The sequence below is a fragment of the Myxocyprinus asiaticus genome, chromosome 15, assembly GCF_019703515.2.
Source record: "Myxocyprinus asiaticus isolate MX2 ecotype Aquarium Trade chromosome 15, UBuf_Myxa_2, whole genome shotgun sequence".
NCBI lineage: Eukaryota > Metazoa > Chordata > Actinopteri > Cypriniformes > Catostomidae > Myxocyprinus > Myxocyprinus asiaticus.
The window spans coordinates 12717731-12789819 of record NC_059358.1 but is presented as its reverse complement, the minus strand read 5'-3'; the positions used below and the strand labels follow the sequence as shown (position 1 = coordinate 12789819).

The window sequence follows — 72089 nt, the reverse complement described above, 5'->3', positions numbered from 1 at the left end:
ACCATCTTCATGTGGTATATATCTCCCTCAGTCTCTGCGTAGTGTGAAAGAAAGTGAGAGGGAAAGGACAGCGCTCGCAGCCATGTGAGAGTGAAAAAGGTGCTTTTAATGCAAAAATAACTAACGCGCCTCTTTTAAAAGTATTTGGTAATGAGGGAAGATGCATTAGGGAGTTCTAATTCTGATGGCAGGCTGCAATAATAAGTTCATAACTTTGGGCGTTAGATCAGCAAATACAAGAGAAATGCTTGCACTTTAGAGCCCTGATTGTAAATAATTCACAAAATTTACAGTATTCTAACTGTGTAAATTAAATAGTATTTGTCATTATTATCTTTAATAAAATACAAATATCAAGTCTATTTTTGACTTCCTAATGCCTTATGGGGGGGCCCCCCCCCAATTTGAGCACTGAACAACATTTCATATTTAATTTTCGGACATACTTGCTCATATTCGTGTTTTTCGTCGTAGCGCTGCATGCACACCAAAACACACATAAAATAGAGAAAGATAGACAGGGAGCGAAATAGGAAGTGGGAGAGAAATCCTCCACGCTTAGACATCAGCTTTCCTCCTACCTCGGTGTGTTAGTCTTTGATAAAGACCTGTTACCGGGGCAACACAGACTCAATTCACAGCACTAACCTCTGGTGTGTGTGTGGGGGGGGGCAAAAGAGACAGTTAATTACAGAATGCAAATTATGTTGTCAGAAGAGCCATTCAAAAAGGGTCTGGCACTCTATCCACTCCACGCGCCTCCTTCTACACAACCACCACCAACCCCCCCTTTTACAGCATTTATTATCTTAGTTCATGCTAATTTCAACAAATACTAATACATTTTTTAAATCAAAATTTGTGCTTGTTTCAGATGAACCATTTTTATTGATTCACATATTTGAACATAGAAAAACAAAAAAATGTATATACAGAATCAACATTAAACCCACTATTACCCCTCCCCCTCCCAGTCCCACCCTGGCCCCCATCAACATTCCAATGGTTGTAAATTATATAGACACACACACAAAAATAAATAAATAAAAAAATATAATAATAATAATAATAATAACACATCCATAAATGACATATATCCGCCCCATTTCTCCACAAACAAGTTAAACTTCCCCATTCTTCTAAACGACCCTTCTTCAAAGGCTGCCACCCTTCCCATCTCCGAGCACCACTCCAGAAATGAGGGCACTCCAGCCAACCTCCAACCCCTTAAAATTATCTGTTTGGCAATCATGACACTGGTTAATACCCAACTCTTTATGTGTCTATTTTCAATATCGATGACCACCCCATCGCCCCACATCCAGGCAGTCAGCAGCAATTCCTCCGTCCCCCGCCGGATGGCTGCGGCTGCTGTAAATACCTAAAAACTAAGATCTGGGGATCCCACAATGTTGAACCAAATTTTCATAGGATCTCAACACACTACTCTCATATAGGTCACCAACTGTAGTAACCCCCCTCACAATCCACTCTGACCAGCAGAAAGGGGACTTATTAATACATAATTTGGGGTTCAGGCATAAGCTCATGGGAACATTTAAATAAATATCCGAATTAAACACTCTGGACACTTTTGTCCATACCGAGTGCAAATGCGAGATAACGGGGTGTAATTTAACTTCTCCGGTTAGTTTGATAGCAAGAACTTCCTGTTCAATACAAAACCAGGGAGGGGCTCTTTCAGGTGGAAGCAACCAATGAGCCAAATGTCTGAGACCGAATGCATAATAATAAAACAAAATCTTGGGTAGGCCTAGCCCACATTTGTCAGTCGGCCTGTGCAGCTTACTGAAATGTAATCTGGGACGCTTACCAATCCAAATGAAAGACTTCGCTATGCTATCAAATTGCTTGAAGTAAGAGAGGGGGACTTCTACAAGGAGAGACTGTAGCAGGTAGTTGAATTATGGAATACAATTAATTTTAATAACATTTACCTTCCCAATCATCAATAAATGTAATGATGCCCACATGCCCACATCGCTCAAAAACCTTTTTTATTAAGGGGTCAAAATTAACTCTAACTAAGGGGCTGTTTACATGAAAACATTTTCAACTAAAAATGGAAAACTTTTTATGCGTTTTGGCTGTTCGTTTACACGACAACGGCATTTTGGGGCCTGAAAATGCAAACTTTTGAAACGGGTTTCAAAGTGCAAGTTTTTGAAAACAATGCCATTATCATCTCCATGTAAACATACAAAAACGCGAATTTGTGAAAAAGATGACATCATGCGCACGATTATTACATGTTCAGTCTATAGGCATGCGTGCGAGTACTTCAAAACAATGTGTGAGACATTCAAAACTACAGGACTGTGTTTGTGCTGCTCAAAATTTTTAGTTTATTGACGCTTCGCCAGCAAAGTGTAGATTTACTGCATCACTACTACGATCAGCGATCGCCATCTTCATTGTCTGTATTCACCGCTCTGTGGAAGAATGCTTATGTGCGCAGGCGCGTAGTGTTTCTTTACAAAGTGAATCGTCAACTACTGGCCTGGCATGCATAATACAGCATTTTTAGTCGTTTTCGCAGATCCATGTGAACAGGGATCGTTTTGACAACATTGTGGTCTGTACGCAAAACTTTTCAAAAAGGCAAAGGAAAAACGTTTCAGTTTTTAGTACATCATTGTCGTGTAAACGTACCCTAAATCAGACAAATTTGCTGGGAATAAAATACCCAAATATTTAATGCCCTGTTTGGGCCACTGGAAGGCACCTGGCTGGAAAGCCATTACTGGGCAGTACGCTGTCAGAGCCAAAAGCTTCAGATTTAGACCAATTGACTCTGTAACCTGAGAACTTAGAAAAAGAATTAATGATTCTGTGGAGGCAAGGCATAGATTTAGTAGGGTCGGAGACTAATAATAATTAATCCATCCAATAAACATACTCCCAAACCCATACATTTCCAAAATCTTAAAAAAATAATCCCATTCTACCATATCAAATGCATTTTCGGCGTCAAGTGACATGGCAGCGACCGGAGTCTGAACATTCGCCACTGACCACATGATATTGATGAAACGCCTAATGTTATCAGAAGAGCTGCGGCCCCGAATAAACCCCACCTGATCTATATGTATAAGAGATGTCATAACTTTACTTAATCGATTAGCCAAAATTTGTGACAATATTTTAACATCTAGCTGGATCAGGGAAATTGGACGGTAACTCTTACACTGGCTTGGAACTTTGTCCTTTTCAGAATCAGACTGATCCGGGCCTGTGTCATGGTTGGCGGAAGCTTTCCATTCTTTAATGATTCCGTATAAACTTCTAACAAAAGTGGAGCCAGTTCTGTATCATAAGATCTAAAAAATTCAGTGGCAAAGCCATCTGGCTCCGGAGACTTGCCTGTAGGCAGGACCTTAATTACCTCGCCAAGCTCCTCCAAGTTTATCTCAGAATCAAGATAATTTTTTTTCCTCAGTCGTCAATTTAGGGAGTTCTAAAGGTTCCACAAAGTTTCTAATATCTTCATCAGTAGACGAAGACGTGGAACTATAGAGATCAAGATAGAATTCTTTAAAAGCATTATTGATAGTATTATATCTGTATTTCAATCGGGTCAATTCTCTGAGACCATCAGGTGACATTCGGCACCCATTCAGCTCCGCCTTGGCACTTTTAATATTCCCTTCCAACTACACAAGTTCTCGTACTTTGGATTTTTTGATGAATGAGGCATACTGTATGATCCGATCCCTAAGAACTGCCTTAAGTGCCTCCCAAGCCATGCCCACAGGGATACTGAGGACCAGTTGGTCTCCATATAACATTGATTTCAGCCTTTAACATTTGTTGGAAATCAGAATTTTGCAAAAGGGCTACATTAAAGCGCCAACTATATGATTTATATGGCAACACCTCTAAACTCACCAGCGTGTGATCTGAGACTAATATGTTTCCAACCGAGCAATCATCAACAGATGAAATGAGGGACTTAGATATATTAAAAAAAATCTATTCTAGAATAAATCTTATGGACTGATGAAGAAATGTTATAGTCCCTACCAGATGGGTTCAAAAGTCTCCAAATATCTGCAAGACCAAGATTTTTACACATCCTGAGAAGCGTCAGTGTTGCTCTAGGGAACTTACACACATTTGCTTCTCTATGATCAAGGACTGAATCCATCAATAGATTAAAGTCTCCTCCCAATATTGTATCATGAGGGGTGCCAGCGGTTTGCAACATCCCTTCAAGATCTATAAAATAGCCCTGATCATCAGCGTTAGGTGTGTAAATATTAGCCAAAATCAACCTTTGCCCCTGAATTTCTGTTAAAACAATAATTACTCTTCCTAATTTATCTTTAATCTGTTTGAGACATTTGAATTGTAGATGTTTACTTATCAAATGTAATGACTCCCCTGCTCTTACTTGAGCCAGCACTAAAGAAAACATGCCTACCCCATATCTTCCCAAATTTTTCAGCTTCCTGCGGGGTAAGATGCATTTCTTGAAGAAACACTATATCATATTTCTTACGTTTAAGAAAATAAATAACCTTACTTCTTTTTATGGGGTGCCCCAACCCATTCACATTCCACATGGAGAGAGGCAATCCACTCATATTAACATATGATATTTTGACATATTAGAAAATATAGATTTTGTGTCAAAAATACAATTATAAAGACCACATTCCAACATTAGTGCAACAGTCAAACCCTGAACTTCCCCCCGAACCAAACAAACAGAAAAAAGAAAAACATGCGCATTAACCCCATGCATGACAGTGCCAACCGGTGTCCATCCCTCTAAACTCAAACAGTCCATATATGCCTACGAGAGTCCCCGCGACAACTTTGCCGTTGGATTGCTCGAGTCTGGTGTTTCTGTACAAATTTTATGAGAGAATTACATAACAGAAAATAATCTATAAAACAAACTCCAGCCAATAGGCAGAATAAACAAAAAAAAATAAAATAAATAAAATTCCGTTCAGTTCCCTTGTACAGTCAAACGAATGCTCAGTGAGCTGGCTGTTCACGAGTGCAGCAGATGACCTAATCCTTCCAATGTCCTGCAAAAAAATTCCACAAAATAAACTCCAGCCAATAGGTGACATAAGCACAAGGAACATGCAGATTCATCCACAACTGTCCCAAAGGAGTGTTATTCTACAAAACAAACTCCAGCCGCTAGGCGGGACCAGCACAAAAAGAAATAAAAAAGGCGCCTAGCTTCCTCAGATGGTCAAGTGAATGTTCAGTGCGTCAAGCTCACTTGGGAGAAACGTGAGAAACACACCATGATTTCCTCAGTCCATTGATTTATGAAAGACATCGCTTGATGTGGGCATGTAAATATTTTGCGGCCATCCTTAGTATCTATTCTCAATTTGGCCAGGAACATCAGTGCAAAAGCGATCTTCCATTGATGTAAGAGTTTCTTGCATTCCTTGAATCGGTCATGTTTCTCCTTTGTCGAATTCTCAAAGTCTGGGAACAAGAAAATGTTGTGGTTCTTCCAAGAAAGCCTTCCTTTACTTCTCGCCTCATGTAACACAAGATCTTTATCGGATGATCTCAGAAATTTGGCCAGAATTGATCGGGGCCTGTCTCCCTCAGCCGATCTCCGAGCCGGGTGAGCTCGCTTGATTTCCAGCTTATGGCCTGTTATGTCGAGCAGACTCGGGAAGAGCTCGTCTAGGAATTTTACCATATCTAGGCCTTCCTCGTGCTCAGGAATTCCAACAATTCGGACGTTGTTTCACCGATTACGATTCTCAAAGTCTTCCAGTTTTTCCCAAATGCGTTCCAAATCTACTTTGGTCGCTAGCAGATTAACAGCTAATTCCCTCTCCGATGACTCCAGATAATCGATCCGTTTCTCGACATCCCCAATTCTTGTAACCAACTCAGAGAATTTCATCTCCATCGCAGTGATCAATCGACGTATTACAGCAAGATCCTCCAAGTCCGCCATGACCTTCGTCAGCATTACAGACATGCTGGACAGTTGCACTGTCCAAATTGAGTCCCTGGGGTCCCATCTGGGGTATCAGCTTGAGCACATAAGTGTCTTTTAATATCTCAAGAGCGTGAGGATTTTGAATTCTTTGACATGTTGACTTCATAGAACAGTTATGTAGCAGGGTGTATCGAATCTCACCGGTTTAAGACACAAAATAATTAAATACTAGCAAAGTGCGCAGAGCTTGCCATTCACACGTCCGACCCCCACATGGCACCACGCGACTCTCCCAAAATTTGTGTTTACAAAAACATTTGTTAATGCATTATGAAATAACATGATCTGTTCATTCATTGCTCATGATACCTAATGCAATAACTAATGTTAACGAATAGAACCTTATTGTACATTTAAAATCAAATTCACACAAAACAATCACTAGAATACACCTCTTTTACAAGAGGTTTAAAGTCAATTTAATATTTTTTTCTGGGGCCTAAAGTATAAAATGGCATGTGGTAGTCTATAACCATTCGGAGACAAAAAAAAGGAACGCTAAAATTATTTTAAAAAAAGAAATGTTGCAATGAGTAGTGCAGAATAATCTTTCATTATTATAAAAAAAAAAAAAAAACAGTGAAACAGTTTTGTTTTAAGATATGATTAATATTTGAAAACATTTTGTCAACCAAATCAAAGTCATGTGGTGTAACCAACATGCAGATAGACATTTTGTTTTCATGCATCAAAAAAGAAACCTAAAACAGAGAGGAACTTTAGACTCTCAAGACAGTGTGTTAAGTTTTACACTGTTAAACCCAGTGTATTTAATTATTAATATTTTGAAACTGTTTTATGAAAAATCACATTTTGTTCAGGTCATATGGAATAACCCTGAGAAAATGTCTTGACTCAAAAACAAAAACAAAACAATGTCTCTTGTCTCAAAATGTCATGATATTTGCAAAAAAATAAAAAATAAATAAATACCTATGTTGATATTTATTGAAAACATTGAATGATTATGTTGTAAACACTCACATGTATTCAAGGTGCAAGAAAAGTTACTAAAATTATTTACAAAATTTTTGCTAGTTGAGCACTACAAAAAAAAAAAAAAAAAAGGGATTCATTGTTGAGGTGGAACGGTTGTTCCCATTACCGTTGTGCTTTTTTATTTCCTTTTTGTTCACAAACCTGGAAAAAATACATAAAGTGATTTTTCCTGACAAAGCACTCTACATCATTGGCTTGGCAGCTACATTCTGAGTGCATTCATGTCAAGTGCCGTCCTGACACATTTAAATTCACTGTGATTTCTGTCAGAGGCGACGGCTGTTTCAGAGCAATGCTAAACTGTATATTTACGTCTCTCTCTTATTCAGAACAAAGCGTTATTCATCAGCTAAGTGGATATGGATCCCTGTGTTTCACACAAATTTCTTCTGAAGTGAAATCAATGGAACTACATGAGCACTGAGCTCCAAACCCCATTCATTCTGGATCATGATGATAGCCACACAGACTTCAATATGCAGAATGAGTGAGTTGCCGCTAGAGTCCTCAGAAAAGCTCAGAAGACTTAAAAACAAAAAGAGATAACAGCTAAAGAGGGAGGGAATTCCAATTACCCCCTGCTGCTGATGCCCATCACAAACCCCTGTTATCTTAATTGTACAAGACAAGTGGCTCTGAACTCAAAGCAAACCAAAGAGATCAAAACATTTATTTTAAATCAGAAACCCATGCAGGCACACAGGAGTTTGTAATTACTTATGCTAATACTCTGGTGATATACTGTAGGGAGGAAAGTGAGAGAAAGACAGCCTGACAGAGGAGATGATGGATGGATGGATGGATGGATGGACAGATAGACGGCTGGGTGGGTGGGTTGGTGGATCATTCGAAAATCCTACACATTTTATGTACTGATTTTTGCATACTGTGTAGTATGGAAGTACACATATTCGGATGCAGAGAGTGTGCAGCCTAATTAAATTAATGAATCCCACTTATATAGATGCCTGACTACAACCAGAACCTTTCACTGCATGGCCCACTAGAGCAGTGTTTCCCAACATTTTTTCTGCCACGGCACACTTTTTACGACTAAAAAACTCTATGGCACACCACTATCCCACATAGGCTAACCATCGTCAGTATTTTTTCCTTTTCAAGAACTTGTCCATGTTTTCTGTCTGTCTTAGTAGCATATTTACTTGTAATGTTTGAAATTCGGCTATGCAAAAAAAAAAAAAAAAAAAAAAACATAGGTAGGCTATGCTGTGTGAAGTCCCAGGTGGCAAGAGCACTAAATGGGTAATGAAAAAACAACAAATTTGCTTCTTTTCTAATTTGTATATGTGTTTTTGCAATGCCACAACAAATTACAGGGATGCAAACTCATGAGGCTATTTTAGTGATTCAAGTTTATTCAAGTTTACAACTGTGCAGAATTATCTGCAAAATAAAGAGTATTTTGGTGAGGCTTGCTTCTGTTTCACAAATTTGTTCAATTTTATTAACTGATTAGTTCAGTGACCCCTTCTGGAAATGTCACTAGGTGGCGACAAATGAGCATCTTATGTGCTCTGAGTGAGTCAGTGAATCATTTTGAGTCGTTCATGACCGAAATCTACCAAGAGACTTAGTGTTTAAGCATTAAAAGAACAAAGCAGATCTATAGTCTTCCTTCACTCTGAGCATTATTTTTCATCCAAAAAGACAACAATAATAGTCTAATAATAGTGATGTTCAATAACGTCCTTACCTTCTCCTTTATTCAAACTTGCATGGCTACAAATCTACTGACTTCAGTATAAGAATTATAAACACAAAGCAGATCTACGGTATCATTTTCCTACAGTAGCCTATTTAAACTGCTGAGCATGGCTTTTATCAGAAAAGACCACAATAATAGACAAATAATAATACTTTTGAGTTTCAATAATGTTCTTTCGTCATTGTAAAGCACATTTGAGTTGAGTTGAGGCGTCAACGCTCCGTTCAACGCCAGCGTCAAGCGGCGCATTGCCCTCCACATGACAAGAGTTGCAGAAAGCGTCACGGGGTGATTTTACAAGTTTGCCATGTAAAAAAGCAGGAGGTGTAAACACTGAAAACATGTATTTGGAAGAGAGAAGCTTGCAGTTGCTTTGATAGCAGAAAGTAATAAAAGGACACGTTTATGTTTAGGTCTAAGCGTTTCCTTGGTGAATTTAAATTAGTTCAATAACTGGGGTCTCTGATATTCGTAAACGATAAGGAAATATTTAATTAAAAAAATTATGAGACATTCAATGTCTTTTCACAAATTTGGACAGTTTTTAAATATTTAGTTGCTTTGTACTCTTAAAGACATTATTGGTGAAGCAAAAACGTGTGTGAAAAATACTTTGGTGTAAAGTGGCGTCACTTCATAGACTTCAATGTATTCTGCAGCGCTGATGCAAGTCATGTGAAAGACCCTTAACGCGTATAAATATCACTTACTTTTGCACATTAATCATTGCTCTTCACAATCACAGAAGTTACCGATTATGGTTTCAAAACGGTGAATTTCTCCGAAAGGTGAGGAGTTTATTATTAAAGGTGAGAAATTATTGCCATGTCACAGCAACGCCTCAGAATGCTCCATGCCATGTCACAGCAACGCCTCAGCCTGCTCCATGCCATGTCACAGCAACGCCTCAGCCTGCTCCATGCCATGTCACAGCCACGCCTGAGCCTGCTCCATGCCATGTCACAGCAATGCTTCAGCCTGCTCCATGCCATGTCACAGCAATGCTTCAACCTGCTCCATGCCATGTCACAGCAATGCCTCAGCCTGCTCCATGCCATGTCACAGCAACACCTCAGCCTGCTCCATGCCACGTCACAGCCACGCCTGAGTCTGTTCCATGCCATGTCATAGCCACATCTGAGCTATTGGACCTGGAGATGGTTCCTGCCCTGGTACCCACCCTATGGATGTTTCCTCGGGGGGGGGGGCTTCCGACCCTCCGAGTTTGCCTGGACCCTCCGGGCCCTGGACTCCGCCTTGGTTCTCCGGGCCCTCGGCTTCACCGGGGTCCCTTGTCCCTCCAGCTCCGCCTTGGTCAGTCAGTCACCTGGCTCTGCCTGAGCTCTCCAATCCCACAGGTATGCTTCATCAATCCGATCCTGCGGCTCTACCGGGGACCTCCTTCCCTACGGCTCCACCTTGGTCCTCAGTCCCACCGGCTCCGCCTCTGTCCTCCAATCCCCCAGTTCCACCTCGGTCCTCCGAGCCTTGGGCGCTACCTTGGTTCCCTGAACCTCTGGCTCCACCATGGTCCTTCGAGTCATCGGCTACTCTCCGGGCACCAAGTTCCATGGTGTCACCCTTCAAGTCTCTCACGGCTCCACCAACCATGGCTCTGCCCCTCAAGTCTCTCAAGGCTCCACCCCTCGAGCCTCTCATGGCTACATCTTCCACAGATGTTGCCCTGATCCCGTGCTCCACGCCTTGTCTTGCCAAGCCACGCTTCAAGGGGGGGGATATGTCATGTATATTATGTTGGTTCATGTTTTTCATGTCTTTTATTTTGAAATTTCTAGTTCCTGTTTCATGTCATGTGGTTCCCTTGTCATGTGATTTCATGTTTCCCTCCATGTTCATGTGTCTTATTTTCATTGGTTGATTGTCTTGTTATCTTGTTTAGAGTTCTTTGTGTTTATTGGTTATCTTTGTCATGTGTTCTCCCATGTCATGTATTTAACCCTCATGTTTTCCATGGTCCATTTTCAGGTATTGTGTGAATGTAACCTTGTTAGATTGTTCATGTCATGTCAAGTCAAGTTTATGTCAAGTTTATGTCAAGTCAAGCTACAGTCAAGTTCATGTTTTGTATTTTGTTCACGTTTGTAGTTAGGGTTTTTGGATTTCACATTTGCAATAAATTTGCACTTGGGTTCTTTACTTCATCATCATCGTCTTTGTCATTGCCAGTGCCAGCAACATTACAAGTGGTGAATGAGTTCCACCTGTGGTCCACACCTGTCTCGTGTTCCAGTGAGGAGTGATGGGAGTATTTAAGGAGAGGCACATTGCAATTGGGAGAGAGACGCACAAAGCCGAGTGTGTGTGTGTGTATGTCAGCAGGCTGAAAAGCAATGCTGTTGTGTATGTGTGTTTAGTTACTGTGCTGAAATGCATGTGTTTATTATGTGTTTATTTATTGGGCTGAAAAGCAGACCATGTTTGTAATGCTGAAAAGTATGATTAAAAGTGACTTGCGTTGAACTGTTCACCCGGCTCCCGCTTCCTCCTTCCCAGCCTAGCAAAAAAGTCAGAGTTTTGTCACATTGGTGACGAAACCCGGAATTTGGAGGAAGACAACACTGTCGTGGAGTCCTCGCTGCTGGCTGAAGATCGCAACACCGAGGAGATATTCGATCTGGTGGTACTGGAGCAGTTCGTCAGCAGGCTACTGTAAGGAATGGCTGAGTGGGTCCAGGGCCATCGCCTGGCATCACTGACGGAGGCAGTCCAGCTGGCTGAGGACCATTTGGCGGCATATTCGGGGGCCGTCTCTCTCTCTCTCTTCTTTCTCCTCTCTCTTTTCTCTCTCCTCCCTCTCCTTCTCCTTCCCCTCATCGTGTTCCTATTCACAGAAAGGTGGAATTATGACCCCAAAAGCCATCTTGCAGCGTGTCAGTCAAAACGGCAACTCCTCCTCTCTAGAAATGGGGGGGGGGGGGGGGCAAGTCACAGGTCGGATGGAAACCCAGCCTGATTCGGACGATGGGGGTATGTGGCAATGGGGGCGTGGCAGAGTGAGACCAGGGGAGATGTGTGGTGAATGAGTTCCACCTGTGCTCCACACCTCTCTCGTGTTCAAGTGAGGAGTGATGGGATTATTTAAGGAGCGGAGACAGCGGCAGACAGGGAGAGAGACGCACAAAGCCATGTGTGTGTGTGTGTGTGTGTGTGTGTGTGTAATGCTGTTGTGTATGTGTGTTTACTTATTGTGCTGAAAAGCATGTGTTTATTTATTGGGCTGAAAAGCTGACCATGTTTGTAACACTGAAAAGTCTGATTAAAAGTGACTTACATTGGATTGTTCACCCGGATCCCACTTCCTCCTTCCCAATCGAGCAAGAAAGTCAGAGATTTGTCACAGATGGCTTTACATAGAAACACCCATGCAGACCTTCACAATGGGCAAGGCAGTTTGGCTAATGGAAGGACAGAAACTATTAAACAGCAAGATACGATGGAGAAGATTGTGGGGAAGGGAAAAAGGGAGACAGAGGGAGAGAGAAAGGACACTGGGGAGAAGTTTTAGGAGCAGACAGAAAGACAGAAATAAAGTGAAGTGGAAAATGGGAACTGGAGTTTAAAAAATGATCTACAATATGGGGAGGAGCAGAGAGAGCACATAAAGAGGCCATAATGGGTCTTGTCTGCGCCAACAGCTAGTAATTACATGCCAATCATCCACCCCGAGGATAGCATGTGAATTAACTAAGCAGAGAAATTGTGGGGAAAATTCAAATAAAAAATAAGAAATCCACAGCTTTACCTGTGAAATACACAGTGAATATGTGTTAAATAGTTGTGTGTGTGTAGGTATGTGTGTCCAGGTGATAAAAGAGCCAATGTAAGTAGCATTAACTGAGAAAGATGGCCATCTCAGTTACCTGTTGCAGGCAAACAGTAAAGTATCTATTTGACAGCTGCAGGGAGCATTTTTCACACCGAAAAGCATTATTAACCACCTAATTGGCCGATAATTAAACCATTGTTTTTTTTTGTTTTTTTTTTTGGCACTTTCGGTGAGTGGTAATACTGACCCAGTTTAATGATTAATGGTTCCATAATTTACAATCTACAAGTCTAATTATTTCCTTTCCACCTTCATTATTGCTGCCATGTTAATAGCATGCTTCTCTTCTGAGGGTGTTACCTCTTGGAATAAGTTGGTCTAAACTCATTTGGCATCCAGAACGGCAACTTTCGGTCTATGCAAACACTTTCTGCATGCCCTTGACAAAGGCAACTTTACTTTACTTTACTTTTCCCCAGATATCTCTATGAGTATGACCCAATGCCTGCAGACAACTTTAAAGGCCCCATAAAATCACTTGAGGAGCACAGTTTTTGTTCCTGTTTTGACCTATTGAAAGGCCACGTACACACTGCAGCTAAATTTGGTTGTCAGTTCACCTTTTCGTGCTTAATCCTGTTCTGCAAACACACAGTTCAATAAAATACAGAAGTGACAACTGCATTCTACAGCCAAATTAACTCCCAAAAAATTCAGGTAGTGACAACCGCATTTTCATAAATTCCACGCAGTGTGTACGGAACTGAACAACAAGTTCAGAATGATGTGATTAATGGGGCGGATGTGTCCGACTTCTCTTGGTGTAAATTACACAAACAGTGGTATGTATTTTCATTCATATATCCCAGTCTCTCTCTACTGTAGTTTCTCTCATCAGCCCAGCGGCCTCTGTGTAACCTGTACATTACAGTCCGGAAAGAGCATGCGCTGTTTAACAACAGCTTAGCCGTGTCAAAGAAAACACAACAATTTTGTCGATGGCAGCTAACTAAACATTGTCGGATGATAATACATCTCTGGTGGACAATTTCTTTGCTCAAAAACAGTGAACACAAATTGGGTTAAGCTGGTGGTATTCATGTTTCTTGTTCAAAGGCTTGAGGTGCTGCAGCATTGCTATGGTTATCACTTGTCAATCATCACAATTGCAGGAGTCAGTCCTGTATTCCGTACAAACATACACAGAATGAAAATTTAGGGGATTCACTCCCGCATTTAAATGCGGTTGTCACACCTGAAACTTTTTAGTGTGTATGTGGCCAGAATGTTGGGGCGGGACATATTGAAGAGCTTTTTCCTTTTTTTAATAGCCAATTGCCTTTAGTTTACACTACAACCATGAACATTTTATATTAAAATGTTTTGCTACTTGCTATTGGTAGTCAAAAGTAGATGGTATTAGGGGAGGGATATTCTCATTCTAAAGAGCCTATGATTGGACAAAATGAGTGAGTGCAGTATGAGTCATCAATATTTTTGGTCCATCTTCCCAAAGGAGTAAAACTGTTCATGGATTTTGCTAACGTTTAGGACTGCACTAGCATATAGATGACCTTAAAGCAAACAGACATGGATTAAAAGCTCAAACTCCACACATTAGTCTATGTTGTCAGGTATAAATGTATAGGATAAGATAGGGCTGGGAAAAATAATCGATTCTTCAGCCAAACAATTTTAAAATCGTCTCCCTGATGAAAAATTGATTTTTTTATTTGTATTTGTGCAGAGTTCCACATTAACAGGTTTTCTCACTGAGAAGTTTTGTCTCTTTAATTCTTTATGTTTAGTCCTTTAAAATGCACCGCTGCTACAGCCATCAAGCACCATTTGTTCACTGTCGGACGTCAAAATCCTCTGCTGTGCTCAATGTTCCTGTTATGCATAATCGAAAAATTGATTTGAGAGGTTTTGTGGAGAGTATTTGTCAGAAGTTATACCACAGATTCTGTCTGACACTGCTTTAATAAATAGTTTAGCTGTAAAAAGGCTTATCAAACTGTTGGATGCAGTAAACTACATTTCGAACCCCCGCAATATTTATAATCTAACAGCCAGGGTATTCATGCACCGTGGCGGGTAATTGTGCACATTTACCCGCCACTGTCGACAAGATATGCCACTAGACACAAAGATGCGTGCTTGAGGAAACACGGCTGATTATATTTTGAAGAACAGACGAAAGCCATCCCGGCGATATGCGTGTCTGGTTTGCTTTTTTTATTCAGAAGTTCATTTGCGCCTTGGCACCAATGCGTGCAGCTCAGTCATGTCTCGTGGAACACGCACGAATGGGGAGTTCTCACTTTTTTCCTCCGTCAGTCATCTGGGAGCATTTCGTAAGAATAGTGTTGTCTATGACAGTGAGGCCCCCCAACACTACACATTTTGGATATTTCCCTTATCAAACACACCTGATTCAACTCATCATCTTTTTAGTGGAGACTCCAAGACCTGAATTGGTTGTGTCAGAAAAGGAGATATACAAAATGTGCAGTGTTGGGGGGCCTCCAGGAACAGGGTTGGAAACCACTGGTCTATGAGAACGCCTCTCAGACTCTCTCAGGATGCATATGCAAATAACATGTAACACCACTGGGACTACAGGTGAATTGTCATGTGTGTCATAATTCAGTACAGCCCGAGGAATGGTTCTTGAACTAGTTTACTATTTAGCCTCCATTTGTATGTTGCAAAATTATCATTATGATAATAGTAATAGCCTATGGTAATATATGTTATATTTTATATTCTAAAATAACAAAATTAGTTTGATAAGTTAAAATGATATATTGTATAGGCTATATTTTCTTTTTCTTTTTTTGAATACAAATGGACATAATAGATGTTGGGCTTCATGTATTCAGATAGAAGACAAGGCAGGCCTAACACAGTCGTAAAACCTAACTCAGGCCCACATACCAAGTCATAAATCTTACTGATAAAAACCGCGCCAAAATCAAACAAAAGGGAGTCCAAAACAGACTACAAATCCCATGCAGCCTTGCTCACTAAAGGATCGAACTCTCAACTCCTATTGGATGAGGCACATGACAGAACGCCCCTCAACCATGACGTCATCAGGAGTAGATATACCTCTGCTCTCAGGTGTAGCCTTGTGGCACAGGGAAGTAACGTCCGACTTGAAACTGTGGCCATACAATCTCCATCTCGCTGGACGAGTTGAGATTACTCTGTGTTCCACCGAACACTCTAACGGATCCAAAGGAGACCGCCAAGCAATCCGCATCTTCATCCGTTTGCCTGTAGAAGTGAAGAGATAAAAGATTTATCTTCTATCTTCAATCAAGTCGACGTCGCTGATTTCACCGCCAGCCCGCCGAGAATCGGCAGCCATACCACCCAGTGACAGAGCGAGGAAACGGCCTCCCGTCATCACCCGAGCCTCGAGGAACCGAGTCGGAGTTAAAGGACGGATGAACACACATTCTACGTCCTCATTCGATTCAAGTAAGAGGTTTACATCTGGGCAGAGATAGAATATTATAGTGTGTTATTCTTCTGTATCAAGGTTATTGCTTGTACAGTTTACGGACCACCGAGTCCGCTCATTGCGGCTAATACTCAAGGTATTAATTATCACGAATGAGATTTGCTGTGTCGTAGTCCAACCACATTGGACTGTTGTGGTTGGACTACAACACAGCAAATCTCATTCGACATCGCGGGTGAGACCAGCACACTGAGTTTATCCATTAAAGAATCAAAGACCACGGGACAGTCTACGAGCCGTCCACCGCGTCTCTGAGTGATAAACTAACAGCTGCTTTCTCTCCCATGATCACGAAATCGGCTTTGGGGCCGTCACTTTATTCTCTCTCTCTCTCTCTCTCTCTCTCTCTCTGTACTAACCACATGCGCGCGCGACCCCTCACAAACATTCTCGCACACATTTTTGGCTAGTAGATAGCTTCGTGATAAAGTTCAGCTTTGTCCCTAAGCTATCGTACAAGCGGATACACGCAGTAAACTGGTAGACGCCATTGACTGGTTTCTCTCCGCCCACATTCGCGGCCATATTCTCTGGCCGGAAGTCTCGCGTGACATACTCTCCACGAGAGTCACGTCCGCCATTTTGTGCGCATCCCTCCTTACACACACACACACACACACTCATGTGTTATAGGATTATTCTGATTTCCATATCTAATCATATCACTGTTTAGTTTGTAGTTGTAAGTCAGAAGTTTATTGACTGCATTGTATTAATTATTAATTGATATTACTGCATAAATAAACTTTGTTATATTTCAAAGAGAAGTGTTTTGGTTTGTTATGCATACACCTGTGTCACATGCTGACGGGATGTCAGTGCTCGGATTCAAACCTTCATTCATTGTTTTTTTTTTCCGAAAATCGATATTCGGATGTCGATTATCCTAAGAAAACAATCCAATATTGAGACTGTTATACTATCTGGTTATTAGTCCCTGATTCCAGGGTGGTGCCCCAGCAATATTAATCCTTATTAATATTCTATTGATTTTTGATAATTGATAATTATCTTTGATGATTGTTGAATTTGAATGATCAATAAGCTAGTGTTAATTTTAATGAATGTTTCATCGATGTTAATGATTAGTGATTATTTTTGATAATTGTTGATTTAAAGGATTAAAAAAGCTAACATTGATTCTCATCAATGTTCTATTGATTTTAATAATTAATAATTATCTTTGATAATTATTGATTATTGCTAATAACCAAACCCGCTCCTAAATGTAGTGCGCTACATTTACTGGAGCCCCATATGAGGTTTTAATGAGTTAGATTCATTTAATTAATATAAATATTAATTAATAACTAAAGAAATAATTATCAATTATTTCTGATAGTAACACTGATCTAAACAACCATTAAAGCCCTACATAGAGCCTTATAAATGGGTTCCTTACAGATGCACTGACTGGTCGATTGGTAGTTTTAAATTGGTAGTTTTGCACATCCTTACCTTTTACCTGCAAATTATATATTAGAGAGTAAAAACAATTGTAATTTCAGACACAACTGTTCTTCAATAGATATTTATTTCTGAGAAAAATGACTTAATTTTTAATAAAAAGGTTTTTTTTTATATCAAAACATCAAAATGCAATACTTACAGAATCGCAATACTGAATCGGCTAGGAAATATCATTGTAATATCGAATTGGGAGGTCTGTGGCAATTCCTGGCACTAATACTGGATAAGATAATGTGGACGATGGTGGGCATTCCTCTGCATTTAAACTTGCTCACACATTACAAGTCTCTCAAACACTCTGGTTTCCTGAAAGTGTGAACTGAAATGAAGGTGACTAGGTAAAGATAGAAAAATGTCTGGTGTCAGTAGCTAACATATGACCTCTAGCATATGTTGATGGGAGTCAAACAGCAAAACTTAGTCTATGTGAGTAAGGAAAAGTCTTCACATGAAAAACAAATATCCAGATTCTTTCAAATAAAAATCCTGCCACCTTTAATAGTAAAAGTAGATTTTTTGGAGGTATTAACTGTTCTGTCATTCTGCTAATCCTGTATGAGTCTCTGTCGGTCCCCCTAGCAACAGCTTGACAGAGAAATTAGATGCTACTGCACTGAATAACTGCTGGATGTGTATTAAAGCTTTTAAAATCAACACTGACAGTTTAGTCTGAGTGTTTCATATGTCACCACTCCAAGAGACTATGCAAATAATGAATTTTGTAGATTTATGACTTTTTACTATTAGGTATTATGATACGTTTACTATGAAACTGTTCTGATTGCTGTTATGAAGTTGCGTTTACAAGGCAGTAAGCAGACAAGCAGCAGTCTTACTCAATTTTGACATTTATTTGAAATGGCACCTCTTTAAATTTAGTGTCTAATCATAGCATAGCCAAGTGCAATGCAAATGAAAATTGTAATGAAATATAGCACTTACCTTTAATTCCTCTGTACTTACATCATACAAATATTGACATATTTGCAAATCTGTAACAGAAGAATATCTAAAATTACTAAATCTAAAAGGACAAATCCAACATTTTTTTCTAAAAGTGTATGTATGACAAATCTGTTCCTATAGAGATAAAGTACTCTTATATCCAGCCACTCTAAATAACCACTTTATTTTTTATTTTAAAGGAGTCCTGACATATTCTCTTTTTTATATTTTTATTATCTTTCCTGAGGTCCAATTATAATGTCAGAATGTCAGTACAGTTTTTTTTTTTTTTTTTTGTTGTTGTTGTTGTTGTTTTTTGTTTTTTTTGCACCAAAACAGTCATAATTTAATAATATATGATAATTTCCACCCTGTCTCTGGCCCTCTGTCTGAAACATACGGTTTTAAGCTACCTGGCCCTTTAAGACCTCAGTGTAAACGCCCACTTTTCTGATTGGCTAACTACGTGCAGCCCCTCAAATACAGCTATATTTGAAACTCGGAGCCTTGAAAATGCCAGTAAGTACTGTTCAATCACTCATTAAGAAGTGGAAAATTCGGGATCTCTTAATACCAAGCCAAGGTCAGGTAGACCAAGAAAGATTTCAGCCACAACTGCCAGAAGAATTGTTCGGGATACAAAGAAAAACCCACAAGTAACCTCAGGAGAAATACAGGCTGCTCTGGAAAAAGACGGTGTGGTTGTTTCAAGGAGCACAATATGACGATACTTGAACAAAAATGAGCTGCATGGTCGAGATGCCAGAAAGAAGCCTTTACTGCGCCAATGCCACAAAAAAGCCCGGTTACAATATGCTCGACAACACCTTGACATGCCTCACAGCTTCTGGCACACTGTAATTTGGAGTGACGAGACCAAAATAGAGCTTATGGTCCTATGTTTGGAGAGGGGTCAACAAGGCCTATAGTGAAAAGAATACCATCCCCACTGTGAAGCATAGTGGTGGCTCACTGATGTTTTGGGGTGTGTGAGCTCTAAAGGCATGGGGAATCTTGTGAAAATTGATGGCAAGATGAATGCAGCATGTTATCAGAAAATACTGGCAGACAATTTGCATTCTTCTGCACGAAAGCTGCGCATGGGATGCTCTTGGACTTTCCAGCATGACAATGACCCTAAGCACAAGGCCAAGTTGACCCTCCAGTGGTTACAGCAGAAAAAGTTGAAGGTTCTGGAGTGGCCATCACAGTCTCCTGACCTTAATATCATCAAGCCGCTCTAGGGAGATCTCAAACGTGCGGTTCATGCAAGACGACCAAAGACTTTGTATGACCTGGAGGCATTTTGCCTAGACGAATGGGTGGCTATACCACCTTCAAGAATTTGGGGCCTCATAGACAACTATTACAAAAGACTGCACGTTGTCATTGATGCTAAAGGGGGCAATACACAGTATTAAGAACTAAGGGAATGCAGACTTTTGAACAGGGGTCATTTCATTTTTTTCTTTGTTGCCATGTTTTGTTTTATGATTGTGCCATTCTGTTATAACCTACAGTTGAATATGAATCCCATAAGAAATAAAAGAAATGTGTTTTGCCTGCTCACTCATGTTTTCTTTAAAAATGGTACATATATTACCAATTCTCCAAGGGTATGCAAACTTTTGAGCACAACTGTAAAACAATCATAAACAACCACAGACACACGTGCAACATGGCCGCATGTCTCTCTTTCTCTCTCTTGAACTGGTGCCTCCGGCTCCCTTTTTATCTCACTCTCCCACTGATCAGCTGATTCAGTGCCGGCCATGCATCATCATGGCCTGGCCACGTCGTCCTCCTCATCACAAATATATTTCAGGGTTAACACATAATGTACAGCCAAAACATTTCATCTGAATGTATCAAAATGTTCACTCAAGCACAGCAACTATCAAACAGTCATGACATTTGAAACATTTGTGAATGAAACTGTTTACTCACAGGTCTGGTAGTGTTTAACTGCCTCATCTTTCAATAACAGTTCCTTTGCAAAGCTTGAATCATATTGTGACTTGTTCACAAGCAATCCACACTAATATGAGCCCAAAACGCATACAATCCATGCTGAAATGTTCTGAATACACAAAGTAATACAATCCACTGTGATGTTGTGTGCTTTAACAGGCCAAAGCAGAGATGCTGGTCTTCACAGGAGCAACATCTCACATCTTCTGTGTTTGTTTACACACAGAACGTCATGTGTTTCTCCCAGTTTGTGGCAGCAGGAGAATTAGACACGTTTTTAAAAGTTGCGCTTGTACCGCTCTTAAAACGTGCCACACATAGACGGAAACGCATCAAAACAATCAAAGACGTCCATCTAGTGCATGCTTACAAAAGACCAACATTAAATATAGCACAGATGGGTGCAAAAACGGTCCAGGGTGCCTTCAAAACAGCAAGAAACAACGCAGCTGAATGAAATAGAATGGAGGTCTCCTTTTTAGTTATAACTTGACATCACGTCATTTAAAAGAGGCATGAGATGCATGATAAATGTCAAAGCCATTCATCTAGTGTAGATAAAACTTTTAAATCCAGATAGGCACTTGAAGGTGTCCTGTGTAAGTTCCCTTTGCTGTAAATGAATCTCCCATGACCGGCCCTCTCTCCTCTTCACTTGTGACTGATTGTGATCACCAGTGGGCGGGGCCAAGGGTGAAATGACGAAAAATAGGCGTTGATGTATTGCTGAAGAGGCAGTCATATGCAGATGTAATTGGTCCTTGTGATGTCACAAGTTCCACAAATTCCAAACGGCTAATTTCTAGAGCCTGGTTTAAATAAATGCTATTTTTCTATTAAGGAGGAAGTTTTCAGTTATGAAACATACATTATGCTTTTTATAGTACAATGACCTTTTATATGTCAAAAGATCAAGGACAATTTGATTCCTCATGTCATGACCCCTTTAATAGGAACATTTTATGAGCCTGTGCCTCAAATATAAACAAATGTTTCTGCGAAGTGTCAGGAATTATTATTATTTTTTATAGATATATATTCATGCACTCAGGACCCGGACAATCACAAAGACCATTCTAATGACTTGTCTCTCTAGCTCATACCAAGTTTGCTTCACTCGTCATAGAAAATCTAGGGATATTGTTGACAAGACACTTGTCATAGTATGGTTCACAAAGTTGAGGTTTAAATACTCCAGTGATGACTAATTATGTTGCCAAATAAAATTAAAGGAACCTTTAGTATCCTCAGAACAGGACAGAGTTTGGTAGAATAGATGCTTGGGGGCTATTTAACATTTAGGACTATCAAATTTCTGCACAGATTATTGTATCCTGCTAGCCAAAGATCAAAAGGGATGTGACGTCAAAGGCACAGTGTGGACGATTTTCAGGACATGACATTGTGTGGAATTCAACACATCGGGTCTGAATTTGGGTGGGGAAAAAAAAGTTGGAATGGATTCGCCGATTTCCTGTGTGATCATATGGTTTTACCTGCTGATATTTCAGTCAGTAACCAAGTAAAGTGTACTTTAGCGGTATCTCCTAAAATTAGAGCTCTGAATTGTTACTTTAATTACGTGAATCCTATTCTGGGCTGTGCTGTAAGAAATAGCATTGTTTCTTTTTTCTGTATTCTTTTAATTTTTTTGGCCTCTGAACAGATAGGCTGATACGTCACAGAATGTTCTGTCATTGGTCTATACAGAGAGAATGGCAGCAATGCAATTTAACATTCAATCCAGTCATGTGCTGCAGGCACATCAACCTCGGCTCTGTTAATTTACCACTGGGGATGCGAGTTGAACAGGGAACTAATTTACATTGTGAACAAACACACCTCTGGCCTCTGTAACTGCATCCAACAGACTGAAGATGATTCCTGTCAACACTAGCTGTTCACACTTTGTAATAGAGGCATCAACAATTTTAAGCAATTAATTTGAGAAAAGAAAGCAAGCTCCAATTTTAATCGGAGTACACTGAATGAGTTTACAACAGCTCAGGCTCTTTCAGACACCATCAATATTTGTACTTCATTCGTTTAAATTTATACCAGCAACAAATCCAGCTTTGCCTAATATAAACTCAGCAAAAAAAGAAACGTCCCTTTTTCAGGACACTGTAATTTAAAGATAATTTTGTAAAAATCCAAATAACTTTACAGATCTTTATTATAAAGGTTTAAACAATGTTTTCCATGTTTGTTCAATGAACCATAAACAGTTAATGAACATGCACCTGTGGAATGGTCGTTAAGACACTAACAGCTTACAGATGGTAGGCAATTAAGGTTACAGTTATAAAAACTTAGGACACTAAAGAGACCTTTCTACTGACTCTGAAAAACACCAAAAGAAAGATGTCCAGGGTCCCTGCTCATATGCGTGAACGTGCCTTAGGCATGCTGCATGGAGGCATGAGGACAGCAGATGTGGCCAGGGCAATAAATTGAGATGTCTGTACCATGAGACGCCTAAGACAGTGCTACAGGGAGACAGGAAGGACAGCTGATCATCCTCGCAGTGGCAGACCACGTATAACAACACCTGCGCAGGATCGGTACATCCGAATATCACACCTGCGGGACAGGTACAGGATGGCAACAACACATTATCATCGAAGGAATGAGCGTTACACCGAGGCCTGTACTCTGGAGCGGGATCGATTTGGAGGTGGAGGGTCCGTCATGGTCTGGGGTGGTGTGTCACAGCATCATCGGACTGAGCTTGTTGTCATTGCAGGCAATCTCAATGCTGTGCGTTACAGGGAAGACATCCTCCTCCCTCATGTGGTACCCTTCCTGCAGGCTCATCCTGACCATCCACCAGCCATACTGCTCATTCTGTGCGTGATTTCCTGCAAGACAGTAATGTCAGTGTTCTGCCCCCCCCCCCCCCCCCCCCAACTATTCGATTTCTGTTAGTCACATGTCTGTGAAACTTGTTCAGTTTATGTCTTAGTAGTTTAATCTTTTTATGTTCATACAAATATTTACACGTTATGTTTGCTGAAAATAAAAGCATTGAAAGTAAGGACATTTCTTTTTTTGCTGAGTTTATATGGCTGCTAATGTTTTCCATGGACTTTTTTTATTTATTATTATTTTATGTTAAAATATCTGTATAAGTGAATTCAAGAGTATAGCTATTTTAGGTCATGAACTGGTCACTGTTTCTTTTAAGTGTTTAAAAATGCTGTTTAAAATAGTAAGTATGCCACACTGAATGACATGCAAAATTCCCAAAAGTATTTAATGTAAATTACCCATAAACACTGAAAGATCACAAAATGTTGTGCAATAGAAATATGCCTTTTTTTTTTCTTTTCGCAATATCTCTAGTTTAATTCACAAGCAAAGCTCAGCTACTCTTTCTATGTTAAATGCTTTTAATGTGCAAACACTGCACAAACTGAGTTTCTTTCTTTTTTTGTTGGCAAGCACTGTTATGAACATAGTGTTCAAGAGAGACATAGGGACCTGAAAGGTCCTTCTTCAGGAAGCAAAAACACTTAATTAACTTGTATTTGCATGACTAACTTCTTTCATGTGCTGTCTGATTTTCACATGCCCAACAGACAGTGGGCAGTTTGTTCCTCACAATTATTCCCACAATTCCCACAAGTGCCTGAGACATCAGTGGGGGACTCTTCTTACGAAATGGCCTTTAAAATCAACATGATTACTTAAAAATAAACTTATTACAAAATCTCCTATTATGCATTTTTATAATATCACTTTAACACATTTCTAAATCAATGTAAAGACTAATGATGTAGAGTAAAAGTAATGCATTGTATTTCTTTCGCTCTACATTTGTTCATATATGTTCTTTTTATTGATAATTATATAATGCTGTGCCTATAATTTCCTGTGTTGTTATTAACTGCAATTTTCCTCTTTGACACGTTGTGCTATGATTATCTAGATTAATTATATTCTGTGCCATTTCTTACATTTGGCCCATACTAGAAAAGAATGCTATAAACTTGACTTGATTTGTATTTATATTGAAATAAAAGTTACATATATGCATTCATGCACAGACGCTTCTATCCAAAGTGACTTACAGTACAATCAAGATATAATTGTTTTCAGTATATGTCCTCTAGGAATCAAACCCACAATCTTGGTGTTTCTATCACCATGATCTACCAGTTGAGCTTCAGGAAATCCTTTAACACAAGTTTTCCATTTATACAAGTCTCCTGTGACTAGCTGGGTATCCATCCAAATATTTTCATGCAAATTTTGGAATATCGCTAAAAACTTGCAGCATGGAAATACTAAGACATGAAAAAAATTTTTGGCCAAAATGCGCATTTAAAAAACAAAACAAAACATAAATGCTCACTTGAGGTGGATCCATTTTTTATTCGATAAGAAAACCTAAGCATAAACAACAATGGAAACACATTTACAGAATAAATTCCTTGATGTGCGATTTCAAAAAGTCACATGACATTGTCCCGACAATACTTTACTCATAACTGGGCTAACCAGTGGACCAATATCATCACTTAGCATCTCAAATGTTGCTCATTATGAAATATCAGAGCCAAAGCCTGTCATCATAAAGATTGGCTACAATACCAGAACTGCCTCACACACTTTCGTTCCCAGTTATAAGGCATCCACTGCCTATCACGAGCAAACACGAGGTTCGTGAGAGTGTTTTGTTCTGCTTGCTCTAAACTGCAAGTAATTTATTACATTGAACGCAAGAGCCAAAGTGGCTTCCCCAGTGGCTACAACTTCCATTTTGTGCCAATTTCCCCGGAAGAGACGATTTCATTCTCTTGAACACATGGGATGGAAACACTGCTTTATTCACAAATTGTTTTTGCGATATTCCGATTTGACTGCTCACACATTGAACATGAGCTAAATGAAAGTTCCGCAACTAGTTAGTTCCTGCACACTGAACTTGTGGAGCACTTGCCTTTAGTAAACACACCCACCTTTGGGAGAGACCAATCAACTGCCACAGCTATGGGTGGAGTAATTGGGTGAGGCATTTTTTTTCTGCCATCAGAATCCCCACCCCCAACCCCCCTACATTCTGTTCATTTGTGAAATGAGCAAGGGTCTTATCTCTTAGAAACACACCACTGAGCCAGAGGAGACACAAGCAGAGAGAGGATAGAAGAAGGGAGGGAGAGACAGAAAGGGAGGGGTGAGGGCATAGAGCAAGGGAATGTAGTTGCCCACGTAGGCTGCACACTAATTGACTATGTTTGGTATGCCACGGGCCACATGTTTATTTCGAACAGCGGGCAGCACTAATCCAGAAGAGCATGAGCTCCAAACTACAGACAACTCCCTGGACATGCCACAACATTCAAGTGAGGTCACAAGACACCATTTTTCGCCCATGCACTGTTTTTGTGATCATTTTCTTCTGCAAGGTTGTAAAGGCTGGAACTAATATTAGAGGACTTTCTTTTGTGCTTTTAGACTGAAATACATTAAATGGCAGAAAAGACTGAGAGGAAGCGAGATAGAAGTGGGAATGCAATAAGACTTCTGTGTGAAAGAGAAAATGGAGTGAACTGTAAGGGTCTCTGAGTGGGACATGGTTTTTATTACCACAAATCTTTTCCGCTTCAACCGCAGCTGTCCACTGATGTCTGTCTACAATGTCTGGACTGAGAAAATTGCTTCCTTTTTCATGACAAACTTGATTGCTTTTTGATAAAGGGCTATCAGAGGTGTGTTGCTACAGAAACAAAAATACTTTTAAGCCAAACCTGAGCTGAGGTTTGGGCCATAAAATTTAAACATTGCGTTACAAAAATCATACTGTATATACAATAATGCAAACTGTATATACAGTGCAGTGTTACACAGTCAGACATTATCTGTAGCCTAAGTATAGAAAGTGACTTAGGGTGCTTTCACACTTCGTTCGATTGCTTGGACCAAACCAGAGTTCGTTTCCTCCCCCCTCCCCCTGCCCCCTCTGGTCTCTGTTCACATCATATTTTTTGGGTCCGAACCGTGGTCCGATTATGTCTTCAATGTGAGTACAAGCGGCAGTGGTTTACCACTGTATCTAGGTAACAACTCGAGAAGACGTCACTGTGTTAAGTGAAGTATTAATGTTTGTCTCTTTGGATTTACCACGAAAACTTGCCATGCACAAAACAACACTTGTGTTTGTCTCCCACAGATGCATTGAATGTGCCATGATGTGATGAATATTAGTTTTTGTCTGCCGCAAGCCTGCGGATGTGTTGCAAAAGATGTGAAGAATGTGAGCTGCTCTCTGAAGGTGGTGTATTTGGACACAAGCAGGTAGGAGAAATAAATTATACCATAATAATTGCGATTGGGAGCCTACAAAGACTGGTACGATTGTATTCATTTCAGCAGCAAACTGTACTGGAGTTCACATGAACCATACCCCAGACCACCTTTTCAAACGGACCCGGGTGTGGTTCGCGGGTGTGCGCCCAAGTTCAGAAAACAGCACATTATCCAAACGAACTGAACTTTGACATCATTCGAACCTGGGTGCGCACCAAAAGTGCTAGTGTGAAAGCACCATTAGAGAATTTACAACCGTCACCATCATCACCATCTTTCAGGTTTTATCCATCATTATGAAAGCCAAGACATCAAAGTTTATGATATTTAGCTTCACAGACATCTCTTACCCACTCAAGGAAACATGTCAACAAGCATGCAGTCTTTTATCGAGGCAAGACTGAAAAATTTATTTTAAAACGAAATATCTGCAATGTTTATAAAGCCAAGCTGTTATCTGGAGGACATACAGTTTATTAGAATCAGGAATATCGAACATGTTGAAGTCATGTCGCAAGTATTTCTGCCAACAAAATGTTATATGAGAGCCAAGGTCTATTAGTTGCAAACAATGAATCCTTTTATAGTTATTTAATTTGAGGTTTGCAGATAGCAATTACCTTAATCTGGTGTGCAGGTATTCTTGATGCAGGTGTTAACGGCTTAGCCAACAAACGTCAGAGCTCTCCTGCTTCTGTGTGGGAGTGATAAAGATATACTAGTATCATCATTATGCGTTAGCGAGGCATCAGGGTAGAACGCCCACGTTAGTTTGGAAGTGAATATGGAGACAGAAAACTCATCCACAGATGGCCCATGCAATGAGAGTGTACCATAATCAGCATACCAGCACCGCTCCAGCTCCATTTCTAGACAATCAAATCTGAAGAGAAACTTTTCAAGGGGTCTTTTACAGAAGCTCATCCTTGATTTAATATGCAGTCAGGTCAAGTGTTGTAAAGCCATCTAAAACACTTCAAGCAGCTGAATGTACTGGATAAGTGGTTTAAAAAAAAAAAGCCTTTAATGCTATAAATGTAAGTAATTTTATTGTCACATGTACTTCTCAAGGTTTATTGAAAGGTTTAGGTTTATGTCCTTAATTCATTCAGTTTTGGCAATAATATTTAAAAAATGAAGTTGGTTTTGAAGCCTTTAAATGGACAAATGAAGCAAGTGAATAGAGACAACCTCACATTCATAGTTAGGACTGTCACATACTCTGGGCATCATGAATTACTTTTTGCTTACTTTATAAAGTAAGTCATATTGCTAAACCAAAGTTCTTTAAAAGGATAGTTCACCCAAAAATGAAAATTCTCTCATCATTTACTCACCCTCATGCCATCCCAACTTGTTTCTTATGCAGAACACAAATTATTTTTTTAGGAGAATATCTTCGCTCTGTAGGTCCATACAATGCAAGTGAATGGTGGACAGAACTTTGAAGCTCCAAAAAGCATATAAAGGCAGCATAAAAGTAATCCATAAGACTCCAGTGGTTAAATCCATATCTTCAGAAGCTATATTATAGGTGTGAGTGAGAAACAGATCAATATTTAAGTCTTTTTTTTACTATAAATCTCCACCTTTGACCAGCCCTGACAAGTAGGTGGCAGTATGCATGAAGAATGCCAAAAAACAAAAGAAGAATGTGGATGTTAAAGTGGATATATATAGTAAAAAATAGAGACTTAAATATGGATCTGTTTCTCACCCACACCTATGATATCGCTTTTGAAGACATGGATTTAACCAGTGGAGTCGTATGGATTACTTTTGTGCTGCCTTTATGTGCTTTTTGGAGCTTCTGAGTTTTGATCACAATTCACTTGTATTGTATGGACCTACAGAGCTGAGATATTCTTCAAAAAAATATTTGTCTACGTTCTGCAGATGAAAGAAAGTCATACACATCTGGGATGGCATAAGGGTGTGTAAATGATGAGGGAATTTTCATTTTGAGGTGAACTATTGATTTAAAGGTAGTCGTTTTGGACTAACACCGGAGTAGGTTTGATAGACTTGGGAATCGAATATGTCCCAGTAAATAAGGAAAAACAACGTAGGATGCATTGGTTTATTAAACATCCTAACACAGGATTGAGGTTAACCTGCATTGAGCCTGGAACATTTCCTTTAATGGGATTAAAAGCAATTGCACATTTGAAATTTGAAAAAGTCTTGGAATTGTATGTGTATCAATGATGTTTTGTTTTTTAAACCTTTTTTCCCTAAACATTTAAAAAAATAAATAAATAAATAAATAAAAAATCTTATTTCTGGAAGTCTGGTCTAGACAGTTTTCCACTCATACTTGTATCCTTCGGTACAATATCCTTTAAAAGGCTTGATCCTTGATGTTGCTAGGTGTTATATTTGTTTTCTCAGTTATTTCTTTGCCTTGGGTACATATGATATTAGTAACACTTTCCACTGAAATTCCTCCAAGGTTATTTTTCTCAGTTAACTACATTTTATGGAGTTTTGTGTTCCTTGCCACAGGACGCAGGACAAATTACGCACTGGTTTAATGAACATATGAAGATATGCTGCCATCTGGTGGTAAAATGTAGAATGACAGTTTACTATAATAGCGTGGGTCAATTATAATTTAACTTTACGAATTAATTTCAGCATTTTTACACACAAACATACAGTACAAACCTACAGCTACAAGTAATGAAACTGCACAAGGACAGTTACTCTCATCAATAATTCCACCGGCCAAGAATGCATAACTATAGTGCACTTGGATTGTACAATATGAATTTATATTGGATGTGTTCTGGCTCTCTCTCCATTTGAAAAAAGTATTCTGATAATTCAGACTTGTATTATTATTATAACTAAGGATTGCACAACGCATGAGTTTGCAATCATTTTAACCAATGCAACAAACTTCAGTCTTGTCAAGATGATTTTTAAAAAATGGGGTTTTCAAAGGCCCGTGCTGATATTTACAAAGCTGATGCCGGTGTTCTGTCGAAGTCTGTTCCCCCTATGTTTCCCCTTAAGTTAGTGTTCCCCGTAGCACCGTTAAATATTAAACATAGGGGGAACAGACTTGGACACTAACTTAAGGGGAAACATAGGGGGGACAGACTTCGACAAAGGGGAAAAATAGGGGGAACAGTCTTTGACAGCGCCAGTAAACATTAAACATAGGGCGAACAGACTTCGACACTAACCTAAGGGGAAACATGGGGGGACAGACTTCGGCAAAGGAGAAACATAGGGGGAACAGACATCGACAAAGGGGAAACATGGGGGAACAGACTTCTACAGTGCCGTTAAGCATAGGGGGAACAGACTTTGACACTAACCTAAGGGGAAACATAGGGGGACCAGACTTCGACATTAACCTAAGGGGAAACATGGGGAGACAGGATTCGGCAAAGGGGAAACAAAGGGGGAACAGATTTTGACAAAGGGGAAACATAGGGGGAACAGACTTCAACAGTGCCGTTAAACATTAAACAAACGGGGAACAGACTTTGACAATAACCTAAGGCAAAACATAGGGGGAATCGAATTTGACAAAGGGGAAACATAGGGGGAACAGATTTCAACAGTGCCAATAAACATAGAGGGTACAGACTTTGACAATAACCTAAGGGGAAATATAGGGGGAACAGACTTCGACAAAGGGGAAACATAGGGGGAACAGACTTCAACAGTTTCGTTAAACATTAAACATAGGGGGAACAGACTTCGACACTAAACTAAGGGGAAACATAGGGGGAACAGACTTCAACACTAACCTAAGGGGAAACATAGGGGTGACAGGCTTCAACAAAGGGGAAACATAGGGGGAACAGACTTCGACAAAGGGGAAACATAGGGGGAACGGACTTCGACAGCACCGATAAATATTAAACATAGGGGGAACAAACTTCGACACTAACCTAAGGCGAAACATAGGGGGAAAAGACTTCAACAAAGGGGAAACATAGGGGGAACAGACTTCAAAAGCGCCGTTAAACATTAAACATAGGGGGAACAGACTTCAACACTAACCTAAGGGGAAACATAGGGGAGACAGACTTTGGCAAAGGGGAAACATAGGGGGAACAGACTTAGACAAAGGGGAAACATAGGGGGAACAGACTTCTACAGCACCATTAAACAGTAAAGAGGGGGAACAGACTTTGACACTAACCTAAGGCGAAACACAGGGGGAACAAAATTCAACAAAGGGGAAACATAGGGGAACAGACTTCGACAGTGCCATTAAACATAGAGGGTACAGACTTCGACAAAGGGGAAACATAGGGGGAACAGACTTCGACAGCGCCGTTAAACATTAAACAAAGGGGGGACAGACTTCGACACTAACCTAAGGCGAAACATAGTGGGAACAGAATTTGACAGCGCCGTTAAACATTAAACATAGGGGGAACAAACTTCGACACTAACCTAAGGGGAAACATAGGGGGAACAGACTTCGACAAAGGGGAAACATAGGAGGAACAGACTTTGACAGCGCCGTTAAACATTAAACATAGGGGGAACAGACTTCAACACTAACCTAAGGGGAAACATAGTGGGGACAGACTTCAACAAAGGGGAAACATAGGGGGAACAGACTTCAACAAAGGGGAAACATGGGGGAACGGATTCAACAGCGCCGTTAAACATTAAACATAGGGGGAACAGACTTCAACACTAACCTAAGGCGAAACATAGGGGGAACAGATTCGGCAAGGGGGAAACATAGGGGGAACAGACTTCGACAGCGCCATTAAACATTAAACATAGGGGGAACCCCCTTCGACACTAACCTAAGGGGAAACAAAGGGGGGACAGTCTTCAACAAAGGGGAAACAAAGGGGGAACAGACTTCGACAAGAAGGAAACATAAGGGGAACGGACTTCGACAGCACTGTTAAACATTAAACATAGGAGGAACAAACTTCAACACTAACCTAAGGCAAAACATGGGGGAACAGACTTTGACAAAGGGGAAACATAGGGGGAACGGACTTCGACAGCACCATTAAACATTAAACATAGGGGGAACAGACTTCAACACTAACCTAAGGCGAAACATGGGGGAGCAGATTCGGCAAGGGGGAAACATAGGGGGAACAGACTTCGACAGCGCCATTAAACATTAAACATAGGGGGAACAGTCTTCGACACTAACCTAAGTAGAAACAAAGGGGGGACAGACTTCAACAAAGGGGAAACATAGGGGGAACAGACTTCGACAAAGGGGAAACATAGGGGGAATGGACTTCGACAGCACTGTTAAACATTAAACATAGGGGGAACAAACTTCAACACTAACCTAAGGCAAAAGATGGGGGAACAGACTTCGACAATGGGGAAACATAGGGGAAATGGACTTCGACAGCACCGTTAACATTAAACATAGGGGGAACAGACTTCGACACTAACCTAAGGCAAAACATAGGGGGAACAGACTTCGACACTAACCTAAGGCGAAACATAGGGGGAACAGACTTCGACAGAACACCGGTGTTCTGACAATCAGTGCTACCTGCTCAGGATGTGGTACCAGCAGTAACAATAGTGATTTGTAAAGTTAAAACATGGGGGGAGGCATGGGAGAACAACAACAGCATGAAATGTGTTAAAAACCTAGGTATCACATCTTGTCAGATAATACCTATCAGGATGTGCTACCAGCATAACTATCAGATAGTGTGATATGGCGTGAGGCTGTACTAAGCCCTAACCTTAAGAGTATGGAAAAATAGCGTTGCTAGCACCACATCCTGATAGGTAGCATAATAGTAATAAATAGGTGCATGCAGTTGCTAAAATGTAAAGAATGTAATGTAAAGTGATGAGAGAATTAGGCACGGATATCAATGAAAATGATTGCCGATTGGCAAATATCCGAAAGTGGTCGATACATTGGTCTATACTAAATTTCCTGTTGATAAACAAACAACTATAAAAACAGCTAAATACAGCTGGTTGACTGGTCTTAGCTGATTTAAGGGATATTCCTGGTTCAATACAAGTTAAGCTCAATCAACAGCATTTGTGGCATAATGTTGATTACAAAAAAAAAAAAAAAAAATGGATCGTCCCTCCTTTTCTTTAATAAAAAGCAAAAATCTGTGTTACAGTGAGACACTTAAATGGAATTAAATGGGGCCAATTTTTGGAGGGTTTAAAGACAGAAATGTTAAGCTTATAATTTTATAAAAGCACTTACATTCATTCTTCGGATATCTGAAAACATGTCATCTGAGCAGATAATTGCCATATCTTATGCTGTTGTTTTGACTTATTGGAAACATTGATGTTTTGAAATAAATGACATTACAAAAGTTAGGCAATGTTTGTTAACATTAGACACAATGATTGCTAGTCTGATAAGGTCAAACGTTCTAAAGTTTTTATAACTGCAGGATATTCTGGCCAAATAGACCACGATAGTAACTAATTTATAGATTGTCATTGTTACCAACCAGTGGTCAACATCATTTCAAGACTCACATGTGCTTGGCAAGCCTAGGACTAAAGGATTTATTTATATAAATTATTGCTGTTATAAAGAAAATACACAAGTGTGCTAGCAAGTGAAAGGTTCTGCACAGATTACAGTATAATTATTGTATTTCACTACACACACCCAGACATGTGTGTGTAATTACACTATACTATACATAAACCATATCAACAAAATATCTTACCTGTTGAGTAAGAAAAAAGCCATCTCTGGGTCGCTTTTAAATCTTTTTCAGATCTTGGAGTTGTCGCCACCTCTGAAAAGCCAAGCCAATGTTGATTCTGGTTTTATTACGGACTCTGTTACTTTCACTTTTTGCTTGTAGACTCTGCTCTGTTTGGAGTTTCTTTGTTTTTACAACCAGTGATTCTCTGGAGGTTTGCCGTTTTGAATGATCCATGGTCAATTTTTCTCATTCATTGTAACAACAAACTTTCAGCTTCAGCTACTCCCACACCATACATGCGCTACAGTAGCCGGAGCTTATTTTTTTCTGTATATGGATATGACATCAACACGCATGGGCGAATGACGTTTGTAAGCAATTTCCCGTGAAATCTGTCCTGACAGCTCTAAAATATTTATAATATAATATCATTATTATAGGTTTATCAAAGTGTATTTGGGTATTTGGAAGTTGGATTTTGTTGCACTCTCTCATTTAATACAAGTTGAGTACAATAAAAGCTAAAGAAAAGCAGTTATTATTATTATTTAATTGCAATAGACAGTGCCATTGTTTGTTTATGGATAAGCTTCTCGTGGAAGAGGTCTTCACCCATTTATTTGAAGTTGTGATGGTCTCGGCAGATGCAGAGGTTGGGTGCAGTTCTGTGATGGTGACTTGTCCTCTTACAGCAACGAGTCATTCTGCAGTCCCAGACCAATGCTCCCATGACTTCCACAGGACACTTTGCACAGAGTAAGTGCTAAGTCCTGTCTTAGCCCCATATACTTATGGCACTTTTCCACTGCACGTTACTGTTCGACTCGACTCGACTCTGCTCACTTTACTTTTCTGAGCTTGCTTTTCCACTGCAGTTTAGTGCAGCCTCAACGTGGGTGGGAATATAGGCTGATCGTCAGAGTTGCGCTGCCTCTACTGCCATGACATCATCTTAAACATGACACAAACACACAACAAAGGAGAAATGGAGGATATTGAAGGAATGGTGTTCTTGATTCTCGGCATGTGACAAACTTTGTTTCAAAAGAGGCTGATGGCAGCAAGACAGCAAAAAAAAAAAAAAAAAAAAAAAAAGGATAGTTTGGGAAATCATACACCAAAGCGCAGACGAGGACATCACTGTGTTAGCTCAAAGACGACGCATGAGTGTAAGCTAACCTGCCATCTAGCTTATAGCAATGACGCAAATAGTGACGATTTTCACTGACCAGTCAGTGATCTGCAGGGTTTTGACGTCACATTTACTTTTGACAACCCAGCTTTTTGCGGTATAGTCACAGTCCATACCGCAATTTAAAGTTTTTTCTAACTTCTAATCAAAACAAGAGGTTTTGACATTTCTATTTCCTCCTATGGCCTACTCATGTTAAATTAAAAAAGTTTGTGATAGTTGAGAAAAATGAGTGCCCATTATGCAATTGGTCTAAATACGAAAAAAAGGTCGAGAATTATCGACAATTGTTATATCAATACATTTTTGTAATATGAATTACAATGCAAGTTTGAAAACAATAAGTAGCCTAACTGTAATAATAAATGTTATACCATGAAAAAGTTAAATTATAATAACGAGCATTTTGGCGCCCTCTATTGGCATGTATATCTAATTTCAATAGGGTATAACTGCATGACAAGTTCAATAATCATAGCACTTATAGGCGTAGCTAGACCCTTTTTTTATTGCCGCCCTGTTTTTCATCTTAGCAACCCTAAAATCTGCGATGGACTCTTCAGTAAGCTCCCTTAAAAATCTGTGATTATGTGATCTCTCTCTTCATGTTTGCTGAAAACAGAGACTAGAGTAAATTAGGCCCTGTATTAGATATTATATATATATATATATATATATATATATATATATATATATATATATATATATATATATAAAGCGTTCTGTTGCTTCATTTCTTTATCACTCATTCTAACACTCTACATTATAGTAAAATCACAAAATAAAATGCCACCAAATACGGAATGCTTACCGATATACATCAACTGACAAACACTGTAATTTATTAATAATAAAAAATAAATAAAAAGTAAAGCAAGATTCAAACCTGCATTCTCTCATAGTCTCACACTGAAGGTATAGGATTAAACCTCTGAGCCACAATCATTCTATTTTTAAACAGCATGTCTTTAAAGTCTTATCCCATCTAAGATTAAATCATAAAATCGCCTCTGCTCACAAGTGATTACCCATCTATGCATTTAAGTGGAATACTGCAATGGATATTAAATATTTTCATCATATACCCTCATTGGGGGCTGAACTTCCTAAGACTGAAATCCTAGAATCGTCCCTGACAAAGAGGTGCAAGCATTTCATTTGGAAAGCAGACTAACAATATTTTTCATGTTAGTAGAAGTGAATAGGCTATATCAAAGTTACTTCACACAGGCACATTTGTTTGGCAGCAATGAACTTGTCTGGTCTGACTCAGTTCATTGTTGATTGGGTGAGAACAGTTCAAACTTACTGGCTGTGGAAATCAGCGGGCGAGACTCATTATACTACGAAGAAAACGCTGCATATAACGCGCATATTTGCGCAACCAAAACGGTGTTTTAAACGGCGTTCTGTTGCAATTTTTAAAATATAAACTTTTATATTTTAAATAAATTTAATCTTTTAAAATTAATAAGCCAGTGTTCTTGTTGTGGGCCTAGATTAATTCACTTACGCACTGATATGCCAGCTGTTTTAATTATTACCTTTTTTTTTTTTATCACATTAAGAATTTGTTTGCAGCAGTCCTCTTGAGCTCTCTTAGCAGCCGCTGTTTCTTCTTGTGTAAATGTCTTTAATTGCTTCATAATTTTACAGTTATCCCATGTACTGTGCAAATCATGTGTTTTAAATCTTCATGATTTCATGCTCTTGAGCAGTGTAAATGCATTTTATTTCTTTTATATTTTCTATATTAAAAAAAAAAAAAAAAAAAAAAAAAACAATGTTTTTTTGTACAGTTTAAATGAATTTAAATTCATGATCATCAGCTTTCAGCAGAGAGGTCAATCCCGCTGAGTCTCTCACGAGAAGTGAATCACGTTCTCTCACATGTTTGTTTGTGTGCTGCAAACGTCACTCATTCATAATCTAATCTTAAAGTCAGAATCGAAGCCTGAGTTGACAGAGAAAGTTGGTGAGCTGCATCATGGTACCAATTAAACCTGATTGGATTGGTTTGAATTTGTCAACCTGAAACCAATCCTGAAACCTTTCGTTCCGAAAGTTCATTCAGCAATGTTCATGGTACAGGCCTCTGGTCTCAACCAAACTTAGACTATTTTAAATGCGCTTGTGAACCAATGAGATGTGCAGGGGGAATCGCGAAACCCGTTTGAATGCTGTACAGAATTGTCTGTTGCAGAACTCTTATGTCTCTGTGATGAAACTAGTTTAAAACAAATATCCCCTACATTCTAAACAGCACTGACAAAGAAAACAGGAGAAAAAATAAATTAGAATGCTTTTCAATTCACAGATCACAACGCTTACAAAATTTTACCATGGATTTAATGTAGTAACACTAACTGTACTGTATTACTGTAACAGCTCACAAACAGAAGGGAAGGAGAACACAGGGAAGCAGGTTTTTCCAGGCTCAGGCAGGACTTTTAATCAGCCACTTCAATGCTTTACAACTTCACAAACTCGTCAGCTTCACAGGCACGTAGACTTAAACTCACTAGCTTCACAGGCAATAGTAACTTAAACACATCAGCTTCACAAACATAACAGATTAAATGTAGCAGCTTCAGGAGGCCTTCCTTCTGCCAGACTCTCTCTCTCTCTCCCTGCTGGTGGCATGGCTGCTTATATGCCGCTCTCTGCATGCTCACTGGAATTAGAGACAGGTGTTACACATAATCTAGCTCAGGTGCAAGCGCCCCTACCGCTTTCTCTCTCTCCGGACGGATGCTTGACCATGCCCCCGCTGCCACATATACCAACCGCCCGACTCAGGCCAGGGAGACATCCAGCCTGTCTCCAGATACCAACAGGTGATCCGCTTTTTGGTATCCTTCATGCGGTGGAGCCATTGCAGTGGGGCATGATCCAAGCAGAGGGCGAAGGCCCGCCCCAACAGGTAGTACCGGAGAGTGAGGACCACCCACTTGATGGCGAGACACTCCTTCTCTGCGGTGCTGTACTTAGTCTCCCTCAGCGAGAGCTTGCGGCTGATGTACAGTACCGGGCGCTCCTCCCCCTCCACCACCTGCGAGAGTACGGCTCCCAGCCCTTTGTCTGAAGCATCCGTCTGCAAGACAAAAGGGAGAGAGAAATCGGGTGAATGTAAAAGCGGCCCCCCGCAAAGTGTGGCTTTAACCTGCATGAATGCCTGTTAACACTGCTCCATCCACTGGACCGGGTCTGGAGCTCCCTTTTTAGTGAGATCAATCAGCGGGCTGGTGACATCTGAATAATTAGGCACGAATCTCCTATAATAGCCAGCTAGCCCCAGGAACTGTCTCACCCCCTTTTTGGTCTTAGGCCTCGGGCAGGTCGCAATCACTGCAGTCTTGTCAATTTGGGGACACACCTGCCCGTGGCCAAAGTGGAACCCCAAATACCGTACCTCCACCCGCCATATCGCACACTTCTTGGGGTTTGCTGTAAGTCCCGCTCGTCTCAGTGATGTCAGAACCACCCTCAGATGCTGCATGTGCCGCTGCCAATCATTGCTGTAAATGACGATGTCATCTAAGTAGGCAGCAGCGTAAACCGAATGCAGCCTGAGGATTCGGTCCATGAAACGCTGAAATGTAGCCGGGCCTCCAAACAAACCGAACGGAAGCGTCACAAATTGGTGTAATCCAAACAGCGTAGAGAAGGCTGTTTATTCATGGGAAATTGGTGTCAAGGGGATCTGCCAATAACCCTTTGTCAAATCCAGTGTCAAATAAAATCGAGCAGTGCCCAACCGTTCAAGCAACTCATCAACGCGAGGCATTGGGTATGTGTCAAATTTAGACACCGCATTGACTTTTCTATAATCCAAACAGAACCGTACAGACTCATCGCTCTTAGGAACTAGAACAACCGGGCTGGACCAATCACTGTGGGATTCCTCTATTACCCCCATATCGAGCATTGCATCCAATTCTTCTCTGACAATTTTCTTTTTGTGCTCGGGCAATCGGTAGGGACGTCTACGTACCACCAACCCCGGCTCGGTCTCGATGTGGTGCTGTATGTGGTTCGTATGACCCGGTAGAGGGGAAAACACATCTGCAAACTCCTTTTGCAACTTGGCAACCTCTGCGAGTTGATACGGTGAGAGGTGGTCTCCGCAAGTGACCGGGGTGAAATGATTGTGTTTTGTATTCACCTCTGGCCCGAGCTCCGCCCTCTCTGGGACTATCGTAGCCAACATCACAGGGACCGCCTCCCTCCACAATTTCAGGAGGTTGAGGTGATATATTTGACGTGCACCCCCTCTATCGGTTCACTTTACCTCAAAATTGAGATCCCCTACTCGTCGTGTGACCTCAAAGGGTCCTTGCCACTTGGCGAGTAATTTGGAGCTCGATGTGGGAAATAATACGAGTACCTTATCTCCCAGTGCAAATTCCCGCAGCCGAGTTCCCCTGTCATACAGTCGGTTCTGTCATTCTTGAGCTTGGAGCAAATTCTCCTGTGTTAGTTGCCCCAAAGTGTTTTGCTCTAAGATCAAGAACGTATTGAATTTCATTCTTACTGTTTGAAGGTCCCTCCTCCCAAGCTTCGCGTATAACATCAAGCACGCCGCACGGGCGCCGACCATACAGCAGCTCGAATGGGGAAAACCCAGTGGAGGCTTGCGGGACCTCTCGTACTGCGAATAACAGGGGATCGAGCCATTTGTCCCAGTTTCTAGCATCCTCGTGCACGAACTTACGTATCATGTTTTTAAGGGTTTTATTAAATCGCTCCACCAGGCCATCTGTTTGTGGATGGTAAACGCTGGTGCAGATTGATTTAATGCCCAATAATTCGTAAAGCTCACGTAGTGTCCGTGACATAAAAGTTGTGCCCTGATCAGTGAGGATTTCTTTCAGAATCCCCACCCGGGAGATTATTTTGAAGAGTGCCTCCGCAACACTGCGTGCTGAGATGTTGCGCAGAGGCACTGCTTCTGGATATCACGTTGCATAGTCCACTAGGACCACAAAGCGATGTCCGCGTGCTGACCGCTCTACTTGCCCGACGAGGTCCATTCCAATTCTCTCGAAGGGGACCTCGATCAGTGGAAGAGGGCGCAATGGGGTTTTGGGGTGGCCGGTGGATTCACCAGCTGGCATTCGCGGCATGCCGCACACCACCTGCGGACATCGCCGCCAATGCCCGGACAATAAAAACGGGCTATTAGGCGATTCAGTGTTTTTCTTTCCCCTAGATGACCCGCCATGGGATTATAATGAGCCGCCTGGAACGCCATTTCTTGACGGCTCTGTGGTATTAAGAGCTGGGTTGTATCTTCCTTTGTTTGAGTGTCCTGCGTCACTCTATACAACCACTCGTTTATAATTGCGAAATAAGGATATGAAAGGGCGACATTCGGCTGGAGTTGTTGACCATTGATCACTCTCACTTGGTCAAAGGCGTGCTTGAGGGTTTCGTCTCGTGACTGCTCCAAAGGGAAATCCCCTTCGGGAAATCCCCTGAGGACGGGAGGGGCTGCAGCCTCTCCCTCCCTCACGTCATCCTGACATGGTACAGACGAAGACGGCCCTGGCTCCTTCTCCCCTGCCAGAGCATCGCACATTTCACATCTCATTGCTTTAGTGCAGGACCCATCCGCAAATATTCCCTTTAATACATTTCTAAATTCAGGCCAATTACTCCCCAAGATCAGCGGATGGGTGGGGCGGGAACTAACCGCGGCCTCCACTCTATGTTTTGTTCCCCGAAATTTAATCACAAGGGTCACCAGAGGGTAGTTGTGAATATCCTCATGCACACACTTCACCCTCACCGTTTTAGCTGTGCCCAAAGACTCGCGCTGAACCAAGCATTGGTGGATAGTGGTGTGATTACAACCCGTGTCCACCAATGCTTGGTGAGTACCCCCCCCCCCCCCCCGACACTTACCGGTATACGGTACGCTCCTAACCGATCGGGGGCAGCCTGCGGAGTGACAGGGATCCGGACCATCGTTCCCAGCTCTATCACAGGGCATTGATCCCGGAAGTGTCCTGGATCCCTGCAACTCCAGCATTTATTTATTTTATTTTATTTTTTTGAGTGGGCCCTGTTTGAGGAACAGAGTAGGCCAGAGTCTCACCTGGAGGTCTTTGCTGAGATGAGGGACTACTGGAGGCGCCGGCATTCCTACAGAGCAAAGAATGTTCACATAACCAAGAAGTCTTACACAGAGGTCTGTGCTTTATCTTTTTCTTTGTTCGTGCTCTTGTCCCCAAAACCCTGTGTCTTTATCACAGGTAACATGTCTGATTTCAGTGAACACCTCTTTCTTCCCTGACAAAAGCACACAGATTGAATGTTATTGATTTTATGTTTGATTTTGATTACAGAAGGGCATCTGAGAAATACCATTCTGCATCTGTTGAGTCACGTAAATCTCGTATCAGCTCCAGAGATGAGCATGGGTGCAAACGGCACCGCAAACGCAGTCGAGAGCACAGCCGAGAGGGAGAACAAGAGGTAGGGCCATGACACTCATTTATTTATCACTCACTAATCTTCTTGCTTAACTGATGTCTACTGACTTTGGTAAACAGTTAGTTTGACAGCTTATCGACCAAACCTTTGAGTGGAATCGCAGCATGATTTATCAGACTTAATATAGATGAAATTGCTCTGACGTCACACCGCAGGCAACCACACTTCCAGGTTCTTTCAAGCAGCAGATTTCAATGGTGGAGATGGGCAGCACTGTAGTTTTAATAATCTTTTAAACATTTTATAATATAATGATGTCTGTAAATGTTAATACAAGTTGCAATAAATGGATGTTTATGGCTTACAGTCAAGAAATTGTGGGTTCTTTTTGAACTATTAACATAAGTTTAAACTTTGCTCAATGTGTCTGTATGATTATGTACTGGTTGAGAAATACACATCCTCACACGCTTAACAAACTTCTAAAGCATGAGAAATGGGGTATTTATAAATGAAAACTACCATCACACATGCAATATTAAATTATTAACCCACATACAGTAAATAATATTTGGCTTCAATATCGGCATATATTGAATAATATAGATTTGAAAAAAACCGTTTTCGATTGAACAATTGTTACTTACTGCAATCAAAATTTAATGCAAAGACATCATTTAGCAGTATAATTTTTATTCACATACAGTATCCTTCCACAAACAGAAGCCATTGCACTGCAGTGGTGGAGACGGGGTTCAGTTCTTCCTGTTAGATCGTCCGTAGTGGTCTTGTTTATTTAAAATCTTCATTAGATCATATTTGACCTCATAACTGTCACATTGGTTATTAAAAACAGCCGTTTGTGATCGGAATTTGCAGGATTTCTTCGTGAAAAGTTAAAATCCACCAACAGCTGCGTGTCATTTGGGTTTAACAGAGCGGACACTACAACATATCATGAGCTTCAAATCCTGAGTTTTTCCTTATCCAACGATCCTGCTGTAAATTTAAAGAAACCCAAATCTCCAATAATCTGCAGGAAATGGGGTGTTTCAACTCCACAAACAGCACTTTTGGGGCATTTTCAGCTAATTTTGAGCAAAGCGCCCATTGACACCAGTTCTTTTGTGAGCTACTAAAGGTACTACTGTTGTTATTTCGCCGATCTCCACGTGACTGGGAAGCGTGGATTAGCCGGTATGTCTCCCCACTGCCATTCTAATAATAATTAATAATAATTTTAATAATTTTCTTCATTTATCACACATTATACATTTGCACATATACAGTGAAATTCTTCTTTTTCACATATCCCAGCTAGGCTGGGGTCAGAGTGCAGGGTCAGCCATGATACGGCACCCCTGAAGCAGATAGGGTCAAGGGCCTTGCTCAAGGGCCCAACAGTGGCATCTTGGCGGTGCTGGGGCTTGAACCCCTGACCTTCTGATCAGTAACCCAGAGCCTTAACCGCTGAGCTACCACTGCCCGGTTCGGTTCGGTTCTGAACTGGTGCGTATGTGTGACGGAGCTCCGGCTGAAGAGAGCGAGACCTCAAGCACAACATTCGGTAGGTGTGTGACACCCATCAGCCAAAATCAAGTTGTTGTGAACCGGCTATTATGTTTGCTATAATATAAGCTACTGTAATAAGAATAAATTTTTCAGGTGTGAGCTTAATTTACATAATCAGTAGGTGAGATACGAAGTGCGCAATGGGAAGCCTTCTGCTTGTTTTTAATTGACAACTTATTTGCAGATCCTCAAAAATGTCAATAAGAACATGAAAGAACAGATGAGTATATCTATTTCATAATGTGAACGTTACCGTGCATACATACAAATTATAAAATAGATATTCATTATATTTGAACTGTACTGTTACTGTATACATATGTTTGAAATACTTTCAATTGTTCAACAACTTTTTGTTAACCTTCAAGAAGACCCTATGTTCAAAAGATGTGGTTGTTGCTGTCAGCTGTCTGCATACAGAGAATATGCGTTAAATGAGTTAAAAATTAAATGAATGCTTGTGAGGCAGGTGAACAAATCAGATCTAATTCCACAGGGGTAATCTGTGGATTGACAGAGTACCGTCGCTCCCTATGCACTCGCAGTCTGCAAAGGGCACCACAAACTCCACCAGGTGCCCTTACTCGCAAGTTATAAGTTATTCAAGGACCCACAAGCAGTCGCAAAACAGACGATCGCATAACGCTCGTACTTTCACACCATGCCTCGCGCACATATTTATATTCATTTGAACTACTGGCCCAGACGTGTGACCTTTCAAGACACGATGATAACGTCTTTTGTTTATTTTGTTTAATGCTGCTCATTGTTACCTTGTTTCTGTTGTCTTTGCCATGATCAAGGAATGCCTAGTATTGCACATCCCTCCTTTGCTTTCTGCCAACCGCCATTATGTACCAATGTACCCCGAAACTCAGTTTGCACATTTTGCAGACTCAGTTTACATTCTGACCTTTCGAAACCACAGATGAGTTCTTTTTGCCCCTTGATATTCACATAATTATGGACGAAAAAATGAAACGAAAACGAAAAATATGAAAACTAAATATAGTTATTGTGTTTTTTATTTTATTTCAGTTAGTTTTCAAGGAAAGATTTTTAGTTTTAGTTTAGTTTAAAAAAATGTTGTTTTTTTTAATCTAATATTCATATCTTATTTATTTTAGTTAACAAAAATGTTTTTTTATTAGTTTTAGTTTTCGTTAACTATAATAAAACTGTTTTGTCCTCAGGGATTCACACTATCCGGATGCGGAGAGACGTCATAAGAAAGAAAAAAAAAATGTATTTAAACAGATCAGGAATGTTTTGATTTTTAGAAATGCTGAGGATGATTTTTATTTAAGGTTTAATTTTAATATGGCCCATTACTTTAGTTTTTGTCCTCCTGGCCAATTGTCAGATTGTTTTGTTTTGTATGGTATGCTAATATGATGTGATTAAAAACATTCAAAATGTTTTAGCATTTTGTTTCCTGATTTTTGCTCAGCCACTGCCTGTCCAGTGCTGTGATTGGATAATATCAGTCCTACTCTCTGTTGCTAAGTGATGACAGACAAGAACCGCCCATCATAGATTTTGAGAAATCTGTTACTGAAGTGCCATCCCTGACACATTTCTCCAAGTAGGTGAAAGGGTTACTAGAGATCATTAAGACACTGCTCAAAATCTTGTACTGGTTTTTCTTTTTCATCCCTGGGTCAAGGAAATGGCTGCATTATTCACTAGTATACTAAAGCAAAAAATAAATAAATAAATAAAAATAAAAAAATAAAATACATACAAGGTTCCCACATTCATGGAAATCTTGAAATATCAGGGAATTTATGATTTCCAGGCCTGGAAAAGTCACAAAAATTAATAAGATCTTAAAAAGTCAAGGAAATTTCTAAAGTGAAATTATTATTATTATTTCTTTCTAGTTGCTCAGCTTTGTAATATACCATCAGCTAGAAATGTGTGCTTTATGGGTGTATCTCTATAAATTAATTAATAAAAATCCATATTCAGTAGTCAAGAACAACTAGAAAAATCATTGAGATGGGAACCTTGTACTCATAATAAATATAGTAGTACAGTGACGCTTGATATTCTATCTATAAGAAAATTACTCTCCCTTTTCCTCTGTAGCGGAGTGTGTTTATTTGTGAAAGGCTCAGGTATTTCACACCCAGTTGCTAAAAGGTAGGAGCCTGGGAGATTCTGGCGAGGGACCGAGAGGACTGTCGTCCGTCTCGGCACAGGGAGGAACCAGCATTGCTTTCAGGGAGAGAGAATGTTTTGAGGAGCACCGCAGCCCCTTGGTGAGCCAGTGCTGTCTGCATTCTCGTTACCCGAGCTTTGTGTCAGTGGATTGTACTGACTGGACGCAAACCTGAGCAGGAGGCTGCTGGCAATGGGAGCCTCCAGGGTGAAGGTAAGATGCAGGATGTGTGGGCACACATGGGCGACTGGAATATAGGGGGAATCCAAGTCCTGTTCAGAAATGTAAATAGGAATTAAATTTGTAATTCATTCACAAATCATTTGCTATGCTAATGTATAGTGTAGTTTCAGTTTCATATTGGTTTCAAATCTTGTGACAAAAGGCAAAGCGTTCAATTATAGCTCTGAAGGGAGTTTATTGCAGTGATCATATCTATTATTGGAATGTTTGTTCAATTTAAACAATGTTTATTGTCGTATAAAAATAAACTGTACCAAGTGCATAGTAAAGATACCAACTGCCACTGAAATAGCCCAATATCTTCTCATGGGCCTTTAAAAATCATAGTGGTTTATATCCTATTAGGTCGATATAAACCATGTTTATAGAGCATACACTTGATAAACTCAACATTCTTTCTTTTTCACTTTGCAGCCTACAATTTACTATGCACCTTTATGGCTTTTGTTGTATAAAATCTCACAAGCACTCCAACCAAATTTAGTGAAGGGCCTCTAAATATGAAGTTTCAGATAGTAAGCTGGCAGAGAGCTGGAAGAGTGTGAGTATATGTCATACAGCACCTTACTGTCCCAGAGGGCCGGTGGGTTGGTGTGAAACTCAAAGGCTTGTCCTATGTGCCACAAGCTCCACCCTTTATTCTATTTTATATCTTGTATTTGTTGAATATTCTGGGAGAGATTTGGAGATCTGATATGCATAAGATAAAAGATATGGCTTGTCTCTTAATGTTTTATGGTTTTCCATATTACTGTTCCAAGTTCTATATGTAAAAAAAAAAAAAAAAAAAAAAACAATCTTGGTTCTTGGTAATGCTGCTACGCGTGTAAATTGATCATTGACAAATGACATGGACAAGATTTTTTTTCTTTCAACATAAACGTGTTCGCAATGTATGTGTGTGTGTCACCATTTCTTCAACCTCAAACCTTTTGTATATATATATATATATATATATATATATATATATATATATAAAACACACACACTACCATTCAAAAGTTTAGGGTCACTTACTCATTCTTTATATATATATATATATTAATTTTTTCACATTTTAGAATAATAGTAAAGTCATCACAACTATGGAATAATAGAAATGGAAATATGGGAATTATGTTGTGACTAAAAAAATCCAAAATAAATCAAAACTGTGTTATATTTTAGCATCTTCACTTTGCCTAGATTTTGCAGAAATGTACTCTTGGCATTTTCTCAACCAACTTCTTGAGGTTTCACTCTGGGATGCTTTTTAAATGTACTGAAGGAGTTTACATCTATGTTGGGCACTTAGTGGCTGCTTTTCTTAATTATTCAGTCCAAGTCATCCATTTCAAAAACTTTTTTTTTTTTTTAAATAAAATTTTTGTTTTGTAATTAAATAAATTAATATGTTGGCACAATTTTATTTTTGTCTACAAAACTAATTTCAAACATTTAAGCATACACCTTCAGATCAAAAGGTTTTTAAGATCATGAGAAAAATTTCAGGCAAGTGACCCCAAACTTTTGAACGGAATATATATACAGTTGAAGTCAGAAGTTTACATACACTTAGGTTGAAGTCATTAAAACACATTTTTTAACCACTCCACAGATTTCATATTAGCAAACTATAGTTCTGGCAAGTCATTTAGGACATCTACTTTGTGCATGAAATGAGTAATTGTTCCAACAATTGTTTACAGACAGATTGTTTCACTTTTAATTGGCTATGTCACAATTCCAGTGGGTCAGAAGTTTACATACACTTAAGTTAATTGTGCCTTTAAGCAGCTTGGATAATTCCATAAAATGATGTCAAGCTTTTAGAAAATTAGCCAGTTAGTTCTGAAAGGGGTACTGAATTGGAGGTGTACCTGTGGATGTATTTTAAGGCCTACCTTCAAACATCATGGGAAAATCAAAAGAAATCAGCCAAGACCTCAGAAAAAAATTGTGAACCTCCACAAGTCTGGTTCATCCTTGGGAGCAATTTCCAAATGTCTGAAGGTACCATGTTCATCTGTACAAACAATAGCATGCACGTATAAACACCATGGGACCACGCAGCCATCATGCCGCTCAGGAAGGAGACGTCTCCTAGAGATGAACGTAGTTTGGTGTGAAAAGTGCAAATCAATCCCAGAACAACAGCAAAGGACCTTGTGAAGATGCTGGAGGAAACAGGTAGACAAGTATCTATATCCACAGTAAAACGAGTCCTATATCGACATAATCTGAAAGGCTGCTCAGCAAGGAAGAAGCCACTGCTCAAAAACCGCCATAAAAAAGCCAGACTACAGTTTGCAAGTGCATATGGGGACAAAGATCTTTCTTTTCGGAGAAATGTCCTCTGGTCTAATAAAACAAAAATTGAACTGCTTGGCCATAATGACCATTGTTATGTTTGGAGGAAAAAGGGTTGCAAGCCGAAGAACACCATCCCAACCGTGAAGCATGGGGGTGGCAGCATCATGTTATGGGGGTGATTTGCTGCAGGAGGGACTGGTGCACTTCACAAAATAGATGTGAATATATTGAAGCAACATCTCAAGACATCAGCCAGGAAGTTAAAGCTTGGTCATAAATGGGTCTTCCAAATGGACAATGACCCCAAGCATACCTCCAAAGTTGTGGCAAAATGGCTTAATGACAACAAAGTCAAGGTACTGGAGTGGCCTACACAAAGCCCTGACCTTAATCCAATAGAAAATTTGTGGGCAGAACTGAAAAAGCATGTGCGAGCAAGGAGACCTTCAAACCTAACTCAGTTACACCAGTTCTGTCTGGAGGAATGGGCCAAAATTCCAGCAACTTATTGTGAGAAGCTTTTGGAAGGCTACTCAAAATGTTTGACCCAAGGTAAACAATTTAAAGGCAATGCTACTAAATACGAACAAAATGTATGTAAACTTCTGACTCACTGGTAATGTGATGAAAGAAATAAAAGCTGAAATAAATCATTTTCTCTACTATTATTCTGACATTTCACATTCTTAAAATAAAGTAGTGATCCTAACTGACCTAAGACAGGGAATGTTTTCTATGATTAAATGTCAGGAATTGTGAAAAACTGAGTTTAAATGTATTTGGCTAAGGTGTATGTAAACTTCTGACTTCAACTGTATATACACACTGGTGGCCAAAAATGTGGAATAATGTACAGATTTTGCTCTTATGGAAAGAAATTGGTACTTTTATTCACCAAATTGTCATTCAACTGATCACAATGTATAGTCAGGTAATTAATAATGTGAAAAGTTACTATTACAATTTGAAAAAAAAAAATCAGAACTTCTTAAACTACTTCAAAGAGTTCTCATCAAAAAATCCTCTACATGCAGCAATGACAGCTCTGTAGATCCTTGGCATTCTAGCCATCAGTTTGTCCAGATACTCAGGTGACATTTCACCCCACGCTTCCTGTAGCACTTGCCATAGATTTTCTTGTCGGGCACTTCTCACACACCTTTCAGTCTAGCTGATCCCACAAAAGCTCAATGGGGTTAAGATCCATAACACTCTTTTCCAATTATCTGTTGTCCAGTGTCTGTGTTTCTTTGCCCACTCTAACCTTTTCTTTTTGTTTTTCTGTTTCAAAAGTGGCTTTTTCTTTGCAATTTGTCCCATAAGGCCAGTCTTCTCTTTACTCTCGTACAAATTCAATGAAGCTGTCAGCTGAGGACATGTGAGGTGTCTATTTCTCAAACTAGAGAGTCTGATGTACTTATCCTCTTGTTTAGTTGTACATCTGGCCTTCCATGTCTCTTTCTGTCCTTGTTAGAGCCAGTTGTCCTTTGTCTTTGAAGACTGTAGTGTACACCTTTGTATGAAATCTTCAGTTTTTTGCCAATTTCAAGCATTGTACAGTCTTCATTCCTCAAAACAATGATTGACTGATGAGTTTCTAGAGAAAGCTGTTTCTTTTTTGCCATTTTTGACCTAATATTGACCTTAAGACATGCCAGTCTATTGCATACTGTGGCAACTCAAAAACAAACACAAAGACAATGTTAAACTTCATTTAATGAAACAAATAGCTTTCAACTGTGTTTGATATAATGGCAAGTGATTTTCTAGTACCAAATTAGCAATTTAGCATGATTACTCAATGATAAGGTGTTGGAGTGATGTCTGCTGGAAATGGGGCCTGTCTAGATTTGATCAAAAATGACTTTTTTCAAAAAGTGATGGTGCTGTTTTTTACATCAGTAATGTCCTGAGTATACTCTGTGATCGGTTGAATGCCACTTTGGTGAAATAAAGTACCAATTTCCTTCTGAAACAGAAAAATCTGTACATTATTCCAAACTTTGGCCAAAATATAATATATATAATGATTTATTATTCCATAGAATTCCATAGAATTATTTCATATAGTCTCTCAATTAATAAAAACAACATGAATTAGAAAAATGCTATTTAAAACAGATTTATAAGGTTACATGCTGTGTACAGTATGCCCGCTGTACAGCAGTGACTCATTCCTGAGATGAGCATGCAGTACTGCTTTCTCACATAGAGAAGGACTGCAACAGTCTGGTCTGGAATGAGAGAGCAGGCTGAGAACTGCTAAGTTTCATTGAGAAAAAAAAGTATTTAGCACTCTGACAATTACCTAATTGAAATCACCCTGCCCTACTGCTGGCCAAGTGTCCTGCTGATTTTTCACTCCCTAGTATCCTTATGTTTAAGGCTAGGTGTAGGAGTGGCCTTTAGACATAGGGACCAATGACTCCCTACTATGGTTAGGGGTGGGCTTTAGGGATAAGGACCATTCAGATAGTGGGGAGTAATAATCTGGCAGGGAGTGAACTCCAGCTGTGTAAAAGGCAATGAACCAAAAGTGCAAGCAATTCTATAGTCTTCCAGTGTGTCATAACAAAACCACTTACTCAGACAGATAGCAAAAGTGCAGATATACGTCTATCGAATTCTTGATATAATTTGAAGAGTGTATTTCCCGGGTGTTTTCCTGAGGTGATTTTCCAGACATTTGACTTTCTGTTGATGTGCTGCCATTAAAATTACCACTAGAGGGAGATATTTATGCATAACATCATCTACCCATATTTGCAAGCCCTCACACCCACCCTCAATATGAGTAGAGATGGTTAAAATAATAATACAACTTTCTGAAAAGTTTGTTTGGAGTGAACAGCTGTGAGCAGTTCTAAAAATGTTGCTCCTACTAATTTTGGGCCCATAGTTTATTGAATATATTTTTGGTTTTCTTGGCCCAGTCAAGTTATCTTTCAAAATTGTGTTTGTAAATAATAAATTGAATGTGTTTGTTATTATTATAATTTAGAATAATTACAAGAAATGGAATACAGTATAATGATTTCAATTCTAGGAGGGAAACCGATAGATTGCTGTTTCATATAAGCCATCAGATAACTGCTTTTGAAACTGTAGACCAAGTTTATTAGTTTGATTTATTTACAGTCATTTAAGGTTGTTATTTTCTTCTTCCTCTTCTTTTATATCAGCCAGAACAAGTTCCATGACCTCATTTGTGACATTTGATGTAATCACATGAGGAAGTACGAAACAGGAACTAGATTAATTTATGCAAAGAACAGAGGTGTTTTTTTACAGATGAGTTTACAGTTACTACAGTTTATCTCTGTATATTTTCTGAACAGCTATTAAGTATTTAAACATGCAAAGACTAATAAACAACTGTACACCCTGATCTTGAAAATAGAGTTGTTATAGGCTACTAAAATTCATCTGCAAAACTTTGTCAGCATAAAGGAGTTTTAATTAACAATGTAGGTAGCTTTAGGAATCAGAGGATTGTCTGGGTTACAAAGAAGCAACAGTTATTTATTATAAAGTAATGCATTATTTTTAAATTCCAACTTAGAAAGCACTTTAAACAATGTGGCAGGTCTAAACCCTCTAGTAAACAAGCACAATGTGATAGTAGCAAGGATAAACCCCAGTTGAATGAAGAAACATTCTGAGAAATGCATCTTAAAGGGGAGACCCCTTTACACTGGACCAATCTGGGGAAATAACTACTCAAAAGATAGTCAATCACCATTGTTTCCTTGAATAGATAATCTTTTAATGTTAATAAGTACAGTAAGTGAATCTATTCAAATGATGGAGTTACTGTGATGAAGTGTTTACACATTTCTGTGTAGATGTTTGATGGCTTTGTGTTTTGTGCTGATGTCAGGTATGGGCTCTGTCTCTCAGCTCTGTGTTCCTGCTGTGTGCACTTCAGTCTCAGGCCCAAGATTATTCTGGTTTACATTCAGGTGAGACAAAGCCAGATCACAAACATGCATGAGTTTGTAGGATATATAACAAATAAATAGTTAAAAAAGCAAATTTGACATGTTTTTCAAAGTCGTTTAGTTTAAAAATATGTTAAATTGGATTTCAGTTTGAATGTATTCATTTAGCATTTTACTCAAAGAATTGAACAATGAGGAAAAGATATACAAGTAATTCATTCTAACCCTAAACATTAGAAAAGGCGCAATACCGCTCAGAAAAGTGCAGGCCATGACAGACATGAATGTGAGACACAATGAAACGATATAGAAAGAATAAAACAGAAATTATATGCTGTTTAATGATCAGGGATGAGAATTTGCTGAGTTTGATTTCTATTTAAATGCTGTTTTTCTCTCTTTTTCAATCATAGGTGAAGAGCACATGTATGAAGGCTCCTTAGTTGATCGATACAATGAACGTTCTCAATCACACAGTGGTAACAGAGCAGTTACTTTTCGTAATACAGAAATTAAATGTTATTTTTCACAATTATATTACATTGGTGAATCTCACAAAAATAAAAATGTTTTGCAAAATTTTGGTATTGTATGGTCGTAATGTTGTGATAATGTCATGCAATAAAAAAAAAATTCTTAAATTGTTGGTAAGTACTGTATACTGTACATCAGTATACTAAATAGTATTTGTTAAATGAATATATATATATATATATATATATATATATATATATATATATATAGATGGGATATTCTTTTTACTGTATCAATTTGTTTTGTTTTTTTTTTTTTTTTTTTTTGGGCATGACTCTAATCAGTATTTGGGGGTAAAAGTGCTTAAATGTCATGAAAATTATCATTTCACAATACAAAAAAATCTTAATGGTCCCAAAGATTGGCCTAATTTTCTTTACGCAAAATTGGATTTATAATTTATTTATTTATTTTGGGGTGAAATATGGGATTCACCCACACATGTGCATCTCTGTAATTTACCTGCATATCAACATTGACAACATTGAAACTTTTTGCATTCACTGATCTAATTTTTCAAGGGTCTGTTTTCACATATTTTTTAACAACATCACTTGTTTGCTATGGATGCTTTACAAGTGCATAGTGACTTTTATCTACTTCCTCAGTTGTGTATTCCACAGAATCTAAACACAGTTTTCAAGATGAGCTCTCAGCATCTGGCTTTGACTCCTCTGGGCCCACTGTGGTCAACATGATCACAGAAGAGACGTACCCCTACACCACAGCTGGGGAGTCTTTCGACTACGCCAAAGAGGATAAAACCTTGATGACCCAGGTTCCATATGGAGGGGACGCTGAGCTGGGGCAGGAGAGACCCACCGAATGTGATTGTGAACCAGGAGAGCCGGGATTTGCAGGCTTCGCTGGGCCCAAGGTTGATCATTGCCATATCCTTTAATTATGTCACATTACATTTGATTTCTCTCTTATTTTAATGACTCTTTTGTGCATTTTAAAGATGTAACCAAATATGTAGGATTGGTGGAGACCAAATTTAATGTTTAAGAATTGGTTATTGAAAAACTCATATTTATCTACCAATGTTGCTGTGGTTTTGGCCCTGGTTCATTTTTCTGTTTGCTTGTAGGGCTCAAGAGGACTGCAAGGCAAACAGGGGTTCCCTGGGGCTCAAGGAAGGGAGGTAAGAGTAAAACATCAGTTTGAAATGTTCATGGTACTGTGTGATGGTAAATGGTCGGTGGCAAAGTGTCGTAAACTCATAGTATTTGCAACCAAAGTGAATTGTTTTTTTGTTTTTAGGGTTACAAAGGAACCAAAGGAGTAAGAGGAAGAGGAGGAGACACTGGCCCTGAGGTGGGTGACAGGAACTAACTGAAACCTCAGTGAATCTGAACATCCGAATAGCAGCATATTAAGAAAGCTTGCAGCTCTTGGCAAAGTACTACCTTATCTTAATATCCATTCACCTCTTATTTGCTTTCTGTTTAGGGAGACTCTGGGCCTGATGGAGAGGATGGTGAATCTGGTTTCTCTGGTGCAACTGTGAGGAAAGAATTTTGGAAAACTTGACTATTACCTACATTATTTGGGTTTAATATCCTAGAGAGATCTCTAATGTCTAGTTTTCTTTCTCTGCTTAATAGGGCCTTCCTGGATTACCAGGGGACAGAGGTGAAGTTGGGGTACCTGGATTAAAGGTATAATTTCCCTCAGAAAACCTCCAGTCATGAGTGTATTTTGGTAATAGTAACAGAGCAACCAACTATATGTTTAAAGATTATATTGTATATAAAGAATATGGGTGACTTTTATGTGTGATGGGTTTTACAGTTAAGAATTATAGATATTGCTTTAAATTAGGTCAGTGTACTGTATGTTTTGTTATTTTTATTTGTTTTATTTATCTAAAATATTCTGGTTTGCATTTGTAGTTGTGATTGCACATTGCATATGAGTGTGTGATCTTCACAGCCAAGTTGATGTTTTTTATGCAGGGTGAAATCGGAATTGAAGGTCCACGTGGAGGAGTGGGTCTCCCAGGAAAGACTGTGAGTAAATATAGCACCTTCAGTAATATTTAGGCTATAACTACCAGAATTCGCTCTTCACATGCCTGTGAATGTTCTGCATTCCCAGATGTCCCACCTCATTGCTGATCATGGATGCAGATACTGTTAGTGATGGAAAAGCATGCTAATCACACTGCTAAAACTGTGTATGGTCTTTGAACTGTGGTCTAAACAAAAGAACCCTTTGACTAAACTGCCATTTGAAATGGGCTTTAGTGCAATTCTACACTTAGACCTTGCCGACTCATATGTAAGTCCACTTTGAGAGATCCTTTTCTTCACATCATACAAGAGCATTTAGGGTGCGTTACTGCCATTCAGACAGAACATGTTCTTGGGTTGGAAAAAGCTAGATGGAGCACAATGAATGGAACAGAATGGAGGCGTCTCAAAGCTGTTTTTAAGTGTTTTTCTACGTAAACATGCACTAGACCAACGTTTTTGATCATTGTGCCGCATCATGCTGATTTTTCAGCATCTTGTGCAGGAGCACTTTGTTTTTCAGGTATCAGGTAGTAAAGATTGTCAATGTGTCTCGAGACACAGCATTCTCTTCTAATTGTTGCACTGCATATACAGCTTTTTTAGTGCAATAACACATTTTGTATAACTGTGTCTGAATGGCCCCTTACTTGACACACCATCTGAAAAGGGCAGCGCTCTTGTGGGAGATGCTGAGCAAATGGTGAGATGTGTGACAACAATCAATGACGAAGTCTTTATGGAGCAGCCAAAACATTCAGCCTGACTTACAGTATCTCAACAGTCTAGTTGCCATATTATGGATTAATTGTAATACCACAGATTAATCTAAGCTAATGAAATGAATAAACTTTATAAAGCTTTTTCTATTTGACTACAGGGCCCAGCTGGCCCAAAAGGAAAACCTGGAAAAGAAGGAGGGAAAGGAATTAAGGTAAGGTATTTTTTTCTTAAAAAATAAAAATAAAATATGGAGCTGTATGGTGTAGTGGGTTAAAAAATACAGCTTGTAACCAGAAGGTTGCTGGTTCAAGGCCTATAATGAGCAATAATAATAATCAGTCAGTGGTTTCTTTAAATAAAAGCCTTTCCTACTCCTACATCAGACATTTATGGGAAAAACACTTTTGAATATTAAATTACGTTGCCCTTCTGGTGAGATGTGCCACCCATGAAAGGTAATTTTTGTAGTTTCATTTACCATGGCATCTGTGTGGGAAAGTTTTTTTCTGTTTTTGAGATTCTTTTATGATTATTATGCATGCACTTTCTATGACCTCATATGAATTGAGAAATATCATTGAATAGCCTAGACTGGGGCTAGTTGTCACACTTTACTCCTGTGAATATTTCAAAGGGTAGTTATATATTTTTGAAAGTCAGTTTCTTGTAGAGGCCCATATCTTGACGTCTTGGCCACAGAAAAGCTATGAATATTTCCACCATTATTGCCCAGGAAATTTAATTTCATTGAACACACAGTAGGGTTGCGCAGTATACCGGTACTAACGAAATATCGCAATACCAAAAAATTAAAAACGGTACGATATCATCTTGTTGTTAATTTTGGTACCATATTAAAGTATGCTGCCATTAGCAAAACGTAATGTAATGTGAGAGTTTTGAGGTGAAATCAAAGACTGTCTGAAAATAATAAAAACATAGTCTCGATATGGCCAAATGTGATCATTAAACAGCAGAAGGATTTCATTTAATTAAATAATATACAGTCACATGCACTGCACACCACAGAATGTATGAGAGGCTCCGCTCTGCTGTCATCTCCTTCACACACACAGATCCGCAGGCGCACGCACACGCACACACAAACACTACTGCTTGATTTTCATGCAGTGTGTCCAATAGTATCCATCTGCAGAGCCACAGAGCAGTGTGTTTAGTGTATAAATGGCTGTGAACTCTCAAATGACCTTATTCACCAGAGATTTCAGCTTGCGAATTGCGTGAAGTTTGATATAACGAACGCTTCAGAAACAGGAAGAACTTCAAAGGTCTTTCAAAATAAAATTCCCACTGAAATGAGAGCTTTATTTAACTGGATGCATGAAATTGAAGACATTACGACAGAAAAATAAAAATGTAAAAGTGTAATATTCAATATTGTAGCAGTAATACTCATAATAGCAATAATATAATATTAAATGGTTATATTATTAGTATTATTATCTGTAAGCAATATCACAAAATCTGAATACCAGTACTGAATATCGGCATGTTGTGATTCAGCCATGGCAGCCTTATGCCTCAGGTAATCAGATTGTTTTCATTTAATGTAATCATTAATAATGTAAAGCTCTGTTGTGCATCTTTTTTGTTTGTTTTTTTTACCAAAAAATAAATATTTATAAATTATTATATTTTCATTTGATCAAAGCTGTACAGTATGTATTTGATTACACAACTTGATCATAACATTTATTTAAAACATTTAACATGGAATCCAGAAAAATTTAAATCAAAAAAGCATATTTTTTATCTAGAAGACTTTTTCCTGTGTAATTTCATCAAAAATCTGAGGGGTTTTTATTTGTTGCCTAAGTATCGAGTTAGTACCAAGGTACCAGGGCTGGTATCGTACTGAGGCCAAAATTTAAGTATAGAAGCAACCCTAACACACAGTGATATTTTGTGCTTGAATGGAAGAAAAAGCATGGATGTAAAATGCCCTTGTTCCGAGAACACAGTTCAACCTTTCGGTTTAAATCTACCTTCAACATTTAATTTACCCTTTGGTGAATGCATGTTAGTGTGGTTTTATTATGGTTACTTGTTTTCCTACAGCTTTAGCAGAATTATGTTAAAGAATTTCTGTGTAATTGGAGTTTTGACTCAAAACCTTATGCCACATATCCTTATATCACAACATGTGATCAGATCACCCCGAAACTCATCTTAATATCAGGTGTAAACGGGGTCATAGTTACTGAGCTATAGCCCTTGTAACAACTTCCTTGTGTGACAACTAGCCCTGTTCTCTAATTGTACATTTGAAAATTCATTTGTCACACTGCAGGACTATAAACTGAACTACAAAATGCAAAAGGCTGATTAAAAAGGTGGAAAATCTTGACCAATAACCAGTTGTAGCTCCTAAAATATACACTTTCCCTTCTGCAGTCACACTCTACCATCATATTCATATCTAAAATCTTGATGTTTGATGAAACACAGTTTATGTCAATGTTATTTGTCAACTGCCCATGTAAAAGAATAGATTTGCTTTCATTTGAGTCTTGATTTGTTCAGTTGATATTGAATTTCAAACTTAAAAAGTACTGAGGAGTGTCCATTGTCTCTCAACAGGGTTCCATTGGAAAAACAGGAAAACAGGGTCCTGAGGGACGACAGGGACAAAAGGTTGGCACTTAGATGTATCAATTTCAGGCACATCTTGAAAGACCAGTCATTATTAGACTCACACCCTTTCACTTCTGCCTCTGTTTAGATTTTAAATGCACATTCAGTACTCCAATGGGCTATTGATATTATTATTCATACTGATTTTACTGCTGCTGACTAAACTGCTATTTATTTTTCTCCAACAGGGTCAGATCGGAGCACCTGGATACTCAGGGGACCATGGAGAGCAGGGTTACTTGGTGACAAAATCACTCACAATCTATTTATCTCTATCACACTCTAATTTCCTGTAGTAATCTTTCAGTAACACAACACTTTTTGTTCTGTTGTGTCTGTAGGGGTATCCAGGAGTACCTGGAGACAGGGGGGTGCCCGGACCAAAGGTCTGATCTCAAAAAGTCATTTGTGATGGTTGTGTCAGTTACTAAAATTTAAGTGTCTTGTTTTATCTGAATGATAAGTCCAACTGGAATCCCCTATGGATTTTTTATCCATCTTGACTAGGTTTTTTAAGGTCATGCAAGAGCCTTCGCTTTTCTGTTGTTTTACAGTTCAACTGAATGACAGTATTATAGGTATTACAGAAGGCAACTTTTTTTCTGTTTCCACTATCATCTTAAGGGTGCTAAAGGTCTAGGTGGTTTACCAGGAAGTGATGGTGAGCCTGGAGAGGATGTAAGTAGAAAGTTGTTTGTAATGAAAATGTCCCTTTTTAGTAAAAATTCCAAAAGTACTGAATTTAAAAACACAATATTTCACAGGGTCCTCTGGGTGTACCAGGATTTGTCGGTGTACCTGGGCCTTTTGGATCTAAGGTATGGTAAAAAATATAAATATAAATACTGTATATATCCAATGTATGGTCGAAAGGACCGTATAAGGACCTAAGGTATTGTAGAAATATAACATTGTATAATAATATATCATTTTATTCTTCTCGCAAGGGTTTGAAAGGTGATCGTGGAGAGAGAGGACATCCAGGAAGAGTAGGATCTGTGGTAAGCAATGATTTTGGCACTTTTGGGGGGGATATTACACAGCTGGCATAAACAAACCATGTGCCAAACAGGAAATGTTCATTTGTTTACTGACATTTGATATTATTCACATGATCAAAACAAAAGCCATGTTATTTTTCTCTTGTGGAAAAACATCATATTGTTTGTAAGTTGGAAATTACCCAAGATCTTTCTGTCTGGCTTGATTAGGCTTGGTTAAACATGAAACCAAATGGGGAATGTCCCTGAATGACAGGGAAATTACCACGAGACTGAAAGTGAAACTATGGTCTGGGTTTTATTTTTAGCCACAATAGTTTCTTTAGACTTTAAACTATTTCCTAAAATGTACCCACTCAAAGGTATATCAGTGTACTTGTAAGATTAGCAGGAGTTCCCCTTCATTTTGTTTCCTTTTCTCTGCCCTAAAGGAAATTAAACCATAATTTATAGTATAGAACAGGAAACAAAATGATATACTAAGCTTAGTATTGTATGTAACATTATAGTAAATGTTGCTCTTTTGTTTTTCTACAAATACTGTAAACACCTATTATTTCACTGTAAAACTGAATGATTTTTCTTGCATTAGCATTTGGAGACACAGAGCACTTCTAAATGGGATCCCCTCCCAGCCTAAAGAACCAATTATATTACAGTTAAATTTACTGAGAGATTTCACTTTGCATAGAAAGTGAGTGAAAATGGAGAATATACTGTGTGTTTACAGAAACATTTTAATGGTTCACATAATGGTGCCTGGAGTCAGCATAAATGTATTGACACAGGAATCAAGTTTAAAGTTTTGTTTCACTTTATCATTATATCTTGCCACAGGGTCCACTGGGCGAGAGTGGAGATGCAGGAGTTCCAGGGAAACCTGGACCAAAAGGCTTGCCAGGCCCAACAGTATGCACCTGATTTTACTTTCTGAATGAGTAACCAATCTAGTAATATTTGGTTTAACCATTTAACCATATTGCTTTTAACTCCTGGTTGATTACACATGATTACAACCACACTTTTATGGTAGAACAGTAATGATTGATTAAAATAATTGCTAAGTCAATGATCAAATGTTCTGTTCTACAGGGTGCCAAAGGGGAAACAGGACCAGATGGAGACAAGGTAATATACTATTAGAAAATAATTGTAAATTATTTAAATTAGTTTTATATCACAAGCTACTTTTTTCTTATTACGATTATGTTATCATTAGATTAATGGCAATTGTTGTTTTTATGACTCTCACAGGGGGCACTAGGAAGAAAAGGAGGGAAGGGTGCTAACGGAGAAAAGGTACAGCTGCCATGATGTTTATTAATCTGAAAAACCCATCACACTATCTCTTCTTGTTTCCATTACACTAGCCAGAGTTTTTCTTTTAACCATAACTTCCTTCTTTCTCACAGGGAGATGCTGGTTCTCGTGGCGACAAAGGGCTGGTTGGTCATCATTGCTGACACTGTAAAAATATTTCACGTCACAGCTGTGGAATAGTGGTAGTCCACAAATTTATGACGTACAAGGTGTGGAGCACTTTTTCTGAAATACAGATTCAGATCTAGACTGCATTGTTTCCTCATCCCATTTTCACTCTTTATTGTCCATATCCAAGTAAAGGCAAAAAGGCCAAAAATATTGAGAAAACAAACAAAAATGCAATGTAGCAATGTCATTAGAAATGCAATTCAGGTTGTGAAGAATGGCATACAGTATTTAGAGCATTTTGGAATATTAATCTGTATGAGTACAAATAATGAAGGAGGGTGCAATTATTTGAAAGTGGCCATGATTTATTTTTTTTATAAAACTAATGATCGTCACATTAAGTATCTTTAACATTCTTATGTGATGTAGCGTGGAGTAAAGGGTCGTTTTGGCCGTGATGGGCCTGTTGGTCCCATTGGTCCCCCAGGAATTCCAGGCCCCAGAGGAGATGAAGGCCCAAGAGGAGACCTGGGAATGAAAGGACATAGTGGACCAAAAGGAGAGCCAGGTGAACCTGTGCGTATCACCATGCTTATTATGGGCTAGGATTACTATACTAGTAGTTTTTTGGAGAAAAAAGGCCAGGCAAAACAATATTTAAAAAATCAAAAATTAAATATTAAGTTTCATTTATTTTGTACATGTAAGACCTATTCAAGAAAAAAATTTATAAAAGGATTGTTCCAACTCTGATTGGATGATCTATACTCAAAGTCATCGTAAAAAGCCTATAAATGCACACCTTTGACTGCACATTCCATATCAATTGTAAACAGCTAACAGTTAGGCTAATGAGTTATATTATTTGGTGGAAGAAAAGCTTTTTTTTTTTCTTTCTATTATTTATATTTTAACTATTTATTGAACCAATGGTGTCTTTTATCAGATTGATTTAGCTTCATTTTGTAAAAATACTATCACCTGAGGCAGTGCATTAAGGTGATTTGTCCAAGATTTAGGTTTTTTTGGCACACCACTTTGTGTTTTGCTTAAAAACATACTTTGCCTGTTGTGAAATCAACTTCTCATGACTTATGGCTTTATTTTTGAATGCCTTTGTCTGAACACAGATCTTTGGCTTGGGTTTCTGTAGAAAACCTTCTTGATGCAATATCAACTTGCTCTGTGCAGGGTCCGGGACTGACAGATGAACAGATATTGCAACTGTGTCAAGGTGTTGTCACAGCTCAGATCTCCCAATATGCTGCATCTATACGTGCCAAATGTACACAGGGCTGTCCAATCAACAACCGCAACCTTATCGGACCCCCAGGAGTCCCAGGACCTCCTGGAGATTCAGGCAAACCTGTAAGCTGTTAAAATCTTAAAAATTCACAAAAACTTGTAATACAACTGCAATCCTTTTTTCCAATAATGTTCTGTATTTTGTTTAGGGTAAAGCAGGCAAGGCAGCTGCTAAAGGAGACAGAGGTCCTGCGGGCATGAGAGGATTAGAAGGCCAGAAAGGAGCTCAAGGGGACAGAGGTATGACTTCAACAGAATGAACTGCACTGACAGTAATATTAAAATTGTTTTACATAACTGTCGTAAATATTATATGGGGTTCAATACATGCTGGGGAAGAAGAAACCGTTTCTGCATACAAACCAGCTCTTTGTTTTTTAATCAAGGTTCTAAAGGTCAGAAAGGGCAGAGGGGTGACTCTGGCAAAGGCCTGCCCGGGCATGATGGTTACCAAGGCCTCAGAGGTAAGATTTCTTTCCATTACAATATAGATCACAGTTCATTCATCAAAGACCTCATGAAATGTTTCGACAAATGTCGTTTTCTTTCCTTTGTTGATGTCTTTAATGCTCATATGCCATACGTCATACAGGAGATCTGTATTTAGTATACGAGTAATAATTTAGTAGACACTTTTATCCCCCAGACATAAGTGTTGACAAATGACCTACCGAAGGGCTTTGCTTTTTTAAATAGCCAATAGCCTTTAGGTTACACTGAAGCCTGGAAGAAACATGATTTGCTACTTTCTATTGCTAGTCAGTGGCAGGTGGTATTAGGGGAGGGTATATGCACAGTATAAAGATAATTTTATTGGGAAAAAACTTGCATACATCCCTGATTACAAGATAACTCCTCAATATTTTTGATCCATTTTCATGGAAGAGAAAGATGTGTCTATCTGCAAAAAGCATATTTTGTTAAAATTTAGAAGTACACTCAATAGATAATCTAAAAGCCACAGAAATGTTATTTTATTTTCTTGGGGTCTCTTAAGGATTTCATCTGTGCCTTTGATAAAGAACAAGTATTGGTTGTATTGTATACTGTGGAATTTGACATAGTGCCTTACACTCTGGCCAAAATGTTGCTGATTCGATACCTGCAAGGAGTCACCATGAGTCATCTCCATTGAGCACTTGAGCAGGCACACTGTAGGTTGCTACAGGGGGATGAACATAAACATGTCCAAAGCTGCCTCATGAAGAGTCAGATGATGCTATTTTAACAACTGTGTAATGGATGTAGCTAACTATAGTTTCTCCAAACAGGACTGCCAGGCCATCCAGCAGAACCAAAGAAAGGAGCTGAGGGGCCACGAGGACCTCGTGGTTTTCCCGGGAATGTGGGTCAGCCTGGCATAGCCGGTGGTGCAGGGATACCTGGAGTGTGCGAGGCACGGGACTGCAGCATTCATGCACCTGTAGTCCGTAAAGAAATGGGATTGGTCAAGGGTCCCCTTACCCAGATCTGAGAGCAGAAGTCTGCTACAGTGCCAAACACAGAGCTCTCTGTGGTCATCTCCAGTAGAATCCATGAAAACTGGAATAAAGCAGTGCCAATAAAGCAGTGACATTCTCTCAGTTGGAAGACATCAACACACACAGACAGACTGGAATCAAGACCTGGAGAACTCTATCAGTTTCTTTTTTCCTACTTTTATGCAAGACATATGCAAGTATGCAAATGAATACTATCAGCACTTTTTCTTTCATTAACAAAAAAGCTGTGGATTAATAACAAATACGGTAGACATGTTGTAGATTACTTGCAAATACAGCAGACATGTAAATAATTGTGTAAAGCACCATAATGTCCTGAAATATCAAATGTTTTTGTCCCTAAAAATGAGCCATAAATAATTGTAAAATAATTTTGTTCTTTGTTTAGTATTATTAAGCTTTGTTAACAGACCAATTTTTTTTTAAGAGATGCCCTTTTTATATATATATATATATATATATATATATATATATATATATATATTTTATAGGGCTTTTCTTAAAAAAATTTGTTTGGAATAATGTACAGATTTTGCTCTAATGGAAAGAAATTGGTACTTTTATTCAACAAAGTGGCAATCAACTGATCACAATGTATAGTCAGGACATTAATTACGTGAAAACATACTATTACAATTTGAACACTCTTTTCCATTCATCTGTTGTCCAATGTCTGTGTTTCTTTGCCCACTCTAACCTTTTCTTTTTGTATTTCTGTTTCAAAAGTGGCTATTTCTTTGCAATTCTTCCCATAAGGCCTGCTTCCCTGAGTCTTCTCCTTACTGTTGTACATGAAACTGGTGTTGAGCGGGTAGAATTCAATGAAGCTGTCAGCTGAGGACATGCGAGGCATCTGTTTCTCAAACTAGAGAGTCTGATGTACTTATCCTCTTGTTTAGTTGTACATCTGGCCTCCCACATCTCTTTCTGTCCTTCTTAGAGCCAGTTGTCCTTTGTCTTTGAAGACTGTAGTGAACACCTTTGTATGAGATTTTCAGTTTTTTGGCAATTTCAAGCATTGTATAGCTTTCATTCCTCAAAATAATGATTGACTGACAAGTTTCTAGAGAAAGCTGTTTCTTTTTTTTGCCATTTTTGACCTAATATTGATCTTAAGACATGCCAGTCTATTGCATACTGTGGCAAGTGATTTTCTAGTACCAAATTTGCAATTTAGCATGATTACTCAAGGATAAGATGTTGGAGTGATGGCTGCTGGAAATGGGGCCTGTCTAGATTTTATCAGAAATTATTTTTTTCAAATGGTGATGTGCTGTTTTTACATCAGTAATGTCCTGACTATACTTTGTGATCAGTTGAATGCCACTTTGGTGAATTAAAGTACCAATTTCCTTCCAAAACAGCAAAATCTGTACATTATTCCAAACTTTTGTCTGCCAGTGTGTAATATATATATATATATATATATATATATAGTGCTCAAAAGTTTGCACACCCTGGCAGAAATTGTGAAATTTTGGCATTGATTTTGAAAATATGACTGATCATGAAAAACAACTGTCTTTTATTTAAGGGTAGTGATCATATGAAGCCATTTATTATTACATAGTTGTTTGGCTCCTTTTTAAATCATAATGATAACAGAAATCACCCAAATGGCCCTGATCAAAAGTTTACATACCCTTGAATGTTTGGCCTTGCTACAGACACACAAGGTGACACACACAGGTTTAAATGGCAATTAAAAGTTAAATTCCCACACCTGTGACTTTTTAAATTGCAATAAGTGTCTGTGTATAAATAGTCGATGAGTTTGTTAGCTCTCACTTGGATGCACTGAGCAGGCTAGATACTGAGCCATGGGGAGCTGAAAAGAACTGTCATAAGACCTGTGTAACAAGGTAATGGAACTTTATAAAGATGGAAAAGGATATAAAAAGATATCCAAAGCCTTGAAAATGCCAGTCAGTACTGTTCAATCACTTATTAAGAAGTGGAAAATTCGGGATCTCTTGATACCAAGCCAAGGTCAGGTAGACCAAGAAAGATTTCAGCCACAGCTGCCAGAAGAATTGTTCGGGATACAAAGAAAAACCCACAGGTAACCTCAGGAGAAATACAGGCTGCTCTGGAAAAAGATGGTGTGGTTGTTTCAAGGAGCACAATATGACGATACTTGAACAAAAATGAGCTGCATGGTTGAGTTGCCAGAAAGAAGCCTTTACTGCGCCAATGCCTCAAAAAAGCCCAGTTACAATATGCCCGACAACACCTTGACACGCCTCACAGCTTCTAGCACACTGTCATTTGGAGTGACGAGACCAAAATAGAGCTTTATGGTCACAACCATAAGCGCTATGTTTGGAGAAGGGTAAACAAGGCCTATAGTGAAAAGAATACCATCCCCACTGTGAAGCATGGTGGTGGCTCACTGATGTTTTGGGGGTGTGTGAGCTCTAAAGGCATGGGGAATCTTGTGAAAATTGATGGCAAGATGAATGCAGCATGTTATCAGAAAATACTGGCAGACAATTTGCATTCTTCTGCACGAAAGCTGCGCATGGGACGCTCTTGGACTTTCCAGCACGACAATGACCCTAAGCACAAGGCCAAGTTGACCCTCCAGTGGTTACAGCAGAAAAAGGTGAAGGTTCTGGAGTGGCCATCACAGTCTCCTGACCTTAATATCATCGAGCAACTCTGGGGAGATCTCAAATGTGCAGTTCATGCAAGACGACCAAAGACTTTGCATGACCTGGAGGCATTTTGCCAAGATGAATGGGCAGCTATACCATCTGCAAGAATTTGGGGCCTCATAGGCAACTATTACAAAAGACTGCACGCTGTCATTGATGCTAAAGGGGGCAATGCACAGTATTAAGAACTAAGTGTATGCAGACTTTTGAACGGGGGTCATTTAATTTTTTTCCTTTGTTGCCATGTTTTGTTTTATGATTGTGCCATTCTGTTATAACCTACAGCTGAATATGAATCCCATAAGAAATAAAAGAAATGTGTTTTACCTGCTCGCTCATTTTCTTTAAAAATGGTACATATATTACCAGTTCTCCAAGGGTATGCAAACTTTTGAGCACAACGGTGTATATATACACACAGAATATATATACACACACACAGTGTGTCCGGAAAGTATTCACAGCGCTTCACTTTTTCCACATTTTGTTATGTTACAGCCTTATTCCAAAATTGATTAAATTCATTATTTTCCTCAATTCTACAAACAATACCCCATAATGACAAGGTGAATGAAGTTTGTTTGAAATCTTTGCAAATGTATTAAAAATAAATGAAAAAATAAAATAAAATCACATGTACATAAGTATTCACAGCCTTTGCTCAATACTTTGTTGAAGCACCTCTGGCACCAATTACAGCCTCAAGTCTTTTTGAGTATTATGCTACAAGCTTGGCACACCTATTTTTGGGCAGTTTCTCCCATTCTTCTTTGCAGGACCTCTCAAGCTCCATCAGGTTGGATGGGGAGTGTCGGTGCACAGCCATTTTCAGATCTCTCCAGAGATGTTCAATCGGGTTCAAGTCTGGGCTTTTGCTGGGCCACTCAAGGACATTCACAGAGTTGTCCCGGAGCCACTCCTTTGTTATCTTTGCTGTGTGCTTAGGGTCGTTGTCCTGTTGGAAGATGAACCGTCGCCCCAGTCTGAGGTCCAGAGCGCTCTGGAGAAGGTTTTCATCAAGGATGTCTCTGTACATTGCTGCATTCATCTTTCCCCCGATCCTGACTAGTCTCCCAGTTCCTGCCGCTGAAAAACATCCCCACAGTATGATGCTGCCACCACCATGCTTCACTGTAGGGATGGTATTGGCCAGGTGATGAGCGGTGCCTGGTTTCCTCCAGACATAACGCTTGCCATTCAGGCCAAAGAGTTCAATCTTTGTTTCTCATGGTCTGAGAGTCCTTCAGGTGCCTTTTGGCAAACTCCAGGGGGGCAGTCATGTGCCTCTTACTGAGGAGTGGCTTCCTTCTGGCCACTCTACCATACAGGCCTGATTGGTGGAGTGCTGCATAGATGGTTGTTCTTCTGAAAGTTTCTCTTCTCTCCACAGAGAAACACTGGAGCTCTGTCAGAGTGACCATCGGGTTCTTGTTCACCTCCCTGACTAAGGCCCTTCTCACACGATCGCTCAGTTTGGCCAGGCGGCAGGCTCTAGGAAGAGTCCTGGTGGTTCCAAACTTCCTCCATTCACTGATGATAAAGGCCACTGTGCTCATTGGGACCTTCAATGCTGCAGAAATTTTTCTGTACCCTTCCCCAGATCTGTGCCTCGATACAATCCTGTCTCAGTGGTCTACAGACAATTCCTTGGACTTCATGGCTTGGTTTGTGCTCTGACATGCACTGTTAACTGTGGGACCTTATATAGACAAGTGTGTGCCTTTCCAAATCATGTCCAATCAACTGAATTTACCATAGGTGGACTCCAGTCAAGTTGTAGAAACATCTCAAGGATGATCAGTGGAAACAGGATGCACCTGAGCTCAATTTTGAGTGTCATGGCAAAGGCTGTGAATACTTATGTACATATAATTTTTTTCATTTTTTATTTTTAATACATTTGCAAAGATTTCAAACAAACTTCTTTCACGTTGTCATTATGGGGTATTGTTTGTAGAATTTTGAGGAAAATAATGAATTTAATCAATTTTGGAATAAGGCTGTAACATAACAAAATGTGGAAAAAGTGAAGCGCTGTGAATACTTTCCAGATGCACTGTATATATACACAGTATATACTGTGTATGTGTATATATATACACACACACACACACACACACACACACACACACACGTGTGTATATATATATATATATATATATATATATATATATATATATATATATATACACATACACAGTGTATATATATATATATATATATATATATATATATATATATATATATATATATATATGAACTGTGCAAAAGTCTTAGGCACATGTTTCACAAAAGCATTTGTCTTAAGATGGTTATTTATATCTTCAGCTTTAGTGTGTCAATTGGAAATATAAATGTTAGTGTAACACTTAAGATGGTAAGGAGGAAGCTGGGACCAGCTTGACAAACACATAGACATTTAATGACTCCTTTCAGTGTACAAAGAAACAAAATTTTACTGCTTTCCAGCCAACTGCATCAAATAATAAAAACAGTCAAACATGCGGACAAGCTTCGTACATCTCTCTCCTGTCTGCCGTTGTCTCTTCCCCTTAAATACTCATGCCTCCCCTCGCTGGAACGCGAGGCCGGTATGGCGCGCAGGTGGAAGTCATTCGCCACTTAACTTCCTGGCCTCGCTCTGTCCAGACACAGATCTGTCTTGGCTCCGCCCTGCTCACCACAGTTAGACTCCCAAACATTACTTTTGCAAATAGAAAAGTTCAGAATAAAAGAATAGGGAGCCCTGCAACAGATGTCATGGGCCCCACAAAGACCCCCACTGAACATCATGTCAGTCTGAGATTACATAAAGAGACAGAAGCAACTGAGACAGCCTAAATAGATAGAAGAACTGTGGCTCTGTAACGTAGTCGAAGAGATGATGATGTGTGATGAACCCAAGTGCAGTTTTATTTACAAACGTGATATCCAAAAAACATAACTCCAAACATGAACAAAACAAAAATATGAAATTGACTAAACTTGACTTGAACAAAACATGGACTTGACTTGACTACGAACTTGGCATAAACCATAATACGACGTTACACAAACATTACCTGACAATGGACAATGGCAAACATGAGGCTTAAATACATGAACAAGGGAGAAACATGACAATGATAACCAATGACAAGACAGAACTGATAAAAAGGTAACTAGAAAACAAGACACATGAACATGGAGGGAAACATGAAATCACATGTCCAGGGGACCACATGACAAGGAAACAGGAACAAACATGGCATGAAATAAAACACATACAAGCCTGACAGGCGAATTCTCCAAGAAGCTTGGAACATCCTATCTGCCAACAACCAAGAAAAACTGTGTCCAGGTGTACCTAGGAGAATTGGTGCTGTTTTAAAGGCAAAGGTGGTCACACCAAATATTGATTTAGCTTTTTTTATGTTTACTGGACTTTGTATGACATTTAGTGATAAATGAAAACTATTTATGTCATTATTTTTGAAGACATCCTCACTGTGCAACATTTTTCACAAGTGCCTAAAACTTTTGCACAGTACTGTATATATATATATATATATATATATATATATATATATATATATATATATATATATATATATATATCACACACACACACACACACACACACACACACACCAATCAGCCACAACATTAACCTGCCTAATATTGTGTAGGTCCCCCTTGTGCTGCCAAAACAGTGCAAATCCGTATCTCAGAATAGCATTCTGAGATGCTGACCTTTCACCACAATTGTACAGGGCAGTTATCGGAGTTACTATAGACTTTGTCTATAACAACTGTTCGAAACAGTCTGGCCATTCTCTGTTGACCTCTCTCATCACAAGGCACAAGGTTCCATCCACAGAACTGCCGCTCACTGGATGTTTTTTGTTTACAGAAATACTAAAAAAAAATAATAATAAATAAATGGGGAAAAAATGTGATCTCAGTGATTTGGACCATGGCATGCTTGTTGGTGCCAGATGGGCTGGTTTGAGTATTTCTGTAACTGCTGATCTTCTGGGATTTTCATGCACAACAGTCTCTAGAATTTACTCCGAATGGTACCAAAAACAAAAAACATCCAGTGAGTGGCAGTTCTGTGGACAGAAATGCCTTGTTGATGAGAGGCATGATTGGTCAATTGAATTAAAGATTTTAATACAGTTTTATAAAATTGTTGAAATGTGTATTTGGGGCATTGTGTGACACAAGGTTATAGCATACTGTATAGTATAAAGTTTATAACTGTGATAATCAAATGCACAGGTAGCTGTCTAAACCTGCTCTGCATTATTGCCTGTTGCACCTCTCCACCAGTGCCCTTCAGTTGTCCAGCTACGGGGTCATCAGCCTGGAGCCACCCATCACAGAAGTTTGCCCCATCAATCCTGGAACATCTCCTGGTGGTGGGGCAATGGTCAAGGACGTCTCCCTGCCACCCCCAGCAGTTGTACAGCAGATTCTTTCCATTACTTCTAGTTCTTACATCCCCATCAAGACCTTCCTCTTTACATGTCATACCATGCAGCCAGGGTTCAATACATGTGCTGCAGATTTGCACTTGGAGCCTCACAGAGGGGACAGCTCTCCACTTTGCCATACCACAGATAAACATTTTCAGGGCTTGGAAGAACATCATTGGTGGATCTTATAAGAAAACTTTGCCTGGCCTGTGGAACCTTCCACAGGTCAGCCCATCCTAAAACTCTATCAGATGTACCCTCTCATACGGTTCAGCACTATTGCTGCTGCTTCCATTGCTCATGTAGCCTTCCTCTTCCATTCTAGATACTTCTGTCATTTCCATCGCTTTCCTCTGTTTTTTAGAGGCTGCTGACCACAGCTTTCAAGTCATTGGCAACATATTTGTTACATTTAGAGTAATAATATCCTAAACTGTGTTAATGTTTTTACAGTCTTTTCTAAAATATATATTATGATGGATAAAATACAATATTTTATGAGAGGGTCTCTCCACTTGCTATAAACCTTTAACATTTGCTTGCATTTTTTTTTTTTTTTTAAATAAATAAACTGGAGATAGTTTACAATTTCAAAATGTAAACATTCAAAGAAATATTGGTACACAGAAGAGAGTGGGACAGGATGTGCTGCATTTTACAGTACCTAAGCTGTCCTTTAGGCAAGGAGAAAAGAGAGTGGAAAAATAAAACATCACATATTTCAGGATGTGTCCTATTATCTGAAATTATAGGAATCATCTATAATGCAAGGCCCTAGAAATTTGAATATGAAAAAAAAATAAAAATAAAAATAATAATAATAATTTATATATAGTATATATAAATTACTGCGTATGCAAAGTATCAATTTCAAAATGCACAATCCCATTCCAAATTCAACATTCCCATTCATGATATCCAGAAACCAGCCAGGAATTTTTATAGTATGAATACTTTAATGTTGAGATCTAAAATTTCCAAACTGTTATTTATTTTTTACAAAAATAACAATAATAAAAAAATTTACAAGAAACAAAAAAATCATGAAAATAATAATAATAATAAAAAAGTTAATTTGTTAATAATTGTACATCATGCATTAGGATGTAGCTCATTAGTCTACTTGTTAGCTAATGGTCATAGTGAGAATAATTAGCTTGGTCACTATTATTAATAAGCAGTATTATTAGTTTAGAGTACCCCAAGAGTGTAGATTTGGTTTGAAAGTTGGTAGGACATTGCAAGGAGGAAAATATTCAAGATGCTATTAAGAAAATGCGATAAAGTCAGTATGGTAATATGGGCAAAATAACATTATTTCCTCATTTAACAAGTCTAATTTCTCTACCATACCACATAAAATGCTTTTTTTTTTTTAAAGAACAAAAGTTTTTTTTTCTGAAGAATAAACAGGTTTAGACCTGACCACTGCATGATATGGAGGAAAAGATGCGAGAAATCAATAATATACCAGGGACATGAAGTGGCATTCTGTAAAATGTTTTATCTAGCATTAAACAAATGAAAATCTAAACTGTAGGTTAAATTAACAAGTTGCCTGTGCAAAATGACATCTCAAGATAAAAAAATTATGGGGAGGATGGAGCATTGACACCATTTTACATTTTTCTGCTTACATTTTCCAACTCCCCTCACTCCCACATGATCTTTTCTTATTTTGTTTATTTATATGTAGTTACATTTTAATTTGAAAAAATAAATAAAATAGGCCTTCTGAACAAAGTAGGTTTTAAAACTAATTACTATTTAGATCGCGAAGGCCTGATTTTATGGTATATTTCATATCCACCCCAAAGTTCTTCTCCTAACTGCAAAATAAAACGTATTGCTATATATTGTGTGCAGAAAATATAAAATATTAGTTAAAAATACAAACATTCTTGCACAGGAAATATTTGTAAACAAAAAGTGTTTATATCTATTAATTTCAAGGATTGTACCTAAAATACAAATAGAAATCCGCCCTTGTAATCTCCATAAAATTATTTAAAAAACTATTTATGCAGTAATCACAAACGACTGATTGGTGCAACCTGAACAGCGCTGAGAAAATTAGCAGATGCCACGTGACAACGCTGTTTGGTCAGACAATAATATACACATGAATAATGATACTGAGGAAATTTAACAGTCATTAAAATTACAATTAAAAACACAGTATAAAGTTAAAGTATTTTCTTTGTGGTAAAATTGCCCAAATTTTGGTCAGGACATTTCCGATTTTCTGAAAGCTGAAAGGGACATGTCCCTATTATCCCTACCTAAATACCTACGCCTACAGAGTACCCTACCTACAGCATCTGGCATTTTTTTTTATGTAAAAAATGCTTAACATTTCCCTAATGGGGTGGGGGTGTCATAGCAGCACAATCATTGCACCAATCTGAAAATTGAATAAAGTGTTATATAGTCCAGATCCCTGAGCTCTTAAGACTCCATACTGTACACCATCACCTCGATGGATTGACTTGAACATTGCTTTTGTTTTAAAAGGTACAGTGCAATGACTATGAACAGCAGAGCAATGGACAGGAA

General features: G+C 39.0%; 1 protein-coding gene across 1 annotated transcript; it reads left to right on the top strand.

Moving 5' to 3' along the window:
* Positions 1-44138: 44138 nt before the first annotated feature.
* Positions 44139-62845, top strand: LOC127452928 (collagen alpha-1(I) chain-like). Its single transcript, XM_051718817.1, has 26 exons — positions 44139-44195; positions 44702-44987; positions 51190-51271; positions 51664-51729; positions 52408-52661; positions 52875-52928; positions 53048-53101; positions 53237-53290; positions 53392-53445; positions 53743-53796; positions 54680-54733; positions 57124-57177; positions 57366-57419; positions 57519-57563; positions 57802-57855; positions 57942-57995; positions 58125-58178; positions 59016-59087; positions 59271-59306; positions 59433-59477; positions 59591-59623; positions 60039-60185; positions 60801-60977; positions 61064-61154; positions 61301-61378; positions 62186-62845. Exons 2-26 carry the CDS (start codon positions 44967-44969, stop codon positions 62386-62388), a joined length of 1944 nt encoding a protein of 647 aa, XP_051574777.1. The 5' UTR covers positions 44139-44195; positions 44702-44966; the 3' UTR covers positions 62389-62845.
* Positions 62846-72089: the final 9244 nt, after the last annotated feature.

Bases quoted from the DNA above. Each gene is read 5' to 3' on its own strand.
- LOC127452928 (XM_051718817.1), top strand. From the start codon at position 44,967: ATGGGAGCCTCCAGGGTGAAG. The intron at 59,478-59,590 runs GTACAGCTGCCA...TCTTTCTCACAG, and splicing joins AGGGTGCTAACGGAGAAAAG to GGAGATGCTGGTTCTCGTGG. The intron at 60,186-60,800 runs GTGCGTATCACC...TGCTCTGTGCAG, and splicing joins AAGGAGAGCCAGGTGAACCT to GGTCCGGGACTGACAGATGA.